At 39.5% G+C, this 72,089-nt stretch overlaps 1 long non-coding RNA gene and 2 pseudogenes across 1 annotated transcript; 1 reads left to right on the top strand and 2 right to left on the bottom strand.

The window, feature by feature from the left end:
- Positions 1–19,291: 19,291 nt before the first annotated feature.
- On the bottom strand, positions 19,292–30,287 carry LOC120589423 (uncharacterized). Its single transcript, XR_005649486.1, has 4 exons — positions 30,001–30,287; positions 29,106–29,324; positions 19,777–19,844; positions 19,292–19,479 (listed from the first exon to the last, which is right to left on the bottom strand). It is a non-coding gene; the product is annotated as an uncharacterized LOC120589423 (long non-coding RNA).
- A 3,522-nt stretch (positions 30,288–33,809) lies between these two features.
- Positions 33,810–33,928, bottom strand: LOC120589434 (uncharacterized; annotated as a pseudogene).
- A 21,366-nt stretch (positions 33,929–55,294) lies between these two features.
- Positions 55,295–55,413, top strand: LOC120589451 (uncharacterized; annotated as a pseudogene).
- Positions 55,414–72,089: the final 16,676 nt, after the last annotated feature.

Genomic DNA, 72,089 nt, shown 5'->3' with positions numbered 1-72,089 from the left:
TTTAGAAGTCAGAATCCTTTGTTGTGTGCAAGCAACCGTCACCAGCTGTTTTCTGTTTCCATAGAAGGAAATAAAATGGATCAAACAGCACAGACAGGGTTTAGCTTAGATGCAAGAGAAAATGACCTGTCAGTGAGAATTATTAAGGAGTCAGGAAGAACTGTGTAAAGAAGCAAAAAACTCTGTTTTCTGAACATCAATTTTTTAAAAAAAAATCTCAGTGTGGGCTGAGGGGGTAGAAATTTCTCAATCAGTAATTGGGTAAAACAAGACTCAAAAAAAAAAAAAGAAGTACCTACTTACCAATGCCTGATTTTCTGAAATACTGCTAGAGAATAAAAAATGTAACATACTCCTATAATCTTGGTTAATGCCCTTGTCTTTTAAAATGGAAATACCGCCAGCTGATCACATATATCAGCATTTCTACCAGTGCGAATCACCAGAATTAGATAGCTTCCTACAACCCAACCACAAGACATCTACCTGGGGTGGAAGGTTTAGTGAACTCAGGAAGAAAGGCCCACGTACGAGCTGAAGAGGGCCCTGCGTGCCAGAAAGAAGGGGAGCGGATGAAGTCTGAGAGGATGAAATAAAAGCAGGGAGAACCCTAAATCACTCATCATCTTCTAAACGGCTTTATCGAAGTTTCTATCAACCCAGGCGACTACCGAGGAATGCTGAACAGCCCCTCCTGCTCACCTCTACCGCGACGTTATCAATTCCTAACGCGGGAATTAGGAGAGATTGTCCCTATTCCTTCTAGCCTTATCATTTCCTGATCCTGGGACGCTTCTATTTCTTAAAAAGCCACACGCTCAGAGAGTCCCAAAGGGCAGGAATCCTGCACAGATAAGGACAAAATGGTATCATTAAGGAATGCATCGTATTAATCAATCATAGGAGTGAGACTTTCATTAGGAAAATAAAGAGATTATCTATAATTTAATAAAAATAGCCGACATATAGGGAGGATTTAACATGTGCCGGGAAAATATTTCAAGTGTTTTTTCTATGCTGCCTCACTTCGTCCTCACAATAATGCTCGACATTATTCCCATTCTAGAAAATGTTATACCAAGAGGTTAGATATCATTCCGTCGCCAGCTGGGAGGTGGAAGAGCTGGGCTTGCAATCTCTCTTTTGTCTTTTTTGAGTCACTTCTCTCTTGGCTTTCCAATGACCTTCGGGGTGAGACTGGATATGTCGTGATTGAGAGGTACCAAAGGAACCCCAGGAACGAGAACAAGGAGTGACAGGCTTAGATCAGCCCAGTTCTGGGAATCAGGGGAGAAGGCTCTGTCCTCGGCCTTTCGGGCACTTCCTCCTCTGGCAGTAGAAGGAGTAAGATCCAAAGGTAAACACTTGGTGCCACTTCTCTCTCCCATGCCCACCAGAGACGATCCCCCTCACCCCCACCCCCCACCCCTGCCTCTCACTCTGAGCCTGTAGAACAAAGCCTCAAAGTCCTGGTCAAAACAATACTGGAAGCGACCATCAAAATGAAACATTTTTGCTATTCCTGACCTGTCACATGGCCCGTTTTCTTTTACGACATCTCAAATCCACTTACAACTCAGACAGAACATTCAACATAACAGAACTGCTTAATCAGCAAATCACAAGGACAGCAAAGGTGGGACCAGCTGATCACACACAACTCTGGAGTTTCTCCGATCCTCAGTGCATCCCCTGATAATGCTCAGAATCCTTTTTCAAAGAGCCCCCCCACTTTACTGCTTGGGCCAATTAATGACAGAGTAGGAAAACTGCTCTGTAAAGGGAAGAGGATGCAGGAGACTGGGCCAGGGATCTTGGGTGCTACTCTCAACCCAGGCTGGGATGGTGAGCGGATCTCGTCACCAGCCAGAAGCAGAATGTCTGGGACCTGACTCTAAGGAACTCTCCCAACTTTTCAAACACCATGTTTCCCTTTTTAAAGACACTCCATCCCAGCAACACCAAGCTGGGGTTTCCAGCCTACTCTTTCACTCTGTTCTTACCTCCCTAGCTCAAGAAGGAAAAGAAGTCTAAAGAGCCTAAAAGCCCACCCACTGGAAATGTTTGCAGAACAAGTTTGCAGAAGTGACTGAGAAGCGATTCTAGACATTAAAGAGGAAATGTTTCTGAAAAATGAGGAGTCTAGAGGGAGAGAATGTCAAAGACAGAAAAAGGGCTTAGCAACTACCCTTGGTCACAGTAGAATAGAACAGGATTCTCTCTCTCTCTTCCTGGAAGAAAACTCAAGGGTCCAGAAAGCCGGTGGTATTTCTTAGGTGGACAAAGCAGAACAGTTATGTTCATTGCTTTACCTTTCAAATATTTCCCCTCAAGGAAAGATGTTCATAAAGCAGCTGTGGGTAGGTTTTGAGGGGTTTTTTTCTTTTTGTTTTTTAAAGGGGCGAGCTAGCTGTATGTGCTGCACATGGGATTTTAACTCCAAGTTCACCTTCTCACATGAATTCCATACCGGTAACAATCGAGCTTTTCAAGAAAAGAATTTTTTTTTTCACCCTTAGGATATGAATTAAATAAAACTACAGAAAAAGAAGATGATGTGGAAAGAGAGGGGTTGCCATGTTTCCAGCAAGAGGAGGAAAGTGAGGGAAAAAAGGGCATGAGTAGGAACCCGAAAAAGGCCAAGAAAGGTCATGAAGGAGGAAACAAGAGCAGGATGATGGAGGACGTCTGACCATCAGACCCCTTCCTTGTTTGTTCCTTTTTTCTCCCTCTCCCGTTCGGCACGGCCGACTCTAAGAGAGTTTGGTGAATAATATGGTCACACACTACTGTTTTAACTACTACATGGGATGTGGTGTTCCATCATCAACTGCCATACTGAAGCGTCAATTTGCTAACACAGTCCACGCTTTCTGCCGTGATAACTTGGAGAGATGAGAAAAGGGAAGATCGTTGGAGGAATCACAGGCGTCGCGGCCGGGTTAATTCTTGCCTGACTGTTGGGAGTCAGTGACGAGATAAACTACCTAGAATGGATAGGGAGACTCAGAGAGAAAGGTACTCCAGAAGAAAAGACTCTCTGGGCCCCATAGGTAGGTTTCTAGTTTGAAGTCCTGGATTTTCAGAGAAGTTGCTTGCACAAGTAGCCTGACTATTCATCAGGCAGCTTTATGGGTGTATAGTTCCTTAGAAGCAGAAAGCCAGCAAAGAGGGTCTTAATGTGATCTGGGGGCCTCAAGAATGTAACAAGATCTACACACTCAGTCACGCCTAGCTCTTGAATGGAAGAAGGGACAGACTGGGGATTCTGGGGAAAAGAGAGAACACTGACAGGCAATAAAAGCTGAGTTTCTGAAGTTTACACAGGGGCTTTTACATCCCACATATATACAAAGATATCGGACAAAGACGTTGCGTTTTCCACCGTTCATTTCTTAACCTATATAAAAACAAACGATTAATGAGAAGGAAAACCTGCACAAAATTTCCTTTAGACCAGCTTGTTAAAAAAAGAACTGTTAATTTTATACTGCACACCAACAAACTGATCAACTTTAAAAGGAAAGATAATTAAAAGACCCACAGTAAAGGGGGAGAGAAGGAAGACGCTCTAGATAAACAGCCATATTTCCAACAAACAAGTTTGCAAACAAAATAGACCAGGCAAAAGTCACCGGAGAAAAAGAGAAGGAAGCTAAACAATGGCTTTATTGATTTAAGACATGTGGATCTCATTAGGAAAGCAGAATGCATAAAAATGGGTTGTGATATCTGAAACAGGCAAGGAGCAAAATTAGGTCACAGAGCTCCTTGGACAAAAGGAATGATGAATCTTTATTAGGTAATTGGACTCAGAGGTAGGAGGAAAAAAAAAATAGCTCTTTTCCTCCCCAACCCCCTTTCTTCAGATAGTTTTTAAGCCTTCAAAGGTAAATCTACATGTTGGCCTGAAATGGCAAATCCCAAGGCCCCAGTCTGACACAGCATCTGCACTGCCAAAACATCCCTGAGCCAGAAACTGGAGATTCCCAGGAAAAGCACTCCCACCGATATGGAAATAAATAATGCTAAGATCAAAGCAATGCATGTAAGATGTCCCAGTGGCCCCAACGCAAAGCTTCAGCTGAATTAGAAAGTAATAAAGTAGCAGTAATAATATTTTTTCACTTGGATAGATATTTTTCTCTTAAGAGCACATTCCCCAAGCTAGCTGATATAAAGTCGATATACTATTCATATGGGAGCTTCATTTTAATCATAATGGACACAGAAGCAAGAATCACTGAATCTCATTTTCTCAAATGAGAGAATTTATACTTCAACAAATACTTAGAGCATGTGACCCTTAGGCTTGGCATTTTGAGCCAAGGCAAAAGAAAGGGTCTCTTAAACGCTTAGATCTTTCTGTCCCCCTTCCCTCTCTGCATTCTTTTTTCTAGAACTTTCTCACTTTTATCTTGTGACCTAGCTGCTTCCTGCTTCTCACCTGGAACTAGGATCCCATAAACTAGCCCTTCCCGGACACTCTTGCACATCTGCTGTCCTCAGGCTCCTGGTTTCCTAGGACCAGCCCCGGTGTGGGCTCCTTGCATCAACCAACCCAAGAAGGAGTTGGTCCTAGCTTGCAATTTTGTTCCTACTTGATAATACTTAACACTTAAATGATTTCTTTAGATACATTTCAACACATGTTATAAATTGAGCCAAATGACTGTGGACAAATTTACTGACCCAAAAAACGTAATAGCCTTTTATATATCTTAAAAGAGTACGTGAGTTTTTGGAGCAAGGTATCCATCCTGCTAAACCTTTGAAACTACGCAGATAAATTAACACTTCACCGGCATATCCCCAAGGATTTAAGACATAACGGGGGAAGTAAGGACAGCATCTTTCATGCAAGGCTGGTTTGTGGCACAAGGGAGGATACAGAGGCCTGAGGATGTGAAGGGCTCTCCCCTAGATGAAAGAATTGGGGAACGATACACAAAATAGTACCATCGTCTGTGTTTTGAAGGGTCAGGCTTCAAGGAGTAGGTCAGGGAGGATTAGGGCAGATAAAACGTTTGAACGAAGTGAGAAAAGACCTAACAGGGGCTTGTTCCTGAGGCTGCCCTCAGGGAGGTGCCAGCGATGGAAGGCCTCAACGCCAGAGTATCAGGCTTCCACCTCACAACCTCCCTGCCAACAAGCATCGTCCAGGCTGCCACTCACTGGAGTCCTAGTGGAGGTTGTAGAGAGAAACGTGTGGGAAAAGAAAGAGCTAGAAAAATCAGTTTGGAATTCCATGTGGCAGGTCCCAAATGCCAAGCCAAGGAGTTTGAACCTAACTCCAAGGGCATTAGGGAGCCTCAGAAAGCACATAACCTCTTCAGGCTCACATACGTGCAAGTCTGTGTGGGTAAGAAGCATGTGTGTGCCTAGTGTGACTGCGAAGTTGTGTATGAGAGCATACGTATAGCCATGAGTCTGTGTGTGTGTGTCTGTGGGAGTCTGTGGATGTGGATCTTGCGTGTATGAGTGTGTGTATATACGCCTGTGTGGTGCGTGCATATGTCTAGATGTGTGGGGGTGGGTGTGTCACAAGTCTGAGTGTGCATGTTAATGTATGAGTATGAATGTATGTGTGTGTTAGTGTGGGAGTGTGTGAACGGGGAGGGGGTGAATCGGTGACAGCAATAGGCTCATCAGAATGCGGGGGAGAGGTGCTGAGCTTCACACGGTGGCCCTTTGATAGGCTCGGATATGAAACAATACTTGCACCTGACTCTGGACACAGCCCAGGCTTGGGCTGGAGGCTGCCAACCCAAGGGCCTCTGCCGCCCTGGCCAGTGATCCTCTCCACCGCCTCCTGTCGTCAGTGAAGGCTGATGACCATCGTAACGGATGGACGCCCCACCCCCGCGTGTTTCCTCCCTTTAGGAAATGCAAGTCTTCCTTCCTTGTCCTTTTTTCCTTCCCGTGCCCTATTTCTTTTACTTTTGTGTGTGTACACATATACAATTTTAAAAACATCAGGCGCAAGGAAGAGTGGTATTATACAACTCTTAACGGGTTTTATTTGAGTTCTGTTCTTCAACCTGCTGCTTGTTAGCAATGTGACCTTGGACAAGTTATGTAACCCGCTTCCTCATTCTGCAGCTGTTTGCGAATGCTTAATACATACCCAGCACTGTGCCTAATGCATACCCAGCACTGTGCCTAATACATACCCAGCACTGTGCCTAATACATACCCAGCACTGTGCCTAATACATACCCAGCACTGTGCCTAATATATACCCAGCACTGTGCGTCTTGCTGGGATGATTTTAGGAACAAAGCAGGGGAGAAACTTACTGTCTGGCAGGGGAGCTAGATGTTAAAACAAACCATACAACTCTGTAATTATACATTAGAAAAGTTCCGAACCAAATGTACAGGGAGCTCTGAGAGAATGTATTTGGGGACTTATTGTCCTCTGAGGAAACTGGAAGAAGAGTTCATATCTGTTGATTGGGAGTGTGGACACTGAGCAGTAGGGTTGTTGTAAAGATTAAACATAATTGTCTGCATAACATGGTGCCTGATAAAACAGAGGTTATTATATCATGGTGGAGGCAGAATGTTCAAGAATGTCCCTCTTGGCTTGGGTTATGGGCAGAAGAAGGAGGGCATTGGATGCCACTGGCTTCTCCCTTGAACAGAAGGGAGGCTGACCTCCCAGTAAGGCTGGCTGACGATGCCAGGGAGGGCGCCAAGCTGTGACACACTGGAGAACATAGCAGCCGGCAGAGCATCACCAAGCCACCTAAGGGTTGGAGCACTGAGCAGGGAGAACCAATCGCAGAGCTGAGCCAGGAGACCCACCAAGGTTACAGAAGTGTTGCAGATGGGTCGTGCGCTCTCGCACAGGGAGGCACCTGCCCTGCCAGGGTCACCTGACTTCCCGCCAGACCTCCGCTCAGGTCTCCATTGTCCACCGTACACGGCACCATCTCGAAGCCCAGTGGGTGAAATGTGCATGACGGAATCTGATCCATATATACTTTTTCAAATAATAAACAGCTCTCGGTTCAATCCCCAACTTCTTCTGAAATGTTACAAGAAGTTGAACACAATTTTTTCCGTTATCCGGCAACTCCTAGTGACAAGCAGACACTCTGTGTTCACTGAATCACTGGCCGGTTAAAGAAAATCCTGGTGGGTGGTTTTTTTTTTTTTTTTTTTTTGAGGGGTGTTGGGGGGAGAATGAGCGTTTACATTTTTTGCTGTGGTAAATAAAATATACATAACATAAATTTAACATTTTAAGCATTTTAAAGGCACGGTTCAGTGGCATTAAGCGCATTCCCATTGCTCTGCGGCCATCACCACCATCCATCTCCAGAACTCTCTTCCTCTGGCAAAACTGAAACCTGCACCCATGAAACGACAACTCCCCGTTCTCCCCTCCCCCACTCCCCCATACCCACCCTTCTAACTCCCGCCTCTATGAGTTTGGTTAGTCACATAAATGGAATCATACAGTATCTGTGTCTGGCTTACTTAGTACACAGTCTTACTGGTTTTGAGAAGTTAATGCAGCTTCCACATGTGTATGAGTCTGGGAAACAGGTAAAATATGGAGCACATCTAACCGGAGAGGTTTCATAGCGAGCATAAGGAGAGTAGGCAGCTGAGACAGACAGCCCGGGTTCAGCATCACGAGCTGTGTGATTTGAGGCAACGCGTTTAAACTCTCTGTGCCTGGCCTCCCACACGCGTGAAATGGAAATAATGACAGTGCATATTATTGGGACTATTGTGAGGATCAAAAAAGTTCATAGATGTAATACACAACAATGCCTGGTACGTAGTCTACACTGGACAGATATCAATATCATATAAAATAAAGGACATACATGAACACATGTCTAAATGTAAAGTTATAAAGTTTGTATTCTCGGAAAACACTTAAATATTTTGAACTGATGATTACGAAGAAAGTAAAAATATCTACTCTCAAAATAGGTACCTTGTACTCATTTGGAAATTAAACATGAATTTTATCTTCTAGACATAGAAAGAAAACTGTGTTAAATACAGCAGCCCTCAATCTTAAGAAAAGATGAGATTCTGGAAAGGTCTGCAAAAAAATACGCCCCAAACCTCCACCTGACCAACATTACAAACAGAAGGGTGAATAAAGCAGGTCCCATTCCAGAAGTGAAAAGTAAAACTTAAAATATTGGGTGATGAAACAAAATATTTTAATATTGCGAATGTTTGGAGGTTGAGATTTAGAGATATTATAAGCAGTAGACTCCCAAAGAGATAAAAAAAAAATCCTCAATTATTGCGTATTTATGAAAGAAAATTTCCCATTATTGAACAAAGAGATGGTTGTTAATCTTAGAAAAGCTCATCTTATAAATTCTAGAAAGCCAAGAGGACTATGTTGAGTGTAGATTTCGCAAATGGAATTCCTTGTCCACGTATTAACTTTCTCCTTCCAGTTTTCTTTTTTTCATCAAGGGTCATCGCTGTCACTCCATGGCTTAACTTTGCAGATACATCTTCCAGAATCCTGTCTTCTGTCCCACAACTTTTGCAGGAAAGCCATGCTGCCTCCATCATGGGGCCTGGTGATGGTGTTCTGATGCTACCGCCACGTGAGATTTGTATGGTCTCCTCATCCAATCACAGACTGGCTTCTTTTTTTCCACCCCTTTTATACATTTGACATGCAATTAGCTTTGGGATAGATCAAAATCAAAAGAGCCTAATACAGTTTACTGGGGAACCACTGAGAGGGCCGTTTGAGTCAGGCCATGGGTTTCAGAGAGAGACAGCCAGAGGTCAGGTCTCTGCTCCCACACAGAGCCTGAAATCAAGTGGTTCTTCACTTACGGCAGGACTGTAAGGACAAAGAATTCAATGGCTTTGACCTAACAGAGGCCATTTCAGAAATGAAGCTTTCTTTTTAGAGAGAATACTTGTCGTTCTCTCGTAGCTTAAGTTTTTACTTGGCCCTTTTTGTGCCGTGTTGGCCCAAGTAGAATCTGTTGTCTTAAAGGATTTTTCTGAAATATTTACTCAAGAAGCACATGGAATGTACCCTGTCAAGTAGAGCCCATGTTTTCACTATTTACTGAGGCCCTTTGTTTCGGGTGTCAAATATCTCATGCCTTCCCCAAACACTTTATTTGCCAATAAAAGTTCAATACTCAGCTGCAGGGGAGGGAAAGGGGAACCAGTGGAAATTAGTGGAATCCAGTAAAAGGGGAAATATTTTATTAATTTTATTTTTAAAAGCAGGTTTTCGAGAGTACTGGAAAATTCCCCGAAAGTTGTTTCATTTGAAAGAAAACACAGTATGTGTCAGGGTATGAAAACAGGAAAGGGGAGAGAGAGTAGCCGTTGTCTGATCATCTCAACCAAGGGGAAATTTATCTGAGGTAAACAGTTCTCAGAAATAGCAATCACTTTATGAATTTGATTCTAAATGGTCATGGTACCCTCCGAGTCAGGCCTGGACTAGCAGTCCACACCGTTGAAAGCCAGTGTAAGTCAGTGGACAAACTTAGGATGTGAAAGAATTTACTTGGGACCCAAAGTGGTGGTGACTTTACTATCAGAAAGTAACAGAGACAATAATATCTAGTTTGTAGGGATCAGAAAATCAAAATGAGATAGAATTAAATACCTGACGATAATAGCACAGAAATTGATGGAGAAGTAATTGTAGGTAAAATATATGAACATACTTAGGTTATTCAAAAAGATAAAATATTAACTTTAGACTTGTTAATTCAATATTCATGATAAAATTTCTAAGGGAGCCTCTAAAAGCCTCGAGATAGAGTGTATAACTTCCACAGTGGTAAAGGGGAAAAAAGCAATCCAGTAAAGGCAATTTATTTCATAAATTAATATAATCATTATATTCTTTGTATTAAAAAATAAAAATTGCTGAACTAAGTATTCAATTTAGGAAGTAAACTATGAAAAACACAAAATCCATCCAAAAAGAGTAGAAAAAAGAAATAATATAAACAAGAGCAGAAATCAACAAATAGGAAAAATAAAAACAATAAAGAGACTCAAGATGACAAAAGTTGGATCTTTAAAAAGACTAATAAATGGATATATATTAGCAAAATTGATCAAGATAGAAGGTAAAAGGTATAAATAAACAATATTAAGACTGAAAGAAGAAAAAGGACCAAACCACAGATGTAATGAGATTATAAAGATAAAAAAAAGGATATTATGAAGCTTATAAAAGTAAATTGAAGTTTAGATGAAATGGATCACTTCTTAGAAAAACACAAATTACCAAAAATAATCAATAATAGAAAATATGAATGTTTTAATAACTACAAATAAAGTCAAATCAGTGGTTTAAATCATCCCATAATAAAACTCCAAGCCTAGATGGTTTTATAGGTGAGTTCTCCCCGAATACAGGAACAGATACTTTCAATCTTGCCAAACTCAGAGAGTGGAAAAAGAGGAAACGTTATATCAACATACTTACAAATTTAGTATAATTCTTTTACCAAAACCAAAAAAAAAAAAAAAAACTCACATGAAAATAGAGTCAAAAATTTTGCTTAACTGAATTCTGCATAATATATATTATATTATAACCAGGTTTATTTTAGGAATGCAAGGTCATTTCAACCTCAGAAAATCTATAAATATAATTGACATAACAGATTAAAGGGAAGAAGGGATATGATCATCTAAATAGATTCAGAAAAATCATTCATGAAATTCAATATGCAGCAGATAAGGAATAAAAGAGAACCTCCTAAATCTAAAGTGCCCATGAATAATGACAGTAAATATCTTATGTAACATTGAGATGTTACAACGTATTCCCCTTGAAATCAGGAACAATTCAAGGACATGCATCCTCACCTCTATTCAATATTGTTCTAGAGGTCCGAGTCATCCTAGTTAAGTAAGAAACATAAATAAAAGATTATAAGAATTGAAAAGGAAGAAACAAAATTATGAGTATATGCAGATCAGATGACTGCATAAAACAACTGAAAAAAAATCTATAAATTATTACATCAGAGCTTCTAGCAAGGTTACTAAATATAATGCCAATTTGTAAGAGTCAATTGTACTCTTTATACCAATAACAAACATTTAGAGTTTAAATTTTTTTAATGATACCATTTACAATATCAAGTATAGAATAGAATACTTAGTAATAAATCCAAAAAAGATGTGCAATACCTTTCTGCAAACAAAAATCTATAAATGTGTATTAAAAGACATTTAAAAATATCTAATAAATGGAGGCACGTACTAACTTCATAAATCAGAAGGCTCAATTTTGCAAAGATGTCATTTCTTACAAAATTGATTTATAGATTTAATGAAATTGCAATCATAACTCCAAAACATTTTTCTTGGACGTTAACAAATTAATTCTAATATTTATATGAAAGGTCAAATTACTTATTGTAGCCAAAACATTCTTAAACAAGATAAAGAAGGTAGGGTACTTCCTCAATGAGATAGCGAGGTTTATTTAGAGGTAAAAGGTCATGACTTATTTACCTTACCTTTAAATGTTTCAGGAGAGAAAGAAAGAAAAAAGAAAGTGAGAGAGAGCATGCAAAAAGAAATGGAGGTATAATGTAAAAAATATATGAGTCTGGGTACAATGTACACTGGGGTTCTTTGTAAAGTATTTTTGTCCCTTCAACTAAATAAGCTTGAAGCTATTTCAAAATAAAAAGATTTTTTCTTACAAAAAACTTTTAGAAGAAAATATGAGACAATCTTTATCACCTCAGGGGTCGGAAGCCATTCTTAAAAATGATTCAAAGGTTAAAATAAATAAATAAAAATATCAACAAAATAAATTAGATTATAATCATTTACATTCATTTAAAGCCTCCATAAAGAGAGTGAAAAATACATGCTATCAACTGAGAGAAGATACTTGCCACACACAAAACTGACAAAAGATTAGGATCATGAATTTATAAAGAATTCTTATGATATAGTTCTTTATACAGTCAAAAAAAAGTATATTCATATATCTTACTATGTGTTAAGCTCTATTAAAAACATAATAAGCAACTCGATGGAAAAATAGGCAAAATAATAATCATAATGAACAAGTATTTTACAAAGGAAGGAAACAAAATATTAATGAACATTCAAAGACGCACAACTCATTTGTAATTAAAAAATGCAAAATAAAACCCAATGAGACAATTTCAGACCCACATGATTGACAAATATTAAAAATCCTGACAACATCAAGTTTGTAAAGATGTGGAGCAACAGGCTCTCTCATACACCGCAGCGCAGTATGAGTGTGGACGCCTTTCAGCATCACCTGTTAGAGCTGACGCATCACAATTTTACATCTAGATACTTTAGATACTAGTCATGTACACCAGGAGGCAAGTATAAGATTATTTATAACAGCAGTGTTTGCCATACGTTAAAAGACTAAAAGCAACCTGAAATTCTCATCAACGGTGAAATGAATAAATAAAATATGATACATTCATAGAATGGAATGGCAAATAGCTACATACAGCAGCATAAATGATTCTCAATCATGCTGAGGGGAAAAAAAGGAAGTCTCTGAAAAATATATTCAAGCAGTCATGAAAAGATGAGGGTCTGAAAAACAAGGAGCGAGCTAGGCAAAGAGAAGAAAGGACACTGCAGTCACAGAGCCAAGGACAACATGGCCCATTCAGGAGCTGCAAATGCACGACGCCTCCGTGACCCATTTCCCTGGTATATGGGAATTCACATCCGGATACCTTTTTATGAACCATGAAAAATTCTTTATCCAGTGAATTGCTTCTTAGGAATAATTGCAGAAGGAGAAGAGTGAGGATACAAAGCCAATAAAAGAGATAAAGTAGTTAGGAAAGGACCAGAAATGTTTGCAATGAATTCCTCTTGAGGCATCCAGGTGGGGGAATTAAATCTCGTGCATCTGCTTGCCCTCAAGTTGCAGAAAGTGTGAAGGTGAATTAAAGGCATGTTTCAATATGAAGATTACAAAGTAGGAATAAAGACTATGTTAACCTGGATATTGGAAAGGGGTTTTAAAAGTCAAAGACAACTGAAGATTTTCTGAGCTTTTTCCAACTCAAACATTTAAGATACTCTATATGTCTGAGATTTAAATGAGAATGATCAACTGAGTTTTTAAAAAGTCAGTTTTTCGGTTCAGAAAGAAAAGTTTAGTGTAGCAGGACTTAAAAAAATTAATATTCAATTTATGAAAGCTATAAATGAAGGATCTCAGTTTTTATTAATGTTAAAATTCAGCTTGCAAATCTTATTTTATTTATAAATATAGTAATTGTCCTAAAATAAGAAAAGCCATTTTCATGTTCCTTGATTAGTGTTTAAATTAACTCACAAGTTAAAAGGACTAAATTATCCACTCTTAGTAACTAACAAAATTCCCTTAGACATTTTATACAATTATGTATTTAACACAGCCATACTTAATACATCTTGTCAAATGCCTTTCAAGTAAATTTAACAAATTGAATAAGTACATTTCTTTCCTAACATTTGATCAACAACTGTGACTCTAATAAACTTTAAATATATATAAGGCCAATCATTTTAATTTTACAAGTCTTAAGTTTAGATAAAGCATACTCAGAGGAACGTAATGATAGAACTTATTACATTCATATGATCCTTACAAATACATACCTTACATTCAATATTACATTAATCTTTTAATCCTGGATTTATGAAATTATCCAGTGAACACCAGCATTAGCACCCTGGCTGGCTGCAGCAACCAAGAAGAATCCATTTATAGATCTTGCCATTGGACTGGCCCTGACAGTGTTGCCCGAGCCACAGGTCAACAAGGGGAGCCCTGTTTTTTTTTAAACTTGGGCTCTGCCTGCTTACCTAATCATTTACTGAAATATTTTCATAACATTTTCCTGCATACCTACACTTCCCTCGAATTCTTGGTCCCACCCAGATTGCAACATTTTTTTTTTTTAACCTAACAAAACATCTTGGAGATATTTTTTAGATCCGTTTATAAAGAACTCCCTCAATCTTTCTAATGACTGGATTGATTTTCATTGTATGGATGTATTTACCATAACTTATTTAAGTAGTCCTCTATTAATAAATATCTTTTTTGTTTCTAGTCTTTCACTTTTGCAATCAATGATGTAATATCAAGCCTTGTACATATGTAATTTCTTGTTCATTTGTTCCATCTTTGTTGAGGTGTGATTGACAAATAAAAATTGTATATATTTAAGGTATACGATGTGATGTTTGATATATGTATACATCATGAAATGATTACCAAAATCAAGCTAGTTAATGTATCCATCACCTCACATCGTTACCACTGTGTGTGTGTATGTGTGATGACAACTCTCGAGATCTCCTTTTTAGCAAATTTCAAGTGTACATTACATCCTTATTAAGTATAATCACCATGCTATACATTAGGTCTCCAGAAATTATTCATCTTGTAACTGAAAGTTTGTACTCTTTCCATCATCAGACGGCAACACTCTTGTGTCTTTTCAGTTGTGAAATTCTACATCCTCTTAGTATTTCACTTTGCCACCTGTTTTATCATTTCTATAATCATTTATACACAAAGCCAACCCACAGTGGGGAAAATTAATGCTTCAAATCATAAATTCAGAAAGGCATTGGACACTTACTTAGAAGCTGAGCCAGAGAAAAAGCTTATTCTAGAATATGAAGTATTTACAATAAAAACAAAAGAATTTACAAACATCTTGAAACTGTTATATCTGACAAGCAGGGTTTGGTAAATAAAAATTACTTCAGTGTCATGTCTTAGTCAGTGGCGGCTGCTATAACAGAATATCATAGATTGGTATTGGTGGCTTAAGCAACAGAAATTTATTTCCCACAGTTCAAGGGCAAGGCACCAACAGATCCAGTGTCTGGTGAAGGCTCCCTTCATGGCTTGTAGGCAGCTGCCTTCTTGGTGTGTTGTCACTGGCGAAGAGTAATTATCTTCTTCATGTCGTTTCTTGTAAGGGCGTTAATTCCAGCGTGTGAATTCCATTCTCTTGACCTCTCAAAGTCCTCACCTCCAAATACCATCACACTGGGGATTAGGCATTAACATCTGAATTTTAGGGGACACAAACATTCGGTCCATAGCAGCCCATTACAACTGTTTACTATGTGTAAAATGTCACTGCTTTTGCTCTATCTAGTGCCCGTCTCACTAGAGGGACACAGATGCTGTTGCAGTAATAGCAGTAGTCTAAATGTAATTAACTGTTGCCTGCATCTGCTAGTACAAGAACTTGGGTGCCTCTAAATTCCACCCAAGTATTTTTGGGAGTCTCCCGCAAACAGCACGTTTTCATAAACAAATTCGCTCATGCAGCAGAAATATTGTTTCAGTTTAAGCATTTAAAAATGAACCTGCCACTGGCTTGCATAAGACTCCGGAGCCTTAATATTCATCTGTGGTTCACAGGTGGACATGTGTGGCACTCCGCAAGGAGTCTCTAGTGTGACGTGGCTGAAATTCCAGTGAGTATAGAGTTTGGGGATACAGTGAAATGGTTCTTTCAGCTCTTCTTTTAGCTTCTCAGAGACCAAGCCAAGATGAAGCTTTCTAAGAAACCAAACCTAAGACATTACAGTAATTAACTTTTGGAAGAAGATGAGGACAGTGTCTGCTGTGTCCTTGGCCCTGTCTCTTGGGTCTTTTCTCCTAAACATCATCCTCTCCTCATCTGCACTTTCGCATCCCAAAATGAAAGCAAAAACCAGAAACGCTTCATTCCCTACAGCGCCTCGTCTCAGCTCCAGTAATTACATTATCCAGGTGGCAATGCAGAGGAGCCCACACCCCTCAACCGTCTCAGCTGCCCATGTCCAGGTTCACTGTCTTCTCTGCACGGACACCCTCTCAGGAAAACATGAGAAGGAGAAAGCCTTGGTCTTATTATTTCAGCAACAGACTATGTAACAAGTACTTTTCAGCCCCCTGCTGGGTTAAAAATCACACCAATCCAGACAGTATGCAGTTTATTACAGCTCTGTTCCCACTGGGACAGCAGAAACAGCTAATATTATTGTTTTAAATATATTGAAGCCAGGTTTTTTGAGGTTATTTTTTGTTAGTACAAGCCAATAAGACCAACTTGCTCCTTTTTTTATACTTCAGAACAATTGGGAGGTGTTTGGGTTTTTTGGTTTTTTGTTTTTTTAAATTTCAACTGACTCATTTGGTGGGAATAAATTCACATGTCAGCATGTGGTCTGACCAATATGACCTATCCATCAGGGAAAAAAAAAAACATAACATTTTCAAATTAAGGTATATTCAGTCATACATTCTTGTTTTAATTTTTTCGTATTCTTTAAAATGTATTAACCAGCACCAGACCATATAAGTAAAGACTATGTGCCTGAGATTACCACAGCAGGAAGATTGGTCAACATCAGTCTCATTGTTTCATTTGGGATAATTTGGTCATTTCAGTCAACTTATGTAAAGGAGGGTTTATCTCAAGAAGAGAGGAGTATTTCCTTAGGCTTGAAAATGCCTACCTAGGGAAATCCATATCTGTTGGCAAGTAAATACTTGCTTGCTCTGCCTCTTTTTTCCACTTCTCCCCAACCCCATCCTGATGCTCTCTCACTTCTACTTTCCTTTGTGCCTTTGCTCCAACCTCTGGTTTCTCATGGCAGGCCGGCTCTCACTGTTTACTCACCAGTCCTCACGGCCCAAAAAGGCTGCTCTAAGCCAGTCTTTTAGTGGAAGGAGCATCCGTGGAACAAGAGAGTCTCTTAGGCTTTTAAGTCAGACTTTTGCGATTTATATCTGAGTTCTTCAGGTTGAATCAGATGTCTCTGATCTACTGTCATAAAAATAGTTATTCAATCTCACTTTTTAGCAAACCCTGTGAAAGTACTTGTCAGAATTAACAAATCCGACCCTATTCCCCCTTACAAGTGGTTTGGCGAGAGACAAACTATTCACCTTATTGAACCTGTACATCATTTAGTTTTGCACAGAGGTGCCCCATAGAGATGGGACTAATAATCTCAAGATTCAAGTGTATGATGTTTATTTTTTAAAGAAAAGTAAATGAGGAGGAATTATTACAGTATTTTTCAATGTATCAGTGGAGGCGCCATTTATTTTTAACCAAAAATATATTAATTAAAAGCATGCAAATAATTCCTTTGACCTAGCAATTCCACTTCTCAGAATGTACATAAAAGAAATCACAACTATACTAAAAATATTATAGATAAAAGTGTTCGGTATAGATATGTGTAACTGGAAAAAAAGCCTGTATCTATCAATAGGAATTTCGATGACAAATTTATGTTCCATGCATGTGGTCCAGTATCATTAAGCCTTTACATATCATCTTTTTGAAGACTATTTACTAACATGGTAAAATGTTCATAATATGTAAAAGAAAAAAGCAAAATACAAAATTGTGTCTGCTCCCAATTTCATCTTAAATTATTTGCATATAATTGATTTAAAGAAGATGAGAAGGAAATGCATCAAAATTTTAATAGTGATTATTTCTGAATCGTGGAGACATGAGTAATTTTAAATTTCTTCTTGATTGTTAATTCATTTTTCTAATCGTCTAAGACAGACATATATCATTTTTATAATATAGAATATGTTTACAATACCTATTCCAATGGCTTTGTTGCCTGAATTTTCTGGTTAGTGACTTCGGCCTTCCACCTCATAACAGGGAGTTCAATAAAATGAACACCGAAGTGGAAAAGAGAGAAGAAAATAGTGAGGAACTATTATGAAACATGACCAGAGTTTGCTTTTATTTTTCAGCTCATCCTTTGTTCTTGTGGGAAAGGACCCGTGGAAACCAGCAATTTGTGTGGAACAAGCGTCTGACAGTTGCCTTTTTTTTTTTTATTCTTTATCATAAACTACAAATGCCCCGAACTAATGTTTGTGATCACCAATAGTAAATTACGCATTTCTGCTTCTTCTGATACATGGAGAGACTGACAGGGTTTGTGAAAATGGTAATGCCTACATTTTTAAAAAATAAATAGTTAAGTTTGTTATTACAGTAGAGTGTTGACAAGCATGGCAGAGATTAAAAATGTAGTTCCTTTTTGAAATAAATTATTCAGCATTTTGACTGGCAGAAGATTTATTTGGCAGTAATTTCTTGGTTAAAATTCCCTGAGGTTTGTTTATATGGCTATTTTGGTTCTGTATTTCAAGTATATCAGCATTTTTCCACAGCTTCAAGCTATTCTCATCTCAGCATGTAGGAAGTTAATAGGTAGCACAGAAGCTCATTATTTTAATTCCAGTAAAAAAATATAATTGGCTAAAGAAGCAAAGGCACTAACACCATCCCTTCTTGTACCCTGAAGGGCCGCCGAGGATGGTCACAAACTCAGACTCCTCATAGCAATCAGGACCATTGGTCCAGGTGACCAAAGGAATAGGCTCAAACACACTCAGTTCCAAATAATCTACAGGCGCTGCCTGTTGATATGGAATGAGGACCACCCGGAATTTTGTTTTTCTAATGTGACAAAACTTCATAAGATAGCTTTAAGAAGCATAAGAGGAATGCAATTCCATTTAAGGTGGTTACCCACCTAGATTACATACTTATTCCAGTGGTGCCACCAATCTTCAAAACATCTGTGGAATTCCTGTTTGGAATTGCTCTCAAACATAATTTATGAAATGCATCAGAAAATTAGTCTTGTTAGTTTCTAATTACATATGAATGAGATTAAAAAGTTAGATTACTCAGTTTATTTACCAGACCGGACTCCAGATGCCTTTTGCATTTTCTAAATAACAGATGCTCTCACAAAACCAAAGTTTACCACCAATAAATGCTTCAGAACCACATGCTTTGGTCTAAAACAAGAATTCCAATAAAAGAATTCCAAAAAGGATTAGAATAATGGCAGAATCATTGGAATAAGTGTGCAGCCTTCTAACCTAGCAACTCCGAATGGGATATTTTGGAGAGTATCAGATAAGCATACACACTTTAATTTAAAAAAAAAAAAAAACTAACATTCTCTCATTCAACTGGTAGTGAGTACCAGGCACTGTTCCAGGGGTTCCAGAAGAAAACAGACAACAGGTTTAGCTTTAGCTCTATAGTGATACCAATCTTGAGATAACCAATTTTAAGAAGTGATCTAAAATGCTATTTTTGAATTATGCTAATTTGAACAATCTCAGTCAGAAAAATTGAGGGGAAGTTTTGACATCCTTTTTTTTTTCCTTTCTTTTCTTTTTTTTTTGTGCAAGACTTTGAAGCATAGCAGCTAAATTTAATTTGAATGCCCACATAGCCTCTGAGAATTTGGGAAACTCCTTCAGCTGGATTATACAACCAAAGCTACTTACCTGCTTCATAGTAGTTATTGTGAAGTAAAGGACTAAAACCTTAAAACACTGTTTAATTAAAATATCTTTGCCATAATCTGTAGCAACACCAACATTTCCTCTGCTTGAGGGGTGTCTCAGGTTTCATCCCTTTAACCAAGAAGCAAAAATAGTTCAGGAAGGTCTGTTAAAGTTAATTCAGTTTCAGCCAACCAATACAATTTAGACACCAGGAATGGGGCCAAGACATGAGGATACAAAAATGAATGCTAATGAGATTTCTTCAGGTGCAAGAAACTTATCCAAGTAACTATCCAAGTTACTTCAAGTTTTTGGATGTGACTGAGACTGTAATGGAGATGCACACTCTCCCTGTTCCCAGCTAAGACCAGTTCTGGAAGCTCATCCTCGACTCTGCCTATCTGGATATTCTGCAGATCTCCTAACCTTAGTGGTGTCTTGAGGCGGGGCAAATAATCTTGCTCATGAGATGACAGTAGCTTGGCAGACATTACCTAAAAAGACAAACAGTTTAATGTTCTCATCCAGAAGATCACCAGAATCTTAGCAAAACAGAATTGCAGTGCAGCGGGAATGTCAAAGCACACATCACACCACAAAGCATCATTTTATGTTGGGTGGAGTCCTTGGTCCCTCATGGAAATTCAAGGCTGACACTCACAGTGTTCCTCCCATTTTTCAAACCAACCACCCCCAAATTTGAGGATAAAGGACATCCGGCTGATTCCCTAGAACCAGGTCCCCTTTTCCCTGCTCCATTTCCCAAGCCCACCCTTCTCTCCTTAAGGTCCTCAAGTACTGGTCCATGTGAGAGAATAGCCTTACACAGTTTTTTCATAGATGATGTCATCATTACAGTGATGTCTTACTCCTCCCCCCACTGCACTTCCCCACCCCCCAACCACAAATCTTGATGAGCAAGCAGCACAGTATTGTTGGTATTGAATCTTAGATTAAGAAAACTTACTCATTCAACTGAGGGATTCTCTATTAGAAATTATCAACCAATTATTCCCAACTCTCTGAAAATAGTAACCATTATATCCAACTGTCTAAAGATCCATTCCTAAAGTCCCATCAATTCAAATTAGTTCTTCCCCACTGGCTTGAAAAATGAAGATGTTTTACCTCTCATTAGAAGTAAATGTCCTTTTTGACATGTAAGCCTATGAATATGCCATTAGTATGTAAATTCTCCTTTATGGTTATTATTATATAAATGAGTAGTGAGTATAATGGAAATTTAAGTATATAATTGGTACTGTCTATTCTGTATATTAAATTAATTTGAAATAGGAAATGTATATTCAGTAAACTTAAATTACTCAGAATAATGGTTCAAGGTAGGTAAGAATTCAAAACGATGTCTTCTCCTTTAGAAAAGATTTGTGAATGAAAACATAGAATTTAAATTGATCTGTGCCATTGTCTTTTTCTGTGACCTTATTAATAGCCCTAAGAGCTTTAGGGATACATTATTAAATCAAGCAGACGAGCACGATCTTTGATATTCCAAGCACCTTGTGGCCAGGAATTTAGGAAATAAATGATTGGAACAGAAATTGCCTTCAATTTTGTTCAAAATCTAAAGATAACGATGAATCTTTTTTCCTAACATTCTATCACACATCTATTTTGAATATGATGAATGATATATTTAATCTTTCAAAGCATCTTATAATTGCATCATCAGAATATAGGTAGACTTTAGTTATCGGCTTTCATCTTTATTCTTTATACATATATAGTGTTTAATATATATCAGGCATTGCATTTGGCTTTGAGAATATAAAGATGAAGGCACAGACTCTGTGCACAAAGAACTCAAAGTCTATCTTGGAAAAACAGAGAGACAAATGACTAATTATAATAGAATGTGATGAATACATTAGTGAAAATATGGACAAAGTGCTTTGGAAGCATAGGAGATAGTAAATAATATATTTTTGAAAAACTGAGAGTTATCCAAAGTTATATCTGCCACTTTTGGACTAGGCTAGAATGGCAATTTGTAAAGTGGATAAATTATGTATACACACACACGTGCGTGCGCGCACACACACACACACACAAGTACAACTTCAGACTTCAGCAAAAAGTTGTATTATGTTTCTATTTCACAGCTGAGAAAATCAAGAAAATCAGTTTCAGGGCCATTGATGCTCAACCTACCAGAGTCTGGCATGTCTATTCATTTTTCTGCCCTGTTTGCTAGAGAATATTTTGCAAGAGTGGACCTTGTGATTTCCAAGCATTCAGAAAAATGTCGTTTGACCACTGAACAAATTCTTCTTGATTGCTTTGGATTAAGAATGGCTACTCTGCTGAAATTAAGCCAAAACGACATTCAGGAAGCAAGGTTTTTGTTTGAACAGAACGTAAATCGAAGCTGGAAATGAGAGCTCCTTCGGCACCCTGTTTTGAAGCACTCCGTAGTTTGTGTATTCAACCACCAAATCCTGGCCTCCAGACCTCAGGAATATGGCTTTGCAAGTCTGCCTATTCCAAATGCATGCTTCCCATTGCTTTCACTCTGTGGCTGGCTTCTAAGCCCGTTCCAAGAATGCAATGCAAAACTATTATTTCATGGAATGTTATACAATTCTTTCTAATGGAAGGCCACTAAAATTATCAAATTCCATTGATTACTAAGCCATCTAAATAAGTGACCAATGGCTACCAATTTGAATGGTCCATAAAAGGAAAGATAAATGGAATGATTTCAAACCAAATACAGGCCGCTTCATGGCCCTTAATAGGGTTTTTCCTCTTGAGACAGATATACAAAGATTATCTGAATAATGACTGAGGAATGAGAAGCACTATTACTTCTGTGATGTGTCTTTTGATGAACAAACCCCCCCAGAGGTGACAGTGGTCAATCAGGCCTCAAGGATGCGTTAACTCACTATAGGATCTTGGTTGAGCTACTGTAACTTCTTAGCTTAGGTAATCCATCTATAAGAATAATTTAAGAAAACTATATTGAATTTTTAAGCACTCCTATAAATGATGATATAAGAGTAAAGAAAACCCATTTCATTTCATTTCATTGAAATACAACATTGCTATGGACTGAATGTTTGTGCCCCCCACCCCCACCCCGCCGCACCCCACCAACATTCATATGTTGAAGCCCTAATGTGATGGTATCTGGAGATGAGGCCTTTGAGAGATAATTAGGTCATGAGGGTGGGGTCTACAAGATGGGACTAGTGTCCTCATATGAAAAAGAAGAGAGATGGTTCTCCCTCTATGTGAGGGTACAACAAGAAGACAGCATCTGCAACCAGAAAGTGGGCCCTCACCAGGCATCAGATCTGCTGGTACTCTGATTGTCCCAGCCAGCCTCCAGAACTGTGAAAAATAAATGCTTGCATTTTAAGCCAATCAATCTATGGTAATTTATTACAGCAGCCTGAACTAAGACAAATATTGTTTATAAAACAAAGTGATACATTAGGTCAGATTTCTCACACTTTTGAAATTAGAAGCTCTTTGTTTTGGCTTTGTGACATCTTTACATTTCTCTTTTTTTTTTCAAGTATAGATAGATATAGATGATAGATATAGATAGATAATGATAGATGATAGATAGATAGATAGATAGATAGATAGATAGATAGATGACATTTATAATGATAAAGGTGATACATGCTCATAGTAGAAATAGCACAGTACACCATATTACCTCCGCAAGACAATCTAGACAAATGAAACAGATGAAATAGACTGGGAGAAAGTATTTTAAATACATGTATTTTAAATACATGATAGAAAACACAAGAAACCCCAGCAAACTGGCAGGGGGAACCTGTAGAAAAGTGGGCATGTAGACAGTTCACAGAAGAGAATCTAATCCAAATAGCTAACTAGTATGGAAACAAACACTTGGACTAGCTAGTAATTTTGAAAAACGCAAATGTTTGAGAAGATAGATTGGCTTCACAGGCCTTGCCTCAGGACCTCCCATCCTTGTCTGCTGAAGAAGTACGGAAGGAGCGAATAGATACACTTTGAACAAGAACACATGTTGGCCACTCTCTCTTACTTGTACTTCTTCCAGCTCTAGGCAAGAGGCCCTGCTGAGTCTCAGGCCTCACTTTGGACTTGACTGTTTCCCATCATAACATTGACAATTGGATATGATTTTGTTAGGCTTTGGACGCCCTAAGTTATTTGCTTGTACCTTCCCTACGGCACTCATCGTATGTTGCCTTCTTCTGTAGTTCTTTGTAGATTTGTCCTGCAACTTTTCTCCAAAGGCAGGAACTCTTGTTCACCTAGAATTCTCTGCAGTACTAGCACAATCTCTTATACGTAACAGGAGTCTGGTCAATATTTATTGAATTGAATTAAGTGGCAATGTGGCATGTTAAGCTCCCAGCTAGAAGCCAGGAAATCACACAGGCTTTGAAAATGAAGAAAATGAAGGGAGAAAAAATGACGAAATTGAACGAGATCAGCAGTTTCTGAAATGCACTCCACAGGACACAAATACTACCTGACTAAAGGGTCCTGGGTCAAGTAATTGTGGAGAATACCACATGATATACCCCCACCCACCCAACCCCACTGGGAATCCTAAGCAGTGGTGTGCTGGAGCATGAGTGTTTCAGCTTGCAAAACTTCACCGTTAAATTTTTAGAATGTTGTGGGCCAATTGTTAAAATGGTCATTACTAAAAATTAAATAATATAACTTACAGTTAAATAAATTATGTTAAAAACGAGGATAATAATTACTCAAAACAATACTTCCTAAATTATGCTACTATGTTTTACTTTTATGTATGCTACCAGGCATCTCATTCCGCCTTCACAATCATTGATGTTGCATTAGGCACTTAAAATTGACCGTGCTGGGAATATTAACACCACAGAAATCAGCAGAGGATACAAAGGAGGGTTTTTCTCCAGAGAACTGGTTGTTAAACATTTGGCAGCATACTCCTGGTCACAAACATAGCAGTTTATTAAAATCCCTGACAGTCCTACAGTAAACACACCTGCTGCCCAACTGTCTAAATCATTGTTCTGAACTTTATTTGCTAATGAAATTCTTTTAATGCATATCTACTAACATCCTGAAACAAATACTTTGGGCAAAACTGGACTAGATGACCGCTGAGTCCTTCTCTAGTTCTTAACGATGCTTGTAAATGACAAGCCTTCACATACAAACTTACTGTCCAAACATCTTAGCTTTTCAATTTATTGAGGATGTGGATAAGGTTAGTCAATGCTATCGTTAACAATAAAGTCGAAATGACTTAAAGGGATTCCTACTTCCTAGGAAATATTAATTGATTTATTTATGATTCCTTGGTTCAAAGCAATTTGGTGAAGGGCAGAATGTCACATAGAAAGACTTTATTTTTATTCCATCTGTGAGCGAGGAACTCAATGTCTCTAACTTTTATTTTCTTCATCTGTAAAATGGGGCAGTATACAGGGTTTTTGAGAAAGCAAGCAAGACTACATATGAAGAGTTACATGGATAGCTGCACAGTTATAAACGAAAGGAAATACAATTCAGGTGTTTCTCTCTGAAAGTGGTGTGATAAATATGGTTTATGAACTATCTTTAGCTGAGTTTGCCAGATCTCAGAAATCTTCTTCCAAATTCCCACAGCAAAGTGCATAAAACCCTGGCTCAAACTCCAAAGTAACCTAACCATGCTCCAAGCCACAGCTCAAATGTGATTGTTAAGATGCCTCCCGGCTTTCTGGCAGAGCTCATGGGGAACTGCAGATATATTTTCAAAAGATCTAATCAAAACCAATTGTAGCCAGACTGATAGTAAATGCGAATGTCCTGGTGGTCCCAAGACAGATAGAATTTGTGGCCGGGTGTTTTCAAGCAGTGGCCCTTATCATTATGAACAGTTACAGTTCAGAGAGGCCACGTATGATTAAATGGAAGCCCAGAGAAAGATGATTTCGTCTGCCAGGTCAGCTTAATGTGGCATACATCCACTTTGGAATAATATTTTCATAAACATGGACATCTTCATTTTTTGCTAAGGGTCTAAGTCCATGATCTTGCCCCTTAAGAGGTCACTTTCAAAGATGAGGATCAGGAGAGGGGAGGAGAGGAAGGAGGAAAAACTGCAGCTCCTTTTCTTTCTCTCTTTCATCCCTAAGCACATAAAAGAGTGGCAAAGGGCCCAGAGCGAGCATCCTGCTTTGGCTGGTCCCCACCCAGGGACTGAGGTCTTCTTCTGAAGGCCAGAGGGCAACCCTTCTGCTTTTGCCTATAGTGGTGATATTCTAGCAACCAGATTAGCAACCAGAATGGCATGGACACCAACTGACCAGAAGGGACACCAGCTCCGATGCTGTGAAGGGCATCCTGGAGGCCCAACCTGGGTGCCTAGAACAACAGAAGCCATGGTGAAGAGAGAGTCTCAGGGAAACAGCTCATCGCCAACGCAAGTGGGTGTATTTCAAATTTTAACAACCACTATGAGCATACCAGAGCATAGAGGCTCAATGTCGGCCCTGCTTATTTACATGCCATAGTGTTCAGTGCTTTCATTTTGTGATTGTCATCTTATCTCACCCTCATAACAGCCCTATTGGATAAGTACTCTCACCCTTTTATTGTAAATGAACCCTTACACCATAGATGGCCAAGTTGCTAACAAAGTCACACAACGAATAATTGGTAGGGTCCCATTGATACATAGGTCTGTCTGGCTCCCCAAATGGGGCTCGTTGTACTATGCGAGACAGCAAAGTGGTTGGAAGCACAGCCTCTGGAACCTCAAAGCCTCAACTGGAACCCCATCTCTGTCACTTAGCTAGCTGTGTGACCTTATTAGATAAGTTACTCAGCACCTGTGTGCCTTAGTCTTCTTATCTTTGCAATGAAATAATGACATTTTCCTCAGAGTTTCGTTGGAGAATTAAGTGGGTCGTAAAGTCCTTGGACTAGCTTAACACACAGTGATCGAAACATGCTAGACTTTTCTTGTCCTTGCATCTCTCAAGACTGCCACCCAAGCTTGACATATTCATGGCCTGGATCTTTCTAGGTCACTGGATCTAAAATCTACTTCTTAATTTCACCTAGTTTCTACTCCCAGGCCAAACAATGCATATCTAAGAAAATAGATTCTTTAGACTTCACTTCAGCCTTGAATCTATAATTTCAAAGATAATATTAGGTACTTTTCCTACCTGCTAACTCTTAATTACACTTTAATTTTCACTTAATTGACTTACTTATCAACTAGATGAAGTCTCTAGTGCTAAGAGAGAGAAGAGAACTAGAAGAAGGATGATTGAGGAGTATGGGGGCTTAAGGACAAAGATAACTTGCACAGAGTCCTGACTTATGACATTTTTTTGGAATCGAATGTTTTAATAGGTTTTCGTATTATTCAGGTATGGTCAGGCCAACAGATCAAGAGATGATTACCACTGAAAAGATAGTCTGTTACTCACCCTTTCCAAGAGCGTGAGAGCCCAATAAAGGAAGTATTGGGATATGGATCTGGATTAATTGGTTTGTTTTGGGAAAAGTGCATTTGTGGATGAGTTGTTTGCCATCTCTGGGAACTGACCAGCCCTGGAAGAGTCAGTTCCTCCAGAGTCATCAAACTGCACAAGTCAAAGCATCAGAAAATCAAGGACATGATTTACATACCGAAGCTCGGGTGCCAGACACCTGTGATAGAGGAAGGGATGATTCAGAAAAGGGAAGTAAAGGAGCACAGCCTCCATAGAAGCACCTGTGCAGGTGCTCTCAGCCTGACTCTCGTCTCTCCCCGCATCGTTACCCCATCTCCAGCGGGGGCCTCTGGAACTCGTTCTTTCTACTTGCTCACCTTTTCTTCTCTGTGAACTGTGTCTTGCTACTCCTGCTCACCTCTTCCCATCCCCCTCCACAAACACCCTGTTGTCAGGCTCTAGTCTCCTCTGACTGGGGCCTGGAAGACCTCCTGGTTCTCCATTCTTGCTCCTCCAGAATGCAGCAGCAACTCCATCACACTTAAATCCTTTCAATTAGGCCTTTTACAGAACAGCCACGGGCAGCAAAGACATATGGATTCACAATGGGGTGCATTCATCACTAAAAGATGAACTTCTGGGCATGGACTTCCATTTCAATGGGCTTTGTCAGTGATCTCTGCCTTCCTAAAAGGGCAGGGCCGGGGCAGAGCTCTGAGGCTGACCAGGCTTAGCTTTTGGGCAAATAGCCTAAATGCCTTCTGGGGACAGTGGAAGCCCACTGAGTCATCTCCGTGCTGTGCCAGCATGAGCAGAAACTCCAAGAGACACCAAGGCCACACCCCAGAGGCGCCATTTACACCCCTCACTTTGTGGTACTGGCAAACTCTGTGCGAATCATTCGCAAAGTTAACTGGGAGAAGAACAATACCACAGGATCTGGATGGCAAACGGTTTCCACGGGTTGTGGGGCTTTTATGAGGTCTGTCTGCTAGAAGCCAGTTTAACGTGGATGAGTAAAAGGCAGCCATGCTTCACTCCCCTTGACCTTTCATAAATAGAAACAAAGCCTTAACTATAAAACTATCAGTTTTCTTCCTTTTTGGTAACATTCTGACGTTCTGTCTTAGGCTTGGAAAGATTTCCGGGAGGTTCCCTCAGCTAGGGGCATTATTTCTAATAAACTGAAGTATACTGAAGTGAGGCAAACATGAGTATCATTACATAATTGTTTTCTCATTGAGAAACCTTCCTACGTGAGATATTTCAAACTACTTTGGACAAGGAACACTTCCCTCTATGCTTAAAAAAAAGAAAAGAAAAGAAAAGGCCTGACAAAAAGTGCTATCTGAAAAACTGTACAAGAATTGGCTTTTAAAATTCTGGGGTTTTTTAATGGTTTATATCTCAGTATTGCTCTATACAATATTCAATTTGAGGTTTTACAATAAATATGCATTTAGACACCTCTGTAGTAAGTAAGCCCAGATTATCAGCAGTTATTATAAAACTCAGACTTTGTAGAATAGATTTTTTTCAATCCCATTTCTCTCAGAGTACTTGTAAAACATGAAGTCCAAATGCCTGAGTTTTCCCAACATCCCAACACAATTTCTGCTTCTCCAGAGCACATCTTTCAACTCCCCCTCTTTGCTCTCTGCCTACTCATTCTGCCCACCTGGAAAGACCCCCATCCTTTCGTCTGCTAACCTCCTACCCACCCCATGGCTGAGTCCCTTTCTTCTCTGGCCATCACAGCCTGAACCTACGACTCCTCCCTTCCAATGCAGAGCAATGACTGTGAATAGCATGGCTTTGGCAGTTAGCCCGGGACAGTCACGAAATAGTTCTTCCACTGCTCTCTTTTAATATGTCACTTAAACACTTTAATGCTGTTTAATTCTTCCCTGAGTTACATCTTATCTCCCCAACTGGACTGTCAGTGCCTAAAAGACCAGCACTGTCACTTCTGTTTTTTGTATTTCTCAGAGAGCCCAGCAGAGTGGTCTTAGACAGTCATTTAACTACTGTGAGTTCTCTTCCCCCCACCCCCACCTCCATTTAAGCCTTTACTGCCTATTTTCCGTGAGTCCACGTAAATTTTCATTAAATGCCACATGCTTTACTTCTTTCCGGCAGTTTGAAACTCTCAGTTCTGTTTATTTTGGAACCTGAAACACATGTAAACTGTACTGCGAAGAACTTTCTTTAAAATGGGAAGATTTGAGTAAATAAGCTCTTTCCCATCAATGACTTTTAAAGATTTATAGACATATATGTCGTAGCTTAGTCGATTACCTCCCAAATATGTCTGACTCATATTTCCATATCCTGTCGTAGTCCAGCTTTCTTGTGAAGCAAAAGGATCTAAAACATTTCCACAGCTGTGACTCCACGAAGGCAAGCAAGGTGCTCTTGAGCTGGGGAGGCCGAATTTACGCCTATTCATTTCATCTCCAGAAATATTAGCGGGTTCAGCTCACTCTGCGTCCTTGAAATATACCAGAGAGATCCACCCTATGAAATGGTGAGAAAGGTTGTTTTATTGCCAGGCTTGAAACCAGACCTGGTTGGTGCTGAAAATTCAGCTACATGAGCAAAAGAGTTTCTTTACACTTGAGGAGGAGCCGTTACATCTCCGAGTCGGCATAGGTTTAACAAAAGAGGTCTAGAAGCCATATGTTGGCTGCCTCTGTTCTTCATGAAACAGCATGTGTGCTTCAGAGGCTTAAAAAATAGGACAAAACTAACAAGCATAAATGCGGGAATCTGGCCTTCACACTTAGGGACAGCACTACCGTGAGTGTCCTGGGTCTGTCTGTAAGTATTCTCTCCGTCCATAAGTGCACCAGCCCTGTGTCCCAGAGGCACAGCCCTCTCTGCCCCAGCACAGAGGGCCATCTAACACCCCCGGAGTTGCCCATAAGAATGTGGAGAATGCCTCTGAGTTCCCTAATCTAGTACGCAGATCACGAGGTCCCTAATCTGGTGGGCGCTCCACCCCAAAAGAAGCAGAGGTGACTTCATTGCTGTGTTTGAAGAAGCCTTGGGGTGTCTCAGCTGCCTGCGGTCAAGTTTCAAATGCTACCAATACAGAGAAAGCCCTTTGCGTTAGACTACCACCTCTTATTAAAATGCAACACACGCACGCACACACACACATTACCACACAAAGACGCACGCACACACGCACCTGAGACCTGAGGAGGTTAACACACAGCTAACATCCCAGGCCTGACCTTCACAAGGCCTGCCTGAGACAGAGGGCCTGAATCACACAGGATCGCTTCATGAGGTGCACGTCCGCGTTGGCTCAGGCTGCTGTGACAAAATACCTCAGACTGAGGGTCTTCAACAACAGACATTTTTTTCTCACAGTTTTGGAGGCTGTGGCTCCATATGGCTTCCAGACCTCTAAAGGACTCCTGTGGATTGAAGTCCAAGATCAAGGCGCCTGCAGATTCGATTGCTAGTGAGTCTACCTTCCCACTGTGTCTTTACACGGCAGAGAGAGAGAGGGCGCTGGTGTCTTTCTTTAATCCCGTGATGAGGCCCTAACTTCATTGGAACCTAATCTCCTCCGAAAGTCCCTACCTCCAAATGCCATCACATTCAGGGTTAGTGGGGGAAGGGGTGCACAAACAGTCCATAACAGCATGAGAACTAAGAAACATGGCAAGAACGTGTGAGTTCATGGTCAGCCATGCAGCTGGAAAGTCATGAGGTAGAACCAAGCCTAAAGCCATATCAGAAGAAACAAGCCGCAGTGGGAGCAGGGAGCGAAGTCAGTAAGAAGAGATTGGAAGTCGCTTTTGCTATGAGGCTACATCCAAAGCTGGGCTGAGGTTTGTTCACAGCAGGGCACAGAAATGGATCCCACACTTCTGGCTGCTGAGGTGCCCAGCACCTCCCGAGATCAGACTCTCCTTCCAGCTCCAGACCAGCCTAATAGTGTCCTGTCCCAGGGTGTTATTGACTTATTTTTAACGTATTTTCTTATCACAAGCTTCCTTTTACCTGAGTTCGTCTGAACAGCCATTGGGATCGAGGACCATCCCAAGGGTCAACCCCGTCTGAGAGAGATGAGAGCAAACCCCTGTGGAAAGAGGATGCTTGCGGATTGAATTATGTTCCCCAAAAAGATATGCTGAAGTCCTAATGCTTGGAACTGATGAATGGAGACTTATTTGGAAATAGGGTCTTTGCAGATATAATTAGGATGTAAATTAAGATGACATCATATTTGACTAGGGTGGGTCTTTAATTTAATGTGACTAGTGTCATTATAAAAAGAAAAGAGACACAACCACAGACAAACAGGGAGGATGCCACGTGATGATGGAGGCGGAGACTGGAGCCATGCAGTTGCAAGCCAAGGAATGCCAAGGATGGCGGGCAGACACAAGACGCTAGAGGAAAGGCATGGAGCAGACTCTTCTCCAGACCTTCAGAGAGAGCAAGGCCCTGCTGACACCTTGATTTCAGACTTCTGGCCCGAAAGGATACATTTCTGTTGTTTTAAGCCACTCAGTTTTGGTAATTTGTTACAGCAGTCCTAGGAAGCTAACACGGCTGCTCTTAGAGAGAGACTTCAAAAAAAGTCCCAGAATCCTGGATTTTGCCCCACGAAGGGTGGGTGTGAACAGGTGTTATAGCAGGAAACTTCTCATCCGGCATTGTAAAGATGCTGCCTGCCTGCCTGCCTGCTCGCCTGCTGGAGGTGGGGGATGCAAAGCAGGCTCCACTTGGTGTTGCTGCCCGTCAGCCCAGCAGCACTCAAGGAAATGCTGGAATGTCCCATGCGTGAATAGCGGCTACAAGCAAAGGAGGAAGAGGAGGAGGAAAGTGAAAAGGAGGAGGGAGGAGGGAAGAGGGGGAGTGGAGGAAAAGGAAGAGGGAGTAAGAGGAAGCGGAAGGGGTTAGAGTGGGAAAGGGGGGAGGAGAAGGGAGGAAGAAAGAGAAGGGAACAGGAGTGAGTAGGGAAAGGAAAGGGAAAAGGAGTGGGGAGGGAGGAGGAGAGAGATGAGGAGGATCTGTGCCATGTAAGGTAGCATATGCGCAGGTGCCTGGGATTAAAAGCTAGATGCCTTTGGGGGCCACTGTTCAGCTTACGTACGAGGAGTCTTTGAGTAAGTACATATCACACAGGTACATAAATGTGTCTTTCCCTACAACGAGTCGAAAAAAAGTTGTCTTTAAATTGGTGAGATCACAACGTAGAACCTACTTTCCACATTTATTCTACTCCTTTCTCCATTTGACCCCTGTATAATGCTTTGGAAAAAGAAACAACCACCTGATAATCTCGATGATTAAACAACCTCAATCACCGACTTTAACAAGTGTGTGCTGAGCCAGCATTGTGGCTTAGCAAATTTCCTTTGCTTCCTTGTTCACACAGGGACCTGCAGAATGCTGTAATCACTAGACAGTCAAGCATGGCCTTAAACTGGCAGTTCGTACTACAGTGGTGTGTCACAAAACAAAAGGTCAATTCAGAGGAGAAAAAAGTCAGACAAGTTTGTTGTTTGGCTTTCATGCAGGCAATACAACCGTTTGATTGACGGACTCATTTTTTCATAGTTATTTTAGCACCTTATAACTACAAGCTAAGTGTGTGATTTATATAACGTTACAGTAGTGTATTTACAGGGTTATCAAAAGTCTTAATTCATCTATGAAATCAACGTTAACCACTCCCAACACTCCTATTTGCCTATGGCACACCCAACCCTCACCCACCTTCACTCACTGCCTCCTACCTTTCTCTCTTAGCCCAGGACAAAGTTCTTCATCCAATTGGGTCACTAATTTATTATCTTTTTTATTCAACCCATATTCCCTGAACGTCTATCGTGTGCCCAGGCTCTGAGCTGGATTCCAAGGCAAGAAATGTAGCAGGGTACATAATGAGGCAAACTGAACATTTTTTAGCAGGATAGTCTAAAGGTCCCCTACTACCGGTCTGGGGGAACCGACGGTTCAGAGAGGATTTGGAAAGGCATGCTGGGAGTTCAGGGAGGAGTCATTTGAGTGGCCCGCTTTCGTGTTCTGTCAGGCCACCGTAAGGTGGTAGGAACTATTCATGAGAAGGAAAGCAGTACTAGATCTTTCTGTGGTTTGCTCACACCTCACAGAAACCTCTGTGTATGCACATTCGTAAATTTGCAGAAGTTCCACAGGAGAGGCAATGTGACAAAACAGCAGCTGAAGGTCTGGACCTACGAACTAGGTTTTGCTGTAGTGTTTTCAGCCTTGGAAAGGTACAGGTCTGAGATAAGGGAAGGAAACTAGCTACACAGCCTGAGGAGAAAGGGCAAAGAACCAACTGGAAATAAGATTCTACGTGAAGACACATAAAGAGGTATCAGGGTACAAAAATTCCATCGAGAGTTTCAATCTGCCATCTGAATGTGACCTCAGTGGTTTGGGCCCAACTCATGGAATCAGAGGTCTTAGAGGAATCCACTCAACACAATGATATTCAAAGAATAGCTGAGTTACTATATAAGCATTTGCAGACATAAACATATATGACAATTCTATATTTCATTACTCCCTCTCCTTTTTTAAAAAAGAAAATGTTGGTTGACCTTTGAAAAATAATTTTTAAAAAATGGTATAAAAAGTGTGTTTTATGAAAGTAGCTTCAATATCCAGCTACCACCTAAAGTTCCCATGGTAAGTTACAAAGCAGGACATATAAAAGGATGGCCCCACAATTCCAAGAAGCGCGTGGCTTGTTATAATCATTCTTCAGGCTAACAAAATATAAGATAAAGCTTTCCAGGAGGAGTTTCATTGATCGTGGCATGATATAATTAAACTAATAGATGCAGAACACTAAAATTGGGGTTTTCTGCTTCCAGATCTCTTTTTTCTTTTTTTCTTTCTTTTTTTTTTTTTTTTTTTTTTTTTTTTTTATGCAGAAGGCAACTCTCAGTTGACTTCACAGATTGCAAGGACCTTGTCAGCTTACAATCTCTTATTTTTTATTTTTTACACCTATAGCACCTGGTCTTCCTAGATGGTCTCCCATCCAAATACTAACCAGGCCTGACCCTGCTTAGCTTCCAAGATCATATGGGATCGGGCTCGTTCAGGGTAGCATGGCCACCGTAGATCCAGATCTCTTACTGATGTCAGCTACTATTTTTTGAGCCCTTGCCTTTATTTCTTTCTTCTTCATCTCTAAAATAAAGGATTTGGACTAGATGATTCTTTGTAAGTTCACGGATTTTGTGGTTTCCTTCACTGCCAGGAAAGCTACCTTTTTGAGATTGTATTAGAAATTATCTAATCGATTGGAAGGCTCAGTCAGTAGGAAAGGATCCCTAGGGTCCCAAAGGGGACACCAGCGGGAAGAAATGAGGAGTCTGGACTGATAACCCAGACTCAACTCCTGGACCAAGTGGAGGGAACAGAGATGGCGGAGCCTGCACGCACAGCCCTTCTTGCACAGTGATTGGGCTCTAGGATCATTTGGTTGAACATATGAACATAAACTTAAAAATAAATCTGCACCAATGGTGCCATCAACACCTGGCCGATCTAGATTCGAAGAAAGGGCATCCTTAAAGCATCAGATAATGACAAGTTGGACGGCACAGTTCTATTTTCAACAATGTGACCACTGCAGACCTGAAAATAAATCATGGCTACCATAAACTGAAGGCCACAACAGAGTAATCAGACTTTCTAGTTCTTCACCTACTGGCATTTGGGGACATGACAGACCTTTTGGACTGAATAAGTCTCCAGGATGCTTAAGTAACTGTGGGAGTGGGGATAAAGGAGATCGAAAGCAAGAAATATGAACGTCCTGCTTAATGAGGGAAATGATGGCTCCATTATGTCACTGGAGAAACAAAATAAAAGACACGTGACTATATTTGTACCTAAAGATAGTAACATGGATAATTTCCATCTGGCTGTGAATATCCAAAGCTGAATGACATACTCAGACAATTATCAGGATGATTGCTGTTGCTACCAGAATATCTTAAGGTCAGGAAAGAGAGTGCCCTGTGTAAGGAAAAGAAATCAGAGTGGAGGAGGTGATACACTCAGAGTAGAGAGAAGGGAGAGATGAGGATGGAGACGGCAGGGCCACAACAGGACCACCTTCTAGGTTCTAAGATTTGCAAGGTCTTCCTTTTCTTGCCATACAGATGGCCTGAAAGGGCTTTCAGATCAGAATTCTGGGTTATTATAACTGATGTCCATTAATGTAACCAGTCTCTTACAGATAATTTGCATTTCTGGAGACCTCCAGATAGATAAGTATTCCTCTCAAAGATCTTCAAGTTTTCATACTAGAAAAATTACGAAGGGCATTTTCTTTTGGTCCTCAGTTCCTTAAAGGACTATAATACCAAATTTCTCTTGCATAAAGGTATAGTCACACAGTTGGTGAAAGGCCAATTCAAGTGAATCCTTTAAAAACGGGGACCAAAATTTCACACTAAATATAAAACCAGCTTGACAAGAACTTAAATAATAAAACGAAAACTTATACAAGATAAATTTATATTACATTTAACAAAATTTAGGCAAAATTATAATTATGCCTCAATTTAAAAAAAAAAAAAGATAAATTGCATGAGTTTTTTTTTCAAGGAGGTGTTATTATTTTTCAAACAAATTGCAAGGTAGCCTAATAAAATATGTTCATATCTTGATATTTACAATTGTTTTTTCAGTAGGGTCATAAAGAAAGTAATTAGAAAAAAGTCTAGGACATCATTAATTTCCCCCAGGTTTCCCTTAGTCCTCTGATAATCAAATCATCATCTGCCTAGGAATATAGGCTGGCCTCGCCTATACTAGATTTTTCTCCTTCGATTATTCATCAGTTTAACTCTGCTAGACTCTCATTGTTCAAAACTGTGGGTATGATTCCAACAATTCTCCAACATTACTTTCATCAACTTTATAAGTTCCTAAAGCTTTTGTATTTGTATTACTGTTGTATGGTAACAACATCCGAACATCGGCAAGAGACAGGCCACAAAAGGCTCCAATGTGATGAGCTGAGAAATAGTCTAGTGTTTAGCGGAGACAGTTGTTATTCTAAGGCCCAATTTCTCAAGTGGTCAGATCATTAGTGAATATTTTCAGGCTTTGATGGTTTTCGCTTCCCTCTGACTTTGGCTTCCCAATGCATCCTGCAACCTCATAACTGTAGAGACTCCTCTAATGAATGTGGGATAACAAGGACCCCCTATAATTTGCAACTCATATTATCTCAGAAACCAAGTTCTTCATCCAACCCGAAAGCCAATTTAGTCCCTAATATAGGCAGACTGAGGTACAATAATTTCTTTGCAACTGTATTCACTCTCATTTGTGAATGATTTTTATGAAAAAAAATGCATCTGGGTTGTGAGTATACCAAGAACGTATCTTCCCTTCCAGCCAGAAGGCACCAAGCAACAATAGCAGCCTCCTGGGCACCAAAAACTCATTAACTCTACTATAAAATGAATGACAACACTGATTATAAAATTCCTTCTGGCACTAAAGGTTTATGGCAAGGTGACTATATCAGCAGAAGACACATCTTTGGGTGGGCCATCCCGAGTGTGCTAAAGCCGGGAGCCATAAGCATTGATGGGGACACTAACAGACTCTTCTCCTAACTCATAAACTCAGTGCTATCTAGATATTTATCCTTGTTTAGTCTCACTCACTGCCAGATTTCCTTAGACACCAGGTAATTACTTATTCGTGGTTGGGACACAGTCTACCTTGATTGTTTGGTGAATATTCATGTGCATAAATCATTTAAGGCAAGCAAACCAGGAATGCAGAAAAAGAAACAGAAATACCAACTTCTTTAGTTAGTTTCCAAAATGTGTAGTTTTAATTCTAATGATGACTCAAGTCTGCCCCAATTTCTGATTTGTGAGCTTTGGATTTATCACTGTAATAATTCAGCAAAATGTTTTTTCCATATTAATGCCAAAACTACTATTATTTCTAATGAGGTGCAGAATGTATTGTATCTGAGAGTACTGATAACCACTGAATTACAACTAAAATGATTTTATGTTTTAAACCATAAGAAGTCAATGACCTTACTTCTATTAAGTGAAATTGAGACCCCGTTTATGTAAATCAAATCCATGTCATTAAAAAACAACTTGATCACAAAATGAATCTACAACTCTAATAATGTTTATTCTACATTAAAAAAATAATATTAAAAAGCTACATTGGGAGGATCCAGAACTATCATCGTGTCATAAATAACTAAATAAACGGACCAAATATAGAAAATAGGTATTTTCAGACATTCTACAACAAGCAGTGCAAGACTATTCTTCTTGAGAAGAAGAAAAGAAATAAGGCAAGGCTTTCTGCTTAGAAGAACTTCCTGGACTTCAATGCAAGGAGATAAAATGCAAACAGAACTTGGTTATCTTGCTGAGTTGAAGAGTCAAAGACATAAATTTTGAGGAGTCCAAGGCATCTATGTGATGTAGAATGCATGAAAGGATGAAGCCATGTTGAGAAGGAATCAGAAATTTGCGTGGGGTCCCCTGGAGCCTTTAACTGAAGGCCAGTCTGCCTGTGTAGAGTGAAAATCCACAAGGCCAGGCAAGAATGACTTCCAGGAAAAGAACAATCACCAGAGAACTGTACATACACAATTTCCCAGAGTTCAAACAAGGGTTGGTACTATTTCAGGTTCTCATCAGATAAAATAAAGAAATCTCACTGAATATACGGGACATTTAATAGATGTTCCAGGGAGGCCACGCCTTAAAAATACACCTCACTTAGATTTAGAGTAAAGACTAATTTAGCCCAATCCCAAAAGAATTTAAAAATAAAACACAAAGGAAATTAAACCAAATGCAAGTAACTTAGCTGCTTGCCATAAAATGCCCAACACTCTTTATAAAAATATAAGAAAATCCAACACTTAACCATGTAAAATTCATGACGTCCAGTACTCAGTCAAAAAGTTCCAGCCATGCAAAAAAGAAGGAAAAACAATTAACGTATAGCAAGAAATCCAAAAATGATAGAAATGGAATTAGCCATCAAGGGTTTTTAAACTACGAATACAAATATAGTAGTCCTCCCTTATCTACAGTTTCACTTTCTGTAGTTTCAGTTACCCGCAGTCAACCACAGTCTGAAAATATTAAAAGGAAAGTTCTAGAAATAAACAATTCATAAGTGTTAAATTGTGCACTATTCTGAGTAGCATGATGAAATCTTCACTGTCCAATCCAGGATGAGAATTATTCTTTTGTCCAGATTACCACTCTCTATACTCTATTTACCCATAAGTCACCTACTAGCCGTCTCGGTTATCAGAGCCACTGTCACAGTACTATAGTGCTTGTGTTCAAGTCACCCTTATTTTAACTCCTTATGGCCCAAAGTGCAAGAGTTGTGATGCCGTCAATTCAAACATGCCAAAGAGGAGTCATAAAGTGCTTCCTTTAGGTGACAAGCTGAAAGTTTGGTACTATTCATGGTTTCAGGCATCCGCTAGGAGCTTTGGAACCTATCTCTCCATGGATAAGGGGGGACTACTGTATTATAATCATGGCCGGGATGTAAGGAAAATATGATGAAGTGAGAAGTAGATGATACAAAAAAGACACAAATGGAAGTTCTAGAGATAAAAAATATATCTGAAATGAAAAAAATATTTACTGGTTGGAAGAAAAAGCATATAATAATGCAAAAGTTCAGTAAACTTGAACATAGCAATAGAAACTATCCAAAATGAAGTCCAAGAAGAAAAAGGGTTCTTCTCTTTTTTTTTTTTAATTGTACAGAGCAATAGTGACCCATGAGACAATACACTTGATCTACATTCATGTGATCAGGGTTCCACACTCTTATTCCTGAATAAGAGAAAGTCTCATTCAGGTGAAGACTGGCAAATTGTGAGGAAAACAAAAAAACTTACTCAAAATTCCCCTACAGGAAAATACATTTTTCTATGCTTTGTAGGAAAAGACACAAGTGCAATAATCTATACCAAGTGGCTCGTGCTATTAAATTGTTACTTCCTGAGACTACTAACAATTTTTCCTCACGTAATCACTTCTCATGGTAAAATGACTCCCATTCAAATTGTATACCCTCTGAACACAATATCCTGGGGAAAGGAACAGTTTATATAAAAAAAAAAAGCATGTAATTTTTTTAAAAACCTATTCTTTTGCTCAAAAAATAAAAAAAAAATGAAAGAAAAGAAAACATGAACACGATGATTAAAAGAAAGTGTGAGATTCGAAAAAGATCCAAATGGATCTCCTAACAATGAAAAAATAACATCCAAAATGAAAAATTTAACATGATACTCCCAGTAATAGCAGATGAGACTCTGCAGACAAGGGATTGACTAAAAAGGGGACTGAGAGCATTTTGCAGGGCCATGGAATCGTTCTGTGTCTTATCTTGATTGTGGCAGCAATGACATGGCTGTTCACATTTATCAGGTCAAAGAACTATACACTTCAAATGAGTGAATTATATTGTGTGCAAATCCTACCTCGGTGAAACTATTTTTAAAATATCATACCCAATGAAAGACACCAGTTATAAAAGAATACACACCATACGAGTCCATATGAGTCCATATGTATGAAACAACTATACCTAGTCTATAGTAACAGAAAGAAGATCAGGGGTTGCCTGCGGGGAAAGTGCAGGCAGGGCAGAAGGGTGGACTGAGGTGGGCGTGATGGGAACGTTCTATACATTCACCACAGCGGCAATTACATGGCTGTGTATACATGTCAAAACTTTTATAGTAAAGTGAATTTAAGGATCTGTTAAATCTGTAAAAGGGGATCCAATCAGAGATTGAGAGCCTGTGTAGACTACTGAATAATACAGAATAAGACACATCTGTTATTGTTTCTGGTACCTACTACTGACAATAAAAACATTTGGTTAGAAGGGAATTTAACATGAGTGTATACTGTCAAAACTCATCAAACTCTACACTTAGAGTAGATGGATTTTATTTTATGTAAATTATACCCTAATAAGTTGAGGAGGAGAAGGCAAGAAATGGCTATATTTAAGTCTTCCTCTGAGTGTGTGTTGAGGAGAAGTGAGATTTGTTTCAGCAAATCTAGACCGGTCGAAACATTTTAAAATTCGATCTAATAATGTTTGGACTAAAAACCCACTCATTTATTCTTGGTAAGTTTGTCTATGCTGAGCATAAATATTATTTAATGCTCCAAGGAACATCAAAGTGAGTTAAAAATGAGGGTTATTGGTTTTTTAAAAACTTTATCTATGTCATTAATGTAGTAAAATGCTTTTATAAGTTCTTAAAAAGTAAATTTAAATATCATCTTTTTATGTTATTTTTAACATTTTATTTTATTATTAGTTTTAAGTACATTGGTTAAGCATTTATATAGTTTATGAAATGATCCCCCCGATTACTCTGCTTTCCCCCTGTCTCTACACATAACCATTACCTTACTGCTGACTGCATTCCTTATGCCATAAAGGTAAAGGAAGGGGCAGCCACCTAAGGTGTTTTGACTTGCTGGGCTTATCAGTGTTGTTGATGCCCTTGATTGCAGTCATTTAGGGATCAAAAATAATAAAATATCAATGTAGTGAGTGCTGTGGGGGCACTGCCCAGGTCACCCTTTCAGGATCAAGGCATCCAATCCCCCAGTGGCTTGGAGTGTTGACGTCCAATGGCTTTTGGAATTGCCCCCTGCCTAAGGGAACTGCCTAGCACATCTTACACCCCTTTTTTAACCACAGCCGATATCCAATGAGTGGTCAATATAGGGGTACAAAGGCCTGGCTTCTTGCCTCATTTTAAGACAACTACAAAGGGCCATCTCAGTTTTGACCCGAGGCAATCTGTAAATGGAAAGAAACTCATCTGTGCCTGGTGTGATCTCTCTATGCCCTGGTGAAAAATAAATATCCAAAATTCAGTAGCTTTCATATTTACCTTAATAAAGTAGCTATAAAATACTCTGAAAAAAATCTCAATCACAATAACAAAAAATACATATGAGAATACCTAGAAGTAACCATAACAGGGCCACTGTAGACATACATTGATAACTCTACAAAAAGTCATTTTAAAAGATGTGAACAAATGGAGGAAATTTTACTGTCCTTAGAAAATTCAATTCTGATCAAGATAGTAATTCTCCCTAAATTCATCTATAAATTCAATGTAATCTAGGTTTGAATATTGATAAAAATAATGTAAAGTTTTTGTGGAAGAATAAACATTAAAAAATGAAGAAAAACATTTTGAAGGAATAGGAATAGGGGGAATGGGAGAGAAAGCCTCATGCTATCAAATACTTCAATGTAAAGCTGTGGTCGCTTCCTCCAGGACTCTTTCTCTTTCCCAGGCCTCCTGCCCAGACAGAAGCTGCATCCCCCTGGTGTGCTTCTCCACCACCCTTCTTTCCTACACTATAGCAATTACCTATTTATTTTATCTCTCTCATTCTACTGTAATCTCTTAAGGGGACAATGTGTGCTTTTCAAGATAGCACCCAGCACAGTACTTGCACAAAATGATGACTGACTGACTGAATGAATGAATGAATGACCAAATAAAAGGATAAGAAAGCCAAGCACAAAACTGGCTACAGTGGAGCTGAGTTCATTTCTTCCTTGTGGATATCCAGGAGACACTGTCATCATAATCTAAGCCGATACTAATGCCATCGAGTAGTAAATACTTATTTCCCGCAGACAGGCCCTGTCTCTTCTGTATGTGCATTTAAAATAGCACATTTATTTATAAACATGTCTATGTACGAACAATTAAGCTGCATGTCAGATTACGTTCCTAAGTGTGCCCAGGAATGGGGGCAATTAAAGGCCAATATCTCAGCACCCTTTATGAGAAAAGATGCTTTAGAAGCTGTAATGGAGAAAAGAAAATCAACATCATAAGATCTATTTTTTACTTGGGAAAGTCAAGGAAGGGCACTGTATTTACACCAAGATGTGTTGACAATGTCTAACTACATCAAGTCTTATCTATGCGAGCAGTAAATCCCCTCACCCATTGAGCTGGTAAAAGGGCAGGTTTGCTCCACAGTGCTGCCAGCCAAGATCTCAGCCTTTCCGCTACCTAAGAGGTTTTATTTCATAATGGAGATGATAAAGTCCCCCAAAGAGTACAACCCAAGCCCCAAGGAATTTTAACAACAACCTCCTATGCGAAGTAGGGGATAGAACACGCCGTCCTACTGTAAACTTCCTGGAGATCCACAAAGTAATTTAGCTACCTGTGCCCACACCCATTACCAGAGGGCAGGACTCACCAAGTTAATGAAAGCTTAAAGCTAAAGTTACACACACCCCAAAACACATTTCATTTTGAGCAGTTTAATACAGGTCCAGTCTACCAACTGATTGCTGGGTAGATTTTAAATTTCAGCTTTCGTCAGTGTATAGCTCAGAGCTGTGGAATGCCAACTGGGCAAATGATTTAATGAATGCACAGGCTCAAATACTACTAAAAAATGCAGTGGAAGTTTGTTTTGTAAGGAATGTATGTAAATCTGATGAAAGAAATTTTAGTTTAAGAAAATTGTAGTTTAGAGTACCCCTGACAATAATAAACAATCCCTCTCAAGTTGGAAGCGTACACATTTGAGTCTTATACCATCTAGCCTTCACATCCTTGCAACTTTGGGACCTGTGTACCCCTACTCCAGATGCTCCAGGCCACAGATTTGATTTGAATGCTATAGCGAAGATTCAGCCTAAAGTCCTAAAACTTTGGAGCCACACCCCCCAAAGTCTGGATCTTTTAAGGAAAACAATCTGTTTTGTTTATTTATGTTTCTTTTGGCCCCAATTACTTCATCAAAAGACTTGAAGAACATTCATAAAACATGCCTGAAAAACACACATATTGTGCATGAAAGACCTTGAATACATGCATATTGTAGATGCATAGAATTTATACAAGGCTGATACCTTTTTTAATCTTCATAGCAACTCTATAAGGTAGGTATTGTTGTCACCATAACAACTTTCAAGATTCAAAAAGAAAATATTTGAGGAAAAAGGGCGACTGAGTTATCCCAGAGAAGACAAAGGTGAAAGTTCTCTGATTGTCCTGGGAAGGGAGGAAGGCATCACGTCTCTTAGAAATTTCTTTGAGTCTCAGATGCCTGGAAATAGCTGTTTCTGGGAAAAACAGTCAGGCTGAATCAGAAGTAACAAACTAATTCTAAATCCTCACAATTACATGTTGAGAGCTTGCCTAGATATTCTAGGTGCCACCTTGCTATAGGCCAGTTGTGTCACTGACAGCTCAGTGCATATCAGGGAAAAGACACACTCTCAGTTGGTGCCTCTTATAGCTGCATTAATCCAACTGAAGTGTGGCTCTGGAACACAGCCAGTCTACCCACTGAGGCAAGGCTAGCATCAGTGACCTGAACAGCTCAGAGGATGAAGGCTGGAGGAAGCAGGGCAGTTAAAATATCTGTATGGTGAATTTTCAAACATCACTAATACTAAAAAGACATGGAGCCCCAGGGTCCCATGGCATAACTATGGAAGCAAAGACAATCACCTGACTCAGAGGGGCTGGTAGAAATAAAGCTCATTTTGAGCAGAAACCATCTGAGCTTCAATATAAAGATGTTAAACCATTAACGTAGAATAACCCCAGCTCACACAGAGTCATCAACCAAAAGACAGTTTCACATTTTCAGAAAGTTCACAGCAGCAAATACGCATGGTCCGCCTATCCCTCCCAGCCCCAAACAAGGCATAAGACAAGTTCTAACATAGCCTCTGTCTGAAGGAAAGATGTCCAGCTATAGAGCCAAGAGTAACACTCACCAACCCTGGAGCAGATATGCCACAGTCAGCATGTCTAAATCGAATGGCCCAAATGGTAAGTGCTGTAACAGTTCTTGGGATGCAAACATCCTTAAGGGTGAACTGGACCCTCAAGGGTAAGCAATTTAAATTGGAAGAGAGACAAGAGTCTTATAGAGAGGGAACAGCATACACGAAGGCATGTAAAAAGGAAAAAAAGTACTAGACATCGAAAATATTGAGAAAATCAACCTATACAGCAAAGACTAGAGACTCAAACAAAAGTTTTTTACTTGATGATCATACCAGTGATTTTCAAATAACTTGAAAATTTTTCCAAGTCGATATTGCAGAGAGTAATGAGAGAACCTGTGAGAACACTCTCTCCCCGGCCAAATATGTTTTAACAGAAGATTCGGCTTTGATTCATTTTATGTATTCAGATTCCATGTACGCTTTTGTTTTACAATAAGTGGTTTTAAGAAAGTTTAAAAACATTTAGGGACCCTCATAATGAGAAGAAGAAAGATCTGCATAAATCATAGTTTTTAAAAGGGCAAACCTAAATAAACTTAATTTCAGAGAGTAACAACCCCTTCTGGAAGGGAAGAGATCCACAGTGCCTTTCATACTTGGCAGGGTGGTAGGAGAAGTCAATAGGACTCACATGATGGACTGGAGTCCTGAGCAGCACCAGCCAAAAAAGCCAACTCTTTCCCATAGGCCTTCATCGAGTTCATGGGAAAGTCCTCCCAAGTCCACAGGCAGATAAGGAGCTCAAAGAGAGATTCTCCTCTGAGATACATGGGCCTTCTCCAAATGCTGGGCAGTGGCATTCTGAAGACTAGAGAAAAGGCAGGGAAGTATAGATAAATCCCTGGAAGGAACACTAGGTCTTCACTGAGGATATAGCAACAACCCTATAAGTCTGGGAATGGGCAGGAGAGGTAAGAAAAATCCCCTGGAGATACTTGGGGCCTTCATCGAGCACCCTGTAGTGGGCCTCCAAAGTCTAATGTGGGACACAGGACACAGAGAGATCTCCCAAGGAGTAGAAATCTAAGAATAGGACTGGGAGCAAAGAGAACTCTACAGAGACCCAAGAAGTCAGCTTGTAGAGCAAAAAGCAATCTTGTGTGCTTCAGAAAGTTGGTGACTGGACTCTCAAGTATAAAGACAACTATGGAATCTTGCCAATGCTCAGATCTCAAGTCTTGTCAAAAGGAAGTCCTGTTTCTTCAATCCTGTTTGAAGCCAGTGGTAAAATTAATCTTACTTAAGTGGTGACAAAGTCAGTACCAGCTCAACTGCAGATTAGACTGATTCAGACCCACTTACTAGCAGCCTGACAGAAAAGAAACAAGTTCTTTTTTGAGAGTAAATACTATTTACTTCATTGTTCTTTTATTTTGGCACAGAATCACAAAGTTCAAGACCTGTGAAGAAACAAGAAAAATGTAGTCCTCAATCAATAGAAGAAATAGTCAATGGAAGTACACCAGAAGGTAAACCAGGTTGTGGGATTATCAAACAATGACTTTAAAATAACTATAACAAATGTATTGGAGGAGCCAATGGAAAAAGAAGAGATAAGGAATTTCATCAAAATTTGAAGTTACTAAAAAAATCAAATAAAGATGCTAGAAACAAAAAATGAAATACCAGAAATAAAGAAACTATTCAATGGGTTTATCAACAGACTGTACAGAAGAGGAAAGAACTAGTGAGCTTTATAACAAGTTCAATATATATTATCTAAACTAAACCATAAAGAGAAAAAGCGGGGAAAATGAAATAAATCATCCGATATGTTGCTACAATATGAAACAGTATAACATAAGTACAATTGGAGTCCCAGAAAGAAAAGAGATAGAGAATGGAGCAGAAGAAATATTTGAAGAGAAAATGGCCTAAAAGTTTCCAAAATTGATGAAATGCATCAAGCCGTCAAAGAAACTCAGAAAACAGTTTAAATTTAAAAAAATAATAATAATAACATTTATCACATTTCGATCGAACTGCTAAAACTCACAAGTAAAAAGAAAAATTTTAAAATGGCCAAATGGCCAAAGAAACAAGATGTATTACTCAAAGAGAACAATAATACAAATACTTATCATCAGAAACAATGGCAACCAGACTGTGGAACAACATCTTTTAAATGCTGAAAGAAAGAAAACTTTTTACCCAGCAACCAGCAAAAACATCATTTTATAAAAAGACAAAACAAAGACTTGTGCAGACCAAGTTGAAAGAATTCATGGCTAATAGACTGGCACAGCAAAGATTTTCTTCAGGTCAAGTGGAGTTGACACCACATAGAAAAGTACAGATCCTCTAGAAATGATAAAGGGTACCAGGAAGCCATTTTAAAAAGTCAAATACCTACCAATAAATCTAAAACAATAGCTGGAAGGCTTCTACACTGAAAACTAAATGGATATTTTCTAAAAAAAAAAAAATTAAACAAGGACTAAATAAACGAAAGATCTGTAATTATGTTCAAAGGATTTGCAACCAAATATAGTTAAGAGGTCCCTAGCTTTACATCACCGAAACAGCCAAAGGTAGAGAAGCATGATTTGCAGAATTCCATCGGTTCAACTGAAAAAAAATGGCGATATATGAAAGAAGTTTTGTGACATGAGGGCCGAGGAATAAAGAAAAATGATTCTGCAAGCATGGAGCATACAAGTGAGTCCGGGTGGATTTTCTCCCACAACTTATGTCCCCAGAGGTAGCCTGTAGGTGGAGCATACCTGCAGGTTGCTCTAAAATGGGAGGGAGAGAGAGACAGAAGCCAGGAATCACCAGAGACCATGCAGCTCTGAGTTCTAAGGTGGATGCTGTACTACAGGTTGCTGCACAATAGAGTGAGAAACCCCTAAAGATCTGGAGTAGAGAGGATGATCTCCTGGCAACATCTGTGGGAGGCAATTTACTAATCCATGTATGTGCCTGAGAATACTACCTGAGGCTGGGGAAAGAATCACCCTTAAGAAACCTGATGATCATACAGGCTACCAGCCAGACTGGAAATTCTTATGATTCATGGCCCCTGGGTAAAGAATTCAGAAGGTTTCACTTCTCTAGTGACACCAGGCTAGCTCTAGATTAATGCTGCTCTGGGCCCATCTAAAAATCTTAAAAGCAAGACTCAAAAAGGTCAAGCTATTTCCATGTACTTTAGCTGCATCCTAGAACAAAGCTCAAAAATGTTTATAGGGTTAAAAAATAGCCAGCACCTAACAATGTAAAAATCACCGTGTCTTGTCTGGTCACATAGTTCAATATCTTACCTCGAGTCTGACTCCAAAGTCCATGTTCTTTCCGCCACATATGTTGGAAGGGATTATGTTATCCTGGATTGTGATCAAAATACCCTTTCCCTCCATTGATCAGTTGAAAACTCACTACAAGAGAGACAGAGATTAGGTGCCTCCTGATGTGATCAATAGAAAGTACCATCTTCTCTCATGAAGTTTTCCTGCTTAAAAAAAATTGAGCCTGGATATGATAAACACTCTAGATTTAACTAACAGTTATAGGAAATACAGGGAGTGGGGTCTATGTTAAATGATATCGCGATAATGCAATCAGTCAAATCAAGATCTTGGGAAATTCTGGAAGAAATGACTTGGTTTCTTCAACAAACAATGGCATGAATGGTGGGGAGGGAAAGGAGGCATGGTATAAATTAAAAGTCACTTAAGGAGCATATCAATACATACAACGTGTGGATCTTATTTGGATCCTGATTTAAGCAAGTCAACTATGAAAGATGTTTTTGAGACAACCTAAGTAATTGAACACTGAGTAGATACTGAAAAAATATAAGAAAGTATAAAGAATAAGGAGTTACTTTTAAATGTTATTAGATGAGATAATAATAATGCGATTATATATATATTTTTAAAAATGACTCCTTATCTGTTAGAAATACACACTAAGTTATAATGTCTGGAATTTGCTTTAAAATAGTCCAGCACAGGGGATGGCGAGAACTGGAGGGTGGTATTTTGACAAAACAAGATTGGTAAAAGATGATAAAAGCTGGGTTCATTATACTCTTATCTCTCCTTTTGAATATGTTCACATTTTTCTAAAAGATTTATACAGCTTCAATGTTCGTAAACATTTACTCTATTGTTATATCACTTTACATTCTACAAAACTTGTTTTTCTCATTTTTCTCTGACACATTATGACAGTCTATACCTACAAATGTGTTAGCTCAGATGGCATAAGATTATGTTTTAAATGTCCTTATATTTTACACTGAAAGAAATATTATTGCCTCATAAATTATTAACAAACATACAAAAATATTGTAAATTTTCAAAATATAACGTTACCATCAAATAAGCTACAAAATAAAAATTGAAAGTAAATGTCAAGAGCTTTTTGAACTATGTATTTTCCCAGGCTCCAAAATAGACCCCATAGAGACCGTGGTTCCCCTACAGCATGAGAATTAGGAAGTGGAAATGAAGCTTTTAAAAAATAACTTTGTGACATGCATTATGCCAGATGCTTATTTATTTCTTTCATCGACATTGTGAAATAGAGCTTTTTCCAAGTAAGGCAACTGGGGCACCGGAAGTTAAATCGCTTGCTTAAGGCCTCAGCAAGGTAAATAGGGGAACAAGGCTTTAAATTTAGGACTATCCGACCTCAAACCTATGTTTTTCTACAGCATCGATAATTCAGCAGGGCATTTTAGTCGTTTGCTTTGTATTGGTTTCAATTCACTTTAATTATTTTAAATTTTATTTCACAAAGAGGGTAATTTTGGGGGGACAGAATTGTGTTTTTCAGTGTCATGGGATGAGTTCTTTCGGCATCACAGATGAAACTTGTTAGTTGGATTTTTTTTTCCCATTTTCTTTCCGTTTTCCTCCTGGCATCTCAGACTAGGGTTACTAAAAAGGATGGGAACACTTTTAGCATAAAGAAAGAAGGCAGACATCAAAGAACTGTAAAACCGAGCAATAGAAAAGCTCTAATTATCCTTCCCCCTCAGGACCTGAGGACAGACCACTGGGGAAGCTTCTTTTCCTCTCCTCTTTTCCAACCCACGGGGTTCAATGTCTCCAGCATCCAATAGTGGGACACCACAGAAATCTGAAGAGGATGGAGAGCTGAAGAACAAAGGGACCACCATGTGTAGAAGAGGTGGGACACTGAGGTTAGAGGTGTTAAAGAGAAATTAAAAACAGCAAGAAAGACTTTATTCAAGACTACTGCAGAAGGGGAGAGAGATTGAACTTAACTCTGACCAATAGGAACATAAGGGAATTTATAGCCAGTGGGCAGGGGCAGGGAGTGGATAGAAAATCACTACAAGGAACTTGGTTAGGTATCGATGGAGGGTGGAGGGAAGAGAAGCTTGACAGGATATCAGGAGTGGGACGATTCTCAATAAACTGGCTTAGCAGGATTCTTTACTAAAAATTGGACTCAACAGGCCAAGGATGGGGCCAAGGATGAGGCCTACTCTAAAAGAACACTCAGAAGAGCCTGACTAAAGTTTAGTCAAGGAAAGTCTTTGTCGGGAGTAAAGGAGATTTCAAGGTTTGAGAGGCCATGAGAAAAGAAAGAGGGGTGAAGGTAAAAGTCAGAGAGAGTGACTGGCTACAAAGACACCCAGAGTTTCCACTACCAAGCTTACCAGTGATAAACAAGGGAAGCACCTGGAATCAGATAAGGAAATGTCTGGAGTAGGGCAGAAAATAGGATGCATAATTCAAATTCAAAATGAAGGCCTGCTTTGTGTATTTTTTCTGTATTCTGCGTATACTTGACTAGCTGACAGTCACTTAGGAAATATCTACTGCACCCTTCCTTGCACACTCAGGGTGCAATGCTGGGCTCATATGTCAAAAGGTTTCTTATATTATTTTTCTCATTAATTGTATTTATTGACCTCTTTCCAGAACCCTTTCTTTAAAGGTCTGCAAGCTATGCATAACGAATACCTAGACAGTTTTAAAGAGCATTCTTGAGTCAGAGAAGACAGCTATACACACAAGGAGGAACCACAATTTCCAATCTATACTGTTATTGGCAATTGAACCCAAGGTCTTCAGTCCGCGGTAGCTGACTGACCAATATCTAAAGATGAACAAGGATAAACTGGTACACTGTGCCCATGTCGACTCTTCTATTCCTAACTAAAAGTTCTACCAGTGACAATATCCTCCTGGAAAACGACTGATGAACCAAAATACAATGCTTCGTCGAGACCTTGTTCATATTTGCATAGCTTAAGTTGAGATAAACCCTGAGAAGTGCCCCTTCCCACCTACCAACAAGCTGTTAAGCAGCAAAAGGCAGCCTGGAAACTTCATTTGCCATCAACTCATCTAAAGTTTGTTTATCAGTGAAGTGGATTATAGGGTTAAATCAGAAATCCCATGAGTTCCAAATTCATTTAAGTGGATTTCTATTTATTAGCCATACCTAAGTTTAGGGAGTTAATTATTTATTTGTGTCAATAAGAAACAAACCAGACTAAAATAAGTGTTGAGTTGGCCTGAATTTAGTGAAAAGATTTTTTTGGTGGTTGTTTTTAAAAAAAAAAACAACAACCTTATTCCAAGCAATGCAGCTTAGGACCTGGTTCAAACAATTCCCCCCAAAATGTACTTTGTTTCTATTGTTTCCAGAGCAAAGCAGAGAAGCTCTAAGGAAATGAAATTTTCCTCCTTCCCGCTGTTCTGTTGTCTTTCAAAACAGCAGCACTGCCAAGATAAGCAATTGGAAAGCCTCCTTTGAGGTGTTCCTCATGCCTCTTGCACTGGCTTGCATGAAACAAGCACCTAGACTGCACGCCCAGTTCCCAGGGGGACACCCAGGAGGCCACACAACCAGTGTTGTGTAGCAGACAGTGGCACAGTGATGACAGGGAAGCTATGGACTGCCAGGGGTCAGATCTAGGAACTCAGAAACACAGGCTTATGTCACTATAAATATTTCTGAAAAGTAATGGGGGCAGGGCGGGGCGGCGGCAGGCGGGGGGTGGGGGGGAGACAGGAACAGGTGATCAGGGGCCTGTATGCACATCATTGTCTTAGAACAATCACTATGGGGACATGAGCCCGGTATGCTATATTTAAAGTCCACATTTACCAAAAGATAGGGTAACATTCTCTTTATGAGGCTTGGTGTACTTCTTCCTCATGCTAGGGATTAGTTTATATTTTCACAAAAAATTTAGCATGGTTTGTTAACACTGTATCATGTGTATCTTCACAATTTACTTGGAATCGTAAAAATGAAACTGTGTCTTCATCATAAACATGAGAGAAAATATTTCAGAGCACATTTCTTCTAGGTAACAGATGAAAAGACTGGAAATAAATGAAGACCAGCCAAATGAGAACAAGCAAAGGCTGTTTATTCAGAGTTGCTATAACAAGAGAGTGAGCCATCGTCACTCACATTTTGACAGAGACTCAAAGACAAGAAAGAGAGATTGAGAAGGTTTATGTGGAAAAAGGGAAGGGCCTCAGACGTGCTCCAATGGAAGCTATGGGCACAGGAAGCTGTAGGTGGTCTAACTGGAAGTGAGGCATCCATGTTATTGGTGTGGGGTGCATATTTGGCTTTCTCTGACTGATCTCAAGTTGGAAGCAGTGATAAAAATTAGAGAAGCTGTCAGCTAATAATCAAATTCTAGCCATTCAAGGTCAATTATTATAGAAGTCATTATTTAGCTTCCTGGATTGTTAGAGATAGCAACCTACAAGTCATTTATAGCATTTATAGATGAAGGGCTTGATTTCCTGGTCAGATTTCTACTTTCCAGGTCCGAGTTCTACTCTTATCTATGATCTGGCCATTGTCCACTTATACACCCAGTCTATCCACTGTATCCTGAAACCAGGAGATCAGCAGGTAGGAAAAGCAACTTATGAGTCAGTACATGGCATTTCTCTATGAAGAAACTATAACTGGGATTTCATGAAGCTGGGTTAAAATTGAGATTATTTTTTCTGTGTTTTGTAACTCTCCCATGTATTCGGTTTACCTGACCATGTGGCTTCTCGGTCCCTATTCTCCCACACTTCATACAGAAGAGACCCTGCCGAATGGGAAGAAAGAGTGTCCCTATATTTTTCCCCACAATTCACACTCTAAACATCTCTTTTTCAGAGAAAATGGCAATCTTGATTTGGGAAGAATGGGGGAATGGACATTCTATCCTTAAAAGTATTTTAATTAGAATAACCCCTAGTATCCACATATACAATGAGCATTGACTCTGGATGTCAGCGCTTGAGTGAATGTTCTATTAGTCAGCTCTGGCTACCATAACAAAGTAACACTGACTGGGAGACTTAAACAACAGCCTTTTATTTGCATACAGTTCTGGAAGCTGGATGTCCATGATCCAGTTGCCAGCAAATTTAGTTTCATTCTGAGGCCTCTTCTCTTGGCTTGTAGGTGGCCACCATATTACCATGTGCTCACATGGCCTGTCCTCTGTGCATGCACTGAAAGAGAGCACGAGCTCTCTGATGTCTCTTCTTGTAAGGACACTAATTCTATTGGATTGAGGTCTTACTCTTATGACCTCATTTAACCTTAATTACTTTCATAAAGCATCTATCTCTAAAATACGGTCATATCAGCGGTTAGGGCTTCAACGTATGAATATGAGGGGAACAAACATTCAGTTCATAACAGATGAGGAAGGTGTACACTTCTTACTGTAAGGTTATATCTTATTTACCTATAGGTATGTGGTGAGAGCCAATGAGATGATCTTCAATTGTTCTTAGCTGAATTAATAATACCTAGATCCTGACAAATAAGGATATAGAAAAATTCAAATTATAGAGTTTTGTTTGGTTTTCTTTTAAGACTGAATATATTTTTGATTATGAGACAAAAATCTTCACCTAAAATTAGAGGTGAATTTATAGAATAATCTCAATCTGACCAAATCACAACTTTTCAAATGTCATTGAGTTTAAGAGGTACTATTCTTTTCTAAGATAGGATTTTTAAGACAAAAATACATAAATATAAATACGTCATTCAGGGAACCATGAGTCCTTCGAGAGAGATCAATTTTTATTAAACATGGCCTATCCTATTTTACACCTCTGCTAGCAAACTTTCCATTGTTTTCCAGCCCCTACAGATCAAAGTCCAATCTCTTTAATCCCGACCTATCTTTCTAAAATTCTCTCCTACTTTTTCTGCACCAATAACAATGATTATCACTTGCTTCTGCTAAAGCTTCTGCTAAATGCTTTACATGCATTTGTTAGTGGTTGTCAGTATTTGCAATAAGCCTACGAAGTAGGTACCAGAACTCCCTTCCACAGAAGAGGAGGGTAAATAACTTGCCTAGACCCAACAGTTATTCACCCAGAACTCCCACCTAAGAAATGGAACTCACACTCAGAGCCATCTGACTCCAGCACTTTTAACCGCTACGTATTATGTACGATTTCCAGCCTACAATCTTGCCTTTCTGTAAATATTCCTTTACAGCTCTTGCTGTCTTTGAGATTGGTATGTCTCACACTACAGGCCCCCAAAGTATATGCTCCTAAACTGTTAAACCAAGTTCAGAATATAAATTCCTTGAAGTGGGATAGACTTTTCTAAATAAGAAAGTCAGAAAGGAAAGGAACGAGATATTTGATTACATAGTTTTCTAAAACTTTTTGTGTCTTTTGTCATTCCAAAGACAAAGAGTAAACTGGAAACATATTTGCTATGCACATGGCAGGAATAGGATAATATCTCTAAAATGCAAAAAAAAAAAAAGTGACAAGAAGTCAATAAGAAGAACAAACAAACCATTAGAAAAATGGACAAAGGATATAAACAAGGAATTCACAGACAAGAATCTTCAAATGGCTAGTAAATCTATGATGAACAATTTCAGTTGGATTCAGAGAAAATAAAATGAAAGCGACACTAATGACCTCTTTTCATTTGTTAGATGAGCAAAAACTGAAAAAAGGAATAACTTCCAGTGTTGATAAGTATGTAAGGAAATAAGCGCACTTATATATAACTACTGAAAATCGAAACTGCTATACTTTCTAAAAATTACCTGTTGATATTTTTTGAAATTATATATGTATGCATTTTAACCACGTAATACAGCATTTGGGACTCTATCCTAAATGAAATAAAGCACCAGTACATAAGAATATATGAAAAGAAATGTTTATTTCAGCATTGTTATATTGGGAAAAATAGGAAATAACTATCTTTCAGTTAGGGAGTGGTTGGATAAATGTAGTACATACACACAATGAAACATCATGCAAACATTTTTAAAAAATGAGCTAGACATACATACAGAGAACAAATTGATGGTTGCCAGATGAGAAGGGGCTTGGGGAGCTGGGTGAAAAAAGTGAAAGGAATTAAGAAGGACAAATTGGCAGTTATAAAATTGTCATGGGGATATAAAGTACAGCATAGGGGATATAGTGAATAATATTGTAATAACTATGTATGGTGTCAGGTGGCTGCAGGACTTATCCAGGTGATCACTTTGTAAGTGACATATGCCCAACCACTGTGCTGTATGCTTGAAACTAATATAATATTGAATGTCAATTGTAATTGAAAAAATTTTTTAAAACTTTTTAAAATAATGAGTTGGATATAGCTCTGATTTGGCAGGAATAGTAGAGATGCTGGTCCTGCTATAATTCCGTTTCAATTAACACTGTGTCGCACGGCCACTGTTTTCTGCAAAGAGGCTAAGGAAACAAATATTCATGTTTTTCCATATCCAAAGTGGAGGCAGATGAGGAAAAAGGGTTTGGGGAATAGGTATTGGGTTAGCCAGTCGAGCGCCTGCATAAGCTCCATGTCACATATTTCTTGGTAACTCTCCCACGCTTTAGCAAAGAACAACGCATGCGGTCAGCACTTTCTCAATTTTTATTGAGTGAATGATTAAGGAAGCTTTAGAACAAAAGGCTTTAGAGCATACTGTCATGGGAGGTTATGAGAAAGTATCATGGAGAAACTGAGTCTGGAGCTCTAGGCTCAAGAGAAACAGAGTGTCCATTAGGGAGAGAGTGGGTTCAAGTCCCAGGACTCCATGAACTACAACTCAGGTGACTGTCACCTCCATTCACACGGGGCAGTAAGGTGAACCTGGAACCCTGCCAGAATGGACAGGCTTCTCCAGTAAGCTAACAGCCTGTCCTCTGACGTGAACAGGGATGTGGAACTGAAGATGACCATGAGGACACTTGGGAAACACACCATTGAGAACTGAACCTCTGCTCTTCCAGGAGCTTAAAGGTGACATCAGCAGCGGTGGAACCAGTCTTCTGTTTGGGGGTTTCCCAAGGCCAAGTTTTCTCAGCACTCTCATTCACAAAGGATTACAGGCCTTTAGGTACAGACCCTGCAGAAGCCAGACAATAATTCCTGTTCCTAAGGAAGACACAAGTGTTGTAATGATCACAACTTTCAAAGGAACTTTCAATTACAGCTTAAGCCTAAAAAACAAGTAGGATTTTTATCACTCAACCAAATCCATTCTTCACGAAGCCAGGAAAATGAGCAAATATGTGCAAAACTCTCTGGAATCACAACACAGAAATTCTTGCTGAGAGAATCCTTAAAGTAAGTCCTCTCTTTTTCCTCCCCCAACATGCAAAAAAGCAAAATGTGTCTACGGCCATGCTACCCTGAACAAACCCGACCCCGTCTGATCTTGGAAGCGAAGTAGCATCAAGCCTGGTTAGTACTTGGATGGGAGACCACTTATGAAGACCAGGTTCTGTAGACATAAAATATTAAAAAAAAAAAAAAAAAATGTAGCTTTTCGAGGAGTGTTTCAATTGGAAATCATTTTACTGCCATGGAGGTAGAGAAAAATAATTTAAAACAGCTAAAAGAGTGGTAAAAGAGTGAATCTAGATAATTCTTTTTTCTTTTCTTTTTTTTTTTTTAGATCTTAGAAACCACACATTTTAATATCACCAGCCCAAGTAAGAACGCCATTCAAAATAATGGTTTTGAGCCTCCAAATCCTTGGTATTCGTCATTTTGAGGGAATATAGTATATCAGAAAGCTGCTTTTATTTTTTCCCATCAGACAAGAATATCCTAAGCAATGACTAAATGGCTGATTCAGCGCCCATAAGAACACACTAGAGTTTTAGAAGTGCGGTTCCCTGGCCCTGTTGAACCTCGGGCATCTGTAGGCAAATAACTAGCAGTTTTTCTCGGTGCCAGTAGTTAGTCATCTCTCAGGCTGCTGGTACCACATGGTTTGGGGTTTGTTATTGTAGTTGCTATTGTTATTGCTTTTGCTTTTTAAGAACTCTTATAAGTTCTAGAAACAAAGAATTTGATTAGCTGCGAGGAAGAGCAGGACATAATATCCAACACTGGTTATTTATAGAGAATATTAAATAATATCGTTCTCAAAAACATTAACGATGAACTATGATAAATTAATAATATAAATCTTAAGGAAAGCCATACCAGATTTCTTTGTAGATGAGATAGATATCTTTACAGATAAGCCCCAGCATTCCAATTAATTTGATAATTTATATCGATCAGTAAAGAAAAATTCAAAGTTTTCATCTTCAATAAAGGGTTAGTGATTTTTTTCATCTAAAACCTTGCCTCATATTCACCATATGTGTGATTGGAAGATCCCATCGCTGGACAGGATGTGGTGAGGGTGCCTAAGCATTGAACCTGGCCCACGTTGGGCTGTAGGGCTCTGCCTTCGGATGGCAGGTTGAGTGCTTATGTCTACTTGCTCACCTTCATGGAATTCCATTTAAGTGACATTTAAGGTGGAATAAATTCATAACAGTACTAAGTGCAACGGGCCAGAGATGTTGACGTAATTTTGAAAACCAAGAAGTACGTGGAATCATATATATTTAAAACCATTGCCAAGGAAATTATAGCCCAAAGTACACATAAGAAGTGAGAGTCATCTCCCCAGAAGAACCCTGTGCCCACCTGTATTCATTTCCTAGGACTGCTGTAAAAAAGGTACCGCGAACTGGTGGCTTAGAACAATACATATGTTCTCTCTGAGTTCTGGAAGCCCGAAGTCTGAAATCAAGGGGTGCGTGGGGTTGGTTCCCTCTGAGGGCTGTGAGGGACAATCTGTTTCATGCTTCTCTCCTAGTTTCCGATGACAACCAGCAATCCATGGCATTCTTAGCCTTGCAGAGGCATCACTCCAATCTCTGCCCCTGTTATTACTTGCTGTTCTCCTTCTGTGTTTTTCCTCTTCTTATAAAGACACCGCTCATTCTAGATTAAAGGTCCACTCTACTCCAGTATGATTTAATCTTAATCTAATTACATCTTCAATGACCCTATTTCCAAATAAGTTCACATTTTGAGGTATTAGGGGGTTAGAACTTCAACATATCTTTTTGAGGGACACACTTCGACTCATAAAACTAACATTCACCTGTTTGCTCTCAGGTCCATTTCCTGCCCCCTCCCTGCTCTTTCTGTCTCAGACTACTGACCACTATAATCTACATTTTCTGGAATCCCTGGCTAGCTTCCACCAATGGGAGACACTGGCAAGAGACTGGCAGATGGGAAGCAATAAGAAGCCAGGGTGTTTCTCTTCCTCTTTCTCAGCCTTGGGCAGTGTCTCCAATAGTATCTACATCTACTCCATGGCTCCGGTTCCTACCTGGAGGCTGTACTCGAGCTTGGTGACCTTTCTCTGGGTTTCTAGCACCCAGGAAGAGGGAACCTAAGCTGCTAAACTCTGAGAATCTCACCCGCTAACACTCCTCTGGTTCTGAAATCTGAGTTGCTTCATCATTTTGTTTGCTCTGTCAGCTCTTCTAAGACCTTTTTAATTAATTCTCCTAATTAAATTCCCTCTATTGAACTTCCTGGCATGAATTGTTTTCCTGACAAGACTCTTGACTAACACAAGCTTCAAGAGATGCCAAGCTCTGAGTCAACCCACAGAGAACAGAAGGGGGCCAAGGGCAGGCATCAAGGTAACTGTTGAAAGGACCACCAATGGGATAAGGGAGCAGACACCAGTCTTCACCTCTCCCTTTCCCCACAGCAAATGCAATACAACCGTTAGGAGGAGGGCATGTGGAAACTAAGAGTTGTAAGTATGCAAAATCCTTTCTCTTTCTTAGTGGGCAGCTCATAGACACTACCCAAAGCTGAGAAATTAAGAAAAAAAAAGGGATAAGCATATTTCTAGTGTAATACTCGTAGCCATCGAAAGAATTTAAAACATTAATAAATAAAAGTAGTTCCCTTTCGGGCCTTAGACTTGCAGCAGAGAGGAATAGGCTTATTTCGTTTTTATTTTATCTCTTTCTATACTATTTTAATTTTGTAAAGCATGTGCCTCTATTACTTTTTTTGTTTTTTAGGCACTAATGTTAAAGATTTGACTAGGTCTGAATAGCTAAGGAACAAGCGATTTTTTTTTTTTTATTAATTAGTCCAACTTCTTATCCTCTGGTCAGACAGGGCAGGGGGAGGTAAAGAGTAAAAAAAATATGAAGGTTCAAAAGCAGACACATGAAAAAAGAAGCTCATGACACCATTCATTTAATAATTTACATATACATTGTGGATGGGAGAGATCCATGCAGAGTGTTTCAAGTTGGAAAATGCCTCTCTTTTTTAAATGAATGTTTCTGGTAATTGTTTCTTTTATGTTGGGGGGGTATGTGGGTATATTAGCTCTAGTTTTTTTTTAAAATCTCCATTCCTACTCCTGCAGCCCCAAACCAGGAAGAATAAGAGGCAGAGACTGTGGAGGGAACAGAGCTGAGAGGCTAAAGCCCACTCAGACCTTTACAGTAAAGGTCTTGGTTGCCAAGGCTAGATAAGAGTACTGGGTCATTACAAACGCACCTCTACAACAGAGCAGTGTGGTTTAAAGAAAAGGGCAGGGCGAGAGGGGAAGGGGAGAGTCGTAGGCTTTGGACAAACGCAGACCTGCATTTCAATCTCAGAGTTGCCATCTACTTCTATGGCGTTGGGCAATTAGATTTTCTGAACCTCGATCTTCATTTTTGTAAAACAGAGAAACAACATTTAGTCCACAGGGTTGTCACAAAATATAATGAGAAATACATGCAAGGAATCTTATAGGATGCTTTGCACGTAGGAGAACTGAGCTCAATAAAATACGTACATTACTGATGAGGAAATAGATCAAATAAGGCTCTGCATGTTTGTACATGGGGCAAAAACATAATTGAGGGAGATTCTTAGATATTAGGTTTTTCAAAGCGCTGGCTTGCTTATTAATCCTTGCAAAACGTATTTACTGACTGTTGCACTAAGTGTTTTAACTAGGATGGCAGCAACAGGGATGATTCTCAAGCAGGGCCAGCCTTCTCGGACCAGCCTCTTGCTAGCTTTGGTTCCAGCGAACAGACTGAGATGAGGCTTACCTCATGGAGATGGGCTGGGAAAGCCTGGAGTCCTCAAGACACAACTCCAGATTCAGGGTGTCCCACTGAGTATGGGGCTCTGTGTGTAGGAGTCAGGTAGTAAGAAAATAGTATTTAAATTGTGGTCCAGGAAGGGGACTCAACATCCCTAGACATCTGCTTCCTAATCTCCACATTACCCCATCTTTCCTGGAGCCAGAGAGACAAAATGGAAAGAGCCCAGGACAAAGAGAGTGAGGGAGGGAGGAAGAATGGGTATGAATCTCCTGGGCAGTCTAGTAAACTTCTAATATCAACATTAACAAAATATTGAATTTATTGATCATTTTAGGTGCAACAGAAGACTCACAATTAGTCCTGTAAATACTGCTGGATTGGATGAGTCTGGCATATATCACATCTCCTGTGTAAAATTTATTCTCAGAGTGGAGAGGATGAGACAGACAAGCTTGACTTAATGATTGAAGGGGAGGTGACTCAGAGTGCACTGCGTTCTCACTGTGTCCAGCAAAAACAGAAGTCACTTCCAACTTCTGATAGTCCCTGATGAGCTCAGATGTATTCATCAGCTTCTTTGTCCGGGGTGAGCGGGAAGGAACACCTGGCAAAAATGGTAGGACCCAGTAGAGGGGATGGCACCAAAGAAGACAAAAAAGTAGGGAATGCCATTTGATAGCTATAACTGACCAGACTTCCTCATTACTACATGGGGGCCAGCCTCTAGGGACCCCTCCAGTAACATTTTTCACAGGATCTACACCAGTGAGCAGCAAAAAGACATAGTGAAACATGGGAAACTACTATGTTCACAACTACAATTTACTCTTGGCTAGGGTAGCTTTGCAAAACTCCAGCACTTGAGTAAATTATACATAATCATTCTTTGACAGCCATCACATTGTAGCCTTAAAGGAAAACGGCCTTGGTTTCTTGTCAGAAGCCTATTATTGTAGCCTATAGTTCTCAATAATAACTAAATGCAAAGACCTCTTTGCATTTAGTTTTACAGATGAAAGTTTTACGGATATATAGACTATGATCCTAAGGCCAAGGCAGACCTCTGCCAAGACAGCTCTGACACAGGAAATCCTCCTGTCTCGTCTCAATGTCTGCTATCTTGGGGGACTTGTAAAAGACCTTGTATTTCCTGATAAAGTGATATTGTTTGATTTGTGCATTCGTTAGTCAGGTTAAGATGGCCTTTGCTACAGTAACAATAAAACCCAGAAAACACAATGGCTTAACGCAATAAAAGTTTACTTCTTGATCACATAATGCCTGATGTAGAGTGGGTGGCCCTCCTCCGTTGTAAATATATGTCAACTGGAACACGGCCTTCATGGTCATCATGGAAGGGAAAAAGGGAGCTAGAGAATCTTATGGAATGCTTTTAAGTGTCAGGCCTAGAAATGATTTAGGTCACTTCTGTCCATCCTCCTGTTGGTCAGAGTTAGTCTATGACCCCACATAGACCATGGGAAATGTAGAGGGTCACCTGACCGTGGGAAACACTAAAGATCTCATCACATCTTTTCTTAAACAATTCATTTCTCCAACTAGTTACCTTATTTAAATTGCAATTATTAAATATGTTTATTTCTGTCTCAGGGACTGAATCAGTCAAGAAAGGAGAAATTTATCAAATTATCACTTTGCATACTTTAAATATATTACAATTTTAATTGTCAATTTTACCTCAATAATGCTGGGGGGGGGGAAACTTAAAAAATAAAGAAGAAATGTATTAATCAATGTGTTAAAAATTAAAAACCAGTACCAGACTCTTCTCCTGAGCCATCTCAGTGTGACTTATCTAGTAATGAGTTAAATGCTTGCTGTATATTTACCACAGCAAAAAAACAGAGCTGCCTTTATATTCTCAGCAACAGCTCAGAAAGCTGCCAACATTAGAACCTATTTGTTTTACTGAGAAGAGGGATTGTTGGCTGGAACACAAGGGCTCCCCATTACTCTTTTTGGAAAAAGCGATGGGAACTTTAACTTTCCTCTGGACAGCTACCAACATCTATCAGGAGAAACAAGAATTTAACATCTCTCTCTGAAGCGTAGCACTTAGAATCCCAACAGCCTTCCCCAGCCTTTGCTGGTGTCAGTAATGGCAGAGGGTCCCACATCGAAGCTCGTCTGTGCTTAATGGAAGTGCTAAAGCGAATCAACTCTGCAAACTGAAAACCACCAACTGGTCTGACCAGGAATACTAAATGAAATTGAAGTCTGATGGTTCTGAGCTAAGGAGTAAGAGCCAAGATTCCCCTCCTAGGACTAATTCTGACTTCTCACAGAGATTCATTCTGTGACCTGAAGTAGAAGAGTTCATGTCTCGACACTTCAGTTAACTCAAGTTCAAACTCGAGACTCTCAGACAGAGAGGTTTTTTTACCCTTGAAGGACAATTCTAGAGGTCAAAATGAGATAAAAATGAATATCAATGTCTTCTGTTTCTCAAAGTTGAGTTTTTAAAACTTCTTCTCTTTAGAATTCACCACTGATCTTAATTTTCCATTCTGCTTCCTTCAGGTTCAGGACATTATCTGCTTCCTCCCGATTCACAAGAAAAAAAAAAACAAAAACAAAACAAAAAACAGAGAAACTTGAGTGCGAAATTTCTCAATTCTCTGTCCACACTGCCCGCAAGTTTTTTTAGCTGAATATTTTCCACTTCCTGTTCTAACTATTTGTCCCTCCACCCATCACCACCTGACTTCCACCTCACCACACCACTAAAACTGCTCTGTCTAATGCTATTGCTGACACCCTAATCGAAAATGGTTGCCAAATGGGAGCGGGGTTGGGAGGCTGAGTGAAAAAGGTAGAGGGATTAAGAAGTACAAATTGGTAGTTACAAAACAGTCGCAGAGATGTAAAGTACAGCATAGGGAATATAGTCAATATGATTGTAACAACTATGTATGGTGTCGAGTAGGTACTAGACTTACCGGGGGATCACTCTGCAACTTATATAAGTGTCTAACCACTATGCTGTACACCGGAAACTAATATAATATTGAATAGCAACTGTATATAACAAATAAAAATTTTTAAAAAGAACACTTGTGAGTCTTCACCTCATTTGAGCTTTCCTAAGCATTGAGTGCTGCTGTTGACCATGCCCCCACTTTCTATTCTGCTAGTTGCTGGTTCTTCTGATTTTTGGTTCTCCTGCCACCAATCAAGTCTCCTTTATGCCTACCTTTTACATGTGACATTCCCCCAGGTACCACCCTAATTCATTCTACTAGACTTTCTTGAATGAGGATACATTTATTGGAAGTGCTAAAGCAAATCAGCTCCTCAGGCTGAAAAGAGGCACTGGAGTCAGTACAGGAAAAGCAGGATAGAATCAGTTCCATGCCTCCTTCAAGGACCTGTGCTCTGGATCTCTTTTAATGGCCCAATATCAACCCAGGTACCCAAGCTAAAAAACCAAGTCAGTGAGGACTCCCCTCCTACTACTCTCACAGCCAAAAAAAAAATCCCCAAGGACAGTCAAATCTATCTTTTGAACCTATTCCCTCCTCTTGTTCTATGGGGCCACTTGCTGAGCTCCAGCTTTCATCATCAATCTGGACTGTTGGCAGTAAATCTTCATTATTTACCCTGATTTCTGCTTCACTCCCCTCCCATCTTCCCTGCATAATGATTCCACCATTTCTTTTAAATTTTCCATTTGATCACATCCTTCTCCATTTAAATACCTTCAGTAGGTTCCCTACCATCTCTTTCCAAGGCTTTTCATGAGCTGACCCTTGTCTGCTTTTCCTGTATATCTCCGACTACTCTCCTGCATGTTAGGTTCCAAAATTAATGATCGCCTTAAAGTTTCCTTTGAAGTTCATATTTTATCACACTTCCAGAACAATAGCCTTAAAAAAATCCTGTCTCATCTTATGACTATGGTTTTCTATATATTATGTATGTAATTAACCTTGCATACCATGGGCCTTGCACATAAAAGTATACAGACTTAAATGCACAACAAACATCTCAAACTGAACATGTCCAAAACAGAATTTCATGTAAAACCTGCATTTTCCCAGTCTTCTCCATTTCTGTTGCTCAGGCCAAAAACCTAGGAGGCAAACATAATTCCTCACCCTTTCCAACATGCCCAAATTATCTATGTCAACTCCATACCCAAAATATGTCCCCAAATGATCCACTTGCGTTTAAGTTCTATTTACATTCATTCAATCCAAAATCAAACATCTTAACACAGTAAACTGAATAAAAAAGATTAAAAGCAAAAAATCTGTTACCTTCATAACATCTCCCTCTTTTATTTGTTTTAAGGCTCTTGTCACTGCCTGACTTCTTCATTAGCTGATATTTTTTTCACTTAACTCTCTCTTCTCATGAAGCTATAAGGTCCACAAGGGCCAGAACTTGCTTATTGCCATATCCATTGGTGGTATTCAAATTACTTAACAACAGGTACTGCATGGGCACCAGCTCATCAGAATGGATGTTGATCTTCGGTCACTCATAGGACACTGATGACGATAGCAGCTGGATGTCAGTCTTCCTATTCTTATCCCCAGCATCTCAGCACAGCCATGCTTTAAATAACTTTCTGTTGATACGTGAATGAATAAATCATCAAATGTTTCTTGGTTAGTTTCTTTGTTCTATCATGAGCACAGGCGTACAGTAATAAAGAAGGGTTTGTGGGGCATGCACCATGTGTCCAGGCCTGGTTTGCAACCCTTGAGAGGCCCCTAGGTTTTCTTCCGCTGGGTAATGCTTTTTGGGTACTGCCACTGCTGCTTTCCAATTTCATCTGGACTAGAAGCTCTGGTGGCTGGACAGAATCTGTTTTCTTCAGAAGGCCCTCACATCCATCAAATTGACTTCCTCGGCGTACCTCTGTAGGGACCCATGGCTGAACAATAGTGAGTGGGGTAATGAAACTGATCTCAGAAGACTGAGTTCAAGTTCCAGCATTATCACATACCAGCTGTGAGTGGTCAGACAAATTGCTTAACATCTCTGAGTCTGCTGCTCCCTCTGTAAAATGGCCACACAATAATAACCTTTTTCCCAAGATGGCTGAAGACCTGAATGAGAGAGTACATGTCAAAATGTCTAGCCAGTCACATCTACAGCATCCAAGTTTAACATGTGTTACTTTTATTTTGCTCATCCGTCCCCTTCAGAGGTCTTATGAAGAACAAATAAGGTAATGCACATGCAAGTGCTCTGAGAATCGTATGTATTATTTGAATTATTGATATCACATTGATAATAAATTATCCTTCTTTTAGACTTTTTAATTTTTTCCAGCTTTATTAAGATATAATTGACATATAACATTGTATTAGTTTAAGGTATACAACATAATGATTTAAAATATGTGTATATTGTAAACCGATTACCACAATAAGTTAACAACCATCACCTTTCATAGTCACAAATTTCTTTTTCTTATGATGAGAAGTTTTAAGATCTACTCCCTTATCCACTTTCAAATATACAATACAGTGCTATTAACTATAGTCTCCGTGCTGTACATTACGCCCCCAGGACTTATTTATCTTATGACTGAAAGTTTGTACCTTTTGACCACTTTCGCCCATTTCCCCTATCCCCACTCCCCACCTCTGACAATCATCAATCTATTCTCTGTTTCTATGAGTTTGTTTCTTTAGATTCCACATATAAGTGAGATCATACAGTATTTGTCTTTCTCTGTCTGACTTACTTCACTTAGCATAATGCCAGGGCCATTCATATTGTCACAAATGGCAGGATTTCTTAATAAATTATCCTTGAGTTGGGAAATCAAGTGGCTTCCCAAGAGTCATAAAGGAGCTGGAAAGGAGCTCTGGGCCTTGTGGTGGCAAAGCCAGTGTTCCAACAGAGGTGACCCATGTTTTGCTCAGCTGAATGGCTCTCCCTGGAGATAGTGTCATTCCAGGGAAATCTGTTTATAGGTCACACAAAGATTCTGGATGCTGAAAAATAGACTTGCCAGTTACCTACAGAGAAGAAAGGCTTTCAGCTGGGTTCAAGCATTTCTCCAATAGTGGCAGGTTCCAGGACTTTCTTTTTGTCTCTCCTTCCACCCAAGTGTATCTCCATTTATATGAAAATAAAATTGACTGAGACTATTGCCCCCACTGACAGAGGCTGAGGTTTCTGTCTCACCTCTCCAACTCAGCCTGATTTTTCTTAGCTTCTGCAATCCTGTCTCTTTCTGCCCTCACCTAACACATCGTACGGTGGTGCAGATTATGTACTGCACAGCCCTACGGAGCCACATGCTCCATCGCGGTAGCACACAGCAGTCTCAACCAATCTCCACCTACCTGCAATCATACCTTCCCGCCAAGAGCCGCAACCAATGTCTATGTGAAATAAGTTATCCTAATCAAAAAAAATTAGGATTCCCAGGAAAGCACTTATAATAGCCCTTAAATCAATAGCATAATTCATGATGTAGCTCATGAGTTTTCTTACCAACAATCTCCGTGTAATAGCTTCTTCTCATTTTAACTATTCTTGCTAACTATGTGCTAAGCTTTTAAAGTCATTATTTAAGTCTTTTGTGCTCTCTAAATCCACTGCCTTGGGGCAAATCCCTGGCCACAAGGCTCTGGTTACCTGCTTGCCCAGACTTTCTTGAGGAGCAGGGTAAGAGGGGGCTGCAGAGTCAATGTCTTTATTCAAAACTCCTCAGCCTCTTACCAACCATGTAACCTTGAACGAGTCACTTAACTTCTCCAAGCCTTAGTTTCCTCATAGATAAAATTGATGATGATAATATCTACATCATAGAGTTTTTATTTAAAAAAAAAAAAAAGAGTTAAGAAAATGACTGTGAGGTGCTCAGCACAGTGCCTAACCCATACATAGTAAGTGGAGAATAAATGTTAATTTTAGTATTAGTATTATTGTTTAGCCCAGGAGAAAGCAAACTAAGGCCCAAGTTCCAAATCCAGCCATCTATATTTATATATTGTCTATGCATGTTTTCACAATAGCAGAATTGAGTAGTTGCAACAGAGATGATATGGCTGCTAAGCCTATAATATTTACTATCTGGCCTTTACAGCAAAGTCTGCCAACCTTTGCTTGAGCTCGTAGCAACCCCCCACCACTGCATGATGACATCAGCATAAAAACTACTGTGGGCAGAGGCTACTACTTGCCTCCTAATACCTTTCTTCTATAGGAAGAGAATCCTCTCCCCCTTTTAGTCTGCAAAGTATTGCCTGGAATAGAAACTGCATTTCCCAGGCTCACTTGCTACTAGGTGTAGCCATGTGACTGAGTCCTGGCCAATGAGATTTAATCTGAAGTGCTCTATGCAACCTCTGGAAAGAATCCTTATAGGATTTCCCCTTCCTTCTTCCTGATGCCCAGAATGCAAATGTGGAATCTAATGCTGGAGCTGGAACAACAATTTTAGACTATGACGTGACTTTGAGGATGGAGGCCACTCATGCCAGAGCCATATGACAAAAGGAACCTGAGTCGCTGTCACTGCAGACCTACATACTAACCTGGTATGCATCATCGGCTATTTATTTGGGACTTTCTGCACTTGGTGATGAAATACTCCCTACAAATATACTAGCCAAAGCTATTTAGAAGAATAGAAAGCTTATCATTGGTCTTCAACAGCTCCTATTCCATACACTACCTAAAACACTCCATAGTAAATTTTGTACTTGAATAAATTTGTTCTTGGCCACACAGAACACTTAATACTTGCAGAATGCCAAAAGAACACTGCACATGTTTTAAACTTATTCAGGAAAAAAAGAGTAATGCTCATTCAGGAAAAAAAGATTTATTAAAATGCTTATTCAGGGAAAAAAAAGGGATTAATTTGGAATCAAGGTTTAAAAGAAGATTTTTTTTTTTAAGTGACATGAAGCCTGAAAAAGCATTCAAGTCTTGCACATACACTAGCTCAAGTTGGATCTCTGGTCCCTGCAGCCCAAGAGGCAAAACAGGGTTACGCTCCCAGAAGGGGCTGTCCCCTCAGAGGTAGTAGGGGGAAAGGGGGTGATAAAAATAAAATGACAGTGCTTTTGTTTTCTATAGAGGACTGAAGCTCAGAGAAGTCAATTCGCCCAGGGTCACACAGCTGGTAAAGATCTGAACCCTGCCCGTGGGCCTGTGGGTGCGGCGCTCTTGAGCACTGGGCTCCCTGAGCAGGCAGGGTTTGAGGCTGAGTTTGCTTCTGCAGAGCAAGCCGACCGAGATTGCATGGAAGGCAGGAAACAGCCAATGTCTCTGGAAAAAAGATCTTCTGTGATCTTGTGTCCTGAGTCAGTAGAGGGGCCTGGGAAATGCACACTAATGAGTAGAGATGAGAAGCCTAGTACTTTTAAAAACGCCTTTAAAATCCCTGACTGCAGAGAAAAGAGAGCTCTAGTGTGTTGCTAGCAGAAACCAGAGTTAGAAAAGAAGGAGCTGTGTCCAGGAATCTTGTGAACTTTCTTTTTTGGTTCACTCATCTTTTCTTCATAAACCATCTTCTATTGTCACTGGCTCATTTACTAATTACAATAGTCTCTGTTAGGAATTACAAATTAACAAGCAATGTTAACGAGAAGATCGAGAGTATTATAAATCCATCTTTCTATTAGATTGTGACAACTAACCTTTCTATTCATTATATTCAGCATCAGTTTCATTTTCTGAACCAAGATCAAGTCTAATAAGAAAAAAAAATTGTTTTTTGCTGAGTATCAACAACCATGCAATATAAATTATAGACTCAAAAGACTGTCTTACTAATATCAAAAGGAATATTTCATCACAAAAATCTTTTGGGTAAGCCAGTCTGTTTCAGTAGAAAAGTCAGAGACAGTTCTGTGTTTCTGCTGTGAAATTTGGTTCTCAGAACTTTCTGACCCATCAGCGAGGACAACATCTCAGAAGATCTCTTCCTGTACCTCCTTTCCTTGGTTTTAGTTTGGAGAATTATTCAAAAGAGAAATTAAAACAACCGATCTCTAAAGACACATGCAGCTCTGACGTGTAATGGTTCTAGCACCCCCTTCCCCATTAGTTTCCAAACTGAAGCCTGTGTTGCTTGCTCTTCATTATCTGACCATTTCACAAAGTATGGTCCAGCTTCCCTGCCCCATCTTAATCCACTGGAACGTACTTTCAATTTGTAATGCCAGCTTGCATGGTTAGAAATGACAATTCTCTCAACTCTAATCGCCATTACCCAGGTTTTCTGTGGCTTGGGTGATTAAATGCCTGGAATGGAGTGACTGACCGTGTCGTTTTTAGAGAGTTCTGATGTTGTTTCAGCTGCTTATGTAAAAAATGTTAAGCTATGTGATTATTTGAGAACTTGATTTAGTGATGTTTTAGATGAATGCTTTCCATCTTCCGGACACTTAATTCAGTTTCTTACGTACCATACCTAGTTTAAACCTTCAAGGCCATACTGTAGCTGAGACTGAATGCAAATATTCTTTCAATCTGGCTGAGGCTACATATCTCCCTCTTTAGGAAAAGAAAAAATAAAACCTGTAGGGACTGTCATAAATAATTTTACTTAAGTGAATGCTGAAATTAGGCACCACATTGCCTGGCTCCTAGGAACCTATTTGCAGCCAGATATGTCAAGTACCCACTGGCCAAAGCCTCGCCTTTTCAGAAATGGAAAGCAGGAAAAACAATACGATCATCTTTTAAAGTGGCATGTTGGACCCATCCCCAAAGTTAAATATACCTAGATAGTTCTCAGTGCGGTGACTACAGCTGACCTTGGAAGAAAACGATGTTCCTAGCGGCCCATGAGCTGGGAAAGGTGATAATGAACGAGATGTAATCATGTGTTTCTGGCACACGCTTTGGGCAGTACAAGGAGCTAATTGCGTTTAAGCATTATCTTATAATATGGTGAGCAATCATGTTGGAAGATGACCAGTCGCTCTTTATTTGGAAGAGATATTCTATTTTTAGCAAAAATCCATTAATTTGTCCTCTGAAACCAAAAAAAAAAAAAAAAAAAAAAAAATCTTTCCTGGATCAAATCAAATTGCATGGGATTTTCCCGCAAATCTTCCTGTCTGTCCTGTCCAATGCTGACTTGCATATCAGTAGTTCCTGGGCTGAACTCTGAAATGATGGATCCTGTTTTCCTCTTGCTGCTGGTAATCCTTGGTCTAGTGTAACTTGCGGCACCACTTACTGCGGTTCTTGCTCAGATTACACGAAAGAAACATTCATCCTGCTGGAGTCTGGTGCCCATCCAGGGAAGCATGCCAGCCCACAGTGCCACGAGGGGTGAGGGAGAAGGCAAATGTATCAAAGAACAAAAGAGCAACAGGAAGAAACTAGTCCGAAAATGGCAGGGTGAGCGTATTCTTTGCTATGCCTTTTAAAATCATGGACAGGTTGATACAAAGATTAACGCTGCCCTACATAGCTTTATGTGGGAGTTTAGCAGACTCTTGAAAAGTAAAAGGAGAACTGACAAAGGAATTAAAGTATTTTCTCCTAGATATATATTTTTTTTGGAAAGTGTCAGTGTAACTGATGGCATATGATGTTCTTGGGCTATTTTTCAGTTCTATGTAGATACAGGATGCTGGGTTCGTTGGTCTCTTTCTGGAATTTGTGTTTTAATTAAGTGCTCATAATTTCTATTGATACTTTTTTTAAGCAGGTATTTTCAGCTAAAATATATTTATCACCCCAGTGTGCTATGTACAAATGGAACAACAACAAAAGGACACCATCCCTGTCTTCAGGGACATGGTAAAACAACACATGCTAAATAATCGAAATGAAGAATTTTCAAGTACTTATAAAATTATTTGTAAAAGGAGGCCACAGGAACACAAGCCTTTTAAAAAATCAGAAATACCAACTTGAGAAGTTCCTTGTAGTCCTTCAAAATCCATCTGTGTTTTAAAGCTTTACCATAACAAAATTCAATTCATATATCAGAAAACTGGAAGGGAAAAAGAAGAGAGATCTATTAATGAAAAGAAGTAACACTCAGTGTCTAAAGGAAACTTTTTTGGAATTTGCCAGATTCCAAATGTCTTCTAAAGTTTTTTGCCATGACCCACGGGATGCCAGGCAGAGCATGACACCAGGCAAACGTCTTCCTGCAGTTGGCATCAGACTCAGAGCAAAACTATAAGACACCAAGGGGGCCTCCCTCTGAGCTTCTCTCCCTCTTGGGGCTCAATCACTCTTTTAAAATAATAATGGGAATTTTATTTGGCCCATAGCTTATGACAGAGGACACAATTTTTAAACTGGAAGGGGTTTACTCATCCTCTCAAATAAACTTTATCTAATATTAAAGTCAGCAGGGAGTCTGCAAAAAGCAGGACATGCTCCCTGCTGAAGCCTATGAACAAAAAAGTATGTTTTGGTGTTAGGTAGTCCCATCACTTAGGAATTGAGAGAAAACAGAGCATAGCATTTCATGTATTCCAAAATCAAGCAGAATTTGAGAAGCAGAATATTAACAGCTAAGAATCCGAGATCAAAGCATTAAAAGTTCAAGGAGGATAAGCAAGGAAAATAAGCAGGCACCAGGCCCAGGGTGACTGCGGAAGTCAAAGGGCTTGAGTTCTGTGGAGGCCTTTTCTCTCAGAAGCTCCAAAGCCAAAACCAGTGATCAAGATGACAAAGTACAAAAGCAGTTGATAAAAGCACTGGAGAGTAGCCGCCAGGAGAGTTTGGAGTCCTAATTAAATTGGGCTTAGATTCAACAAGAAGAATGAGAAGATCCCGAGTTCTAGCCATCCACGACTGAGACCATTGTTTGGTACCACGTGGGGTCCTGGCTTTGGAGCCCATTACTGGCCTGCCCTTTTCTTGGGGACACAGAAAATACCTCAAGCTAGGGCATGGCTGTGGGCCGAGAGTGAATCAAAAAGCAGAGTACAAAGGGGAGTGTGAGAACCCAACTGCTTTCATTCTTCAGTGACTCCAAAAAATGTGGGCCTATTAGTCTCCATGTGTGAGTGTGTGAGTGTGTGAGTGTGTGTGAGTGTGTGTGTGTAAGTGTGTGTGAGTGTGTGTGAGTGGAGTGTGTGTGTGTGAGAGTGTGTGTGAGTGTATGTGTGAGTGTGTGTGTGAGTGTGAGTGTGTGTGTGAGTGTGTGTGTGAGTGTGTGTGTGTCTCCACGTATGAGCACCATAACTGACATCCATGGTCTTTTTCAGTCCTGTGTTTGTGTTCAGTCCTCACAGCTTCATATCTCTGCTCTGTGATGCTCACACAACCTGCTGCACTGACTTAGGATAATTTTCTGTTTTAGAAATATATAATAATAGTTGCTGCCTTTCGCAGGTAAAAATTTGTTTTATCTTAATGTTGTCTTAATTGAGCCTCCTCTGGAACAGGTCAGAAAGCAGAGAGATATGGACATAGACAGATTTCAACCCTCCAAATCCCACCACAGAGCTGTGTCTTTTCACTTAGCACTGTGTTTTGGAAGACAGTAAGTGTAATAACAAATGTAAGGCATTTATCCCCATGTGATTGATTCAATGAGTCCTCTGTTCAAAAAAACTAAATGCCAACTAGATAATGCTAGATGCACCTAAACCCAAATTTATAAAATGTGCAAGTTAACAAGGAGAGCTGAATGAATGAATGAATGAATGACTACAGGGGATGTTTATTCCTTTTTAAAAGAATTCTTTGCTTCTCAAATAGACTAATCCAAAATCCTCATGGAGAACAACAGATTCAGCAGAAATCATTTAGCGGTCCCCTCCCCCACCCAAAGAAACAAAACAAATGTATACAGTATACACAGACTTTTTTCAGAAACATATATATTATGGAAAGCAAGGCTCACCTCTTATAAGCAACATTTAATCTAGAATCAGGGAGGGGTTTTTTTTCCTGCCATGTTCTCTGAATAACAGAAATTAGAAACGGTAAACAAATTCTTCAACGTTTTCCTGTACACAATTAAGAGTGATGTCCAGGGTCAGCTTTTTAAAATGCCACTCTTTTCTTTGCTCCAGTAAACTGATCCGTCCTGACCACAACTCTTACAGTCTACTTTGTA

This window comes from Pteropus medius, unplaced genomic scaffold (assembly GCF_902729225.1).
Source record: "Pteropus medius unplaced genomic scaffold, Ma_sr-lr_union100, whole genome shotgun sequence".
Taxonomy (NCBI): Eukaryota; Metazoa; Chordata; class Mammalia; order Chiroptera; family Pteropodidae; genus Pteropus; species Pteropus medius.
This window is presented reverse-complemented; position numbering and strand designations above follow the sequence as displayed.